This window comes from Cupressus sempervirens, chromosome 10, assembly GCF_028749045.1.
Source record: "Cupressus sempervirens isolate cs-2001-9-10 chromosome 10, ASM2874904v1, whole genome shotgun sequence".
In the NCBI taxonomy this organism is placed as follows: Eukaryota; Viridiplantae; Streptophyta; class Pinopsida; order Cupressales; family Cupressaceae; genus Cupressus; species Cupressus sempervirens.
In genome coordinates, this window is record NC_143127.1 from 240,865,403 (window position 1) to 240,937,491 (window position 72,089).

The window sequence follows — 72,089 nt, forward strand, 5'->3', positions numbered from 1 at the left end:
CTACATGAAGAAAAATCAGAAAATCATGTGACTTAGGGACTAGACAACCCAAATCCAAGCCACCAATCTAAATATGCATCAATAATGAAAGATCAATGGGCAAAGACAACCCATAACCAAGCCATAAATATAACCTATAAGTATAGACCGCTTACAACACTACACAACTTGTAGACCCAACAAGTCATCATACATATCCAAATCAAATACTAATAATCATATCATCATGAGACCAATCTGAAATATGAACTAAGTATACAATGACATTAAATCTTAAATCTCCAAAATATACAATGTCATAAACTCATAATGTTACCATAGCTCTGATACCACTTGTAAGGAAACCTGCAATAAAGAATATAACTATTTTCACATAATCCATAATAGATCTAAAATAAATACAAAATTAAAATCCACATACAAGAGAATAGACAACATACCCACAATAATTGTGACATAAGATATACCTTGGAAAACTCTCACTGAGGGAAAAACCCAACCTCCAAAAGCATCCATCACCATGTATTATTCAACAAATATGATACCACTTGTAAGGAAACTTGCAATAAAGAATATAATTGTTTCCACATAACCTATAATAGATCTGAAATGAATATAGAATTAAAATCCACATGCAAAAGAATAGACAACATACCCACAATAATTGTGACACAAGATATACCTTGGGAAAACCTCACTGAGGGAAAAAACCAGCCTCCAAAAGCATCCATCACCATGTATTATTCAACAAAAAACACCATTGCAATACAACCATGGAAGTCTTCAAAGCCATAGCCACAACCGAGCAAACTATGTGAGCAAGCATGAATCCACACATCCCATGCCATGCTTCCAACCTTCACAAATGCTCCCTTGGCTAACCTGTCAAATCTTGTCCCACTCGACTCTTTTTTTTCTCACACTCTTTCTCTACAACTACCCTTGTGGCTATTTATATAGTAGCAAGTTCCACAAAACCACCAAGTGGTATTACATAAACCATGTGCTAAAACCATATGCTACCTAACCCACTGACCCCACATTTAATATTGGGCATTTAATTATTTTCCTCAATATTAAATAATTACATGAAATATTATCACAATGTTACAATACAACTCATAAAGTATATCTCATGGGAATATTTAGATGTTGCACGTCCATCTAGGTACAACATTACATAATAAAATAAAATAATACAATATAAAAATATTATGCAATGTGTGCAACACCCATTATCTCAACAGGTGGATTTTACTTTCTAACAATTGGTATCAGAGATTTAGGTCCTTAAAGAAAAAGCTTAACAACTTAAGGAGATCAATGGCATGTCACTTCAAAAAATAAAGTCCTAATTTATTGGAGTTAACTATGAGAACTAGAAGGAGAAGATGAAGACTCATTTTCTAAACATGGGTTCAGGGTATTGGATGATGACAAAGAGTAAAAAGAAGACTGTGGAAGAAAGAAAACTTGAGGAATGCAGTGAGGCTGAAAGAGATGTTTATGTGTAATATGATGGCTAGAGAAGAATTATTATCAACTCTTCCCGTGGATGAATATAGTCAAGTAAAATCCTTAGAGACATCTCATTAAATTTGGGTAGCCTTAGAATCTTCTTTTGAGGATGATAAGCATGCTAAAAGAATTAGACTACAGAATTGGATATGTTTGTTTCAAGATGCTAAAATGATGGAAGATGAATATGTGAGAAGCTATATTGGCAGAATATTTGAAATCGTTACAAGAATTAAGTTTTTTCAAGGATATAAAGACGAAGATGATATTATATAGAAGATTTTGAAAACTTTGACATCATCATTCAGAAAAACAACAGAAATGATTGAGTAAGTGATACCTTGTATTGAGAAGTTTACTAGAGAAACTTTACTTGGAAGATTGGAAGCAACAAAAGTGAGCTTAAAGAAATTTGGAGAATTTCCTAGAGGGGAAACAAGTTCTAGGGCATTAATTTCTCACCCCTCTTTATCAATAAGTGCAAGAATGAGTGGACACTTTTCTAGAAGCAATAGATCCAGATCTGAGAAGGATAGAAGAATCGAAGAATGAATTGCCTTGCTTGTAAGAAGAGAATCAAATGGTAAGAGAATATTTAGATGTTGGACTTGCAAAAAATTTGGTCCTTATGTTTCTAAGTGTCCTAAAAGAGAGAAAAAGTATAAAAATTATTTGAAGTATAGAAGACCTAGAGATTGTTTGTATGCAAATGAAGCTAATGAGTTTGAAGAAAGAGTTCAGAGTGAAAGTGATGATGAATTAGGATTTGTAGCTATAAAAGAAGAAAATCTTTAAAAGAAGGTAGAGAAGAGAAAACCCTAGACACACAAGTTGAAAATAAATATTATTGGATTATAGATAGTCGATGTTTGCATCATATGACTGGAGACATGAATAAGTTTGTTAGGTTTAGTAATCATGATGGAGGAATTGTTAGAGTTGGTAACAATGCAACTTGTCATATGAATGGAATAAGATATATTACTCTTGATGGAAAGACTAACACTGATGATGTCTAGTTTTTCAATGGATAAAATCATAACCTATTGAGTGTTGGACAAATAGTTGATAAAGGTTATCAGTTGCAATTCACAAAGAAGACATGCATTATCAAGGATAAAGATGGTAAGTTGATTGGCACTGGTACAATATCTAGATGTAATGTGTTTCAATTGAACCCTATAGAGATGACTTATTTGGTTTCAAAGGTGGATAAAAATTGGTTATGGCATATAATATTTTGTCACATAAACTTTGATAACATGGTGAAGGCTAGTATTACATTTATTGTCAAAGATCTACTTAGAATTATAAAACCTACTAATATTGTTTGCAAAGAATGTGTTATTTTTAGGCAAAAGAAAGTTTCTTTTCCTAGCAGGAAACTCACTACCAAAGTGAAATTAGAGATTATTCATACAAATTTGAGTGGTCCTACCAAAACAAGAGGATTTTATGGTGAAAGGTACTTTATGATTTCACTAGAATGATGTAGGTAGAATTTCTTAAAGAAAAGTATAAGGCATTTGAAAAGTTTAATTTGTTCAAGAATAGAGTTGAGAATGAATCTAGAGTAAAGATAAAATATTTGAGATCAGATAGAGGTGGATTATTTACCTCAAGAGAGTTTAATACCTTTTGTGAAGAAAATGGCATTAAGAGACAACTATCAACACCTAAGATTCCTAAGAAAAATTGGATTGCTAAAAGAAGAAACAAGTCTGTAACAGAAACAAAAAGAGCCATGATGTTTGAGAATGATGTATGTAATAATTTTTGGAGAGAATTAGTCAAAACAAAAATATACCATGAACATAGTACAAATAAAAAAAGGTACAAACAAGACTCCTTATATAAAATATTTCAGAATTTTTTGGAAATGTTACATAAAGAGAGATGATGATATTGGTAAGTTTTATGCAAAAGTGATGAAGGTATGTTCCTTGGTTATTCATCGAAAGGAAAAGCTTATAGATGTTTTAATTAAATAACTAAGACTATTGTTGGGTGCACAAATGTGAAAGTGGATAAAAAGTTTGGAGTTAAAGAGAGAATGTTGGATTATAATTATGATGAATAACATGATAATAGTAAACCTATTAGAGAGAATATTGAAGTTTTCTTTGAGGCTAACAATGATTTCCAAAATGATATTCAAATTTTAGAACAAAAAGAAGAACCAAGATCTGAACCTAGAGAAGAAGTAAGAATTGAAACAACAAAACCTACACTAAACACAAATTTGACAAAGAACCACCCTGACAATAATATTATTGGAAGCAAAGATAAAGGAGCTATGACAAGTAATATAGTACATGGAGAATTGTGTCTAATTTCTTAAGTTGAACCAAAGAGTGCAGATGAGGCTTTCAAGGATGATCATTGAATTCAAGAAATGAAGGAAGAGCAAGATTAGATTGTGAAGAATGAGACATGGGAATTGGTTCCTAGACCTAAAGACAAGAATGATATAGGAACTAAATGGGTTTTCAGAAATAAGATGAATGAACAAGGTGAAGTTATAAGGAATAAATCAAGATTGGTATGCAAAGGATATTCATAGCAATAAGGCATAGATTATGAGGAGACATTTGCCCCTGTTGCCAAACTTGAAGCAGTAAGAATGTTATTGGCCTATGTAACAAGTAAGAAGTTCAAAGTGTATCATATGGATGTAAAGTTAGCATTTATGAATGGAGAACTTGAAGAAGAAGTCTACATTGAGCATCTTAAAGGAATTCCTTTGATAAAAGAAAAGGATGTGGTATGCAGATTATAGAAAGCACTGTATGGTCTAAAGCAAACACCTAGAACCTAGTATGCAAGATTGGACAAATATTTGGAAAAGTTGGGATTTATTAAAGGTATGGTAGATAGTAATTTGTATTTGCAAGAAACTAAGAATGGATTGTTGATTATTGTAATGTTTATAGATGAAATAAGCTTTGGAATTAATGATGAAGCAAGTGACAAATTTGTTAATGAAATGAAAAATGAATTTGAGATGAGTATGATTGGTGAGATGAAATTTTTTCTTGGATCTATAGATTGTACAAAATAGTGATGGTATTTTCTTATCACAAGCTAAGTATTTGAGAGACTTGTTGAAAATATGTGGCTTGGATAGTTGTAAGCCTTTTGGTACACCTATGATAACTAGTCACATAGTTATCTAGCAAAGATGAGACACCTACAGTTGAGAAAAAGAAGTATAGATCTATGATTGGAGGTTTGCAATATCTTACTCACACCAAACCAGATATAGCAAATGTAGTTGGGATAGTAGCAAGATTTCAAGTTGATCCTAAGGAATCACATTATGCAACAATAAAGAGAATATTTAGATATTTGAAGAGTACACTTCATTTTGGATTGTGGTATGAAAAATTGAGTGATTTTAATTTGTGTGCTTATACTGATGAGGATTGGGAAGGTAGTATGAATGACAAAAAGAGCACCATTAGTGGAGAATTTTTTGTTTGAGGAAGATTGGTTTCTTGGCTGAGTAAGAAATAAGATTAATTGTATTTACAAAGCACAAAAAAAAAAAACATATGTAGTAGGAGCAAACAATTGTAATCAAATGATGTAGATGAAGCAGATGCTAAAGGATATTGGGATAGAATTCTTAAAGCCTATTATTATACATTATGATAACACAAGAATAGTGAATATGTCTAAGAATCCTATGTTGTATTCTAAGAATAAGCATATATCTATTAAGTATCATGTTTTGAGAGAAAAAGTTGCAAAGAAAGAGATTAGATTAGAGTATGTGAGTACAAAAGAAAAGATTGCAGATATCTTTACAAAGCCTTTGCCTAAAGATACATTTGAATATTTGTGAGGTATTCTTGGGGTTATTCCCTTGCCTACTTATAAGAAAATGATGTAGAGAATGTATCAATATAGTGGTATATAACACTATTGTTTATCTAGACTGAATGTTGATGCTTCATGTATGAGTGAGTATCTAAGATGAGAAGAGTCGTCAAGGATTCTTGGTAGTTGTATAGAACAATGTCTTTGGACACTTGAGCTGGTTGAAAACTTTGAGTAGATGATTGACACAATGAAGCCTTTTTTATTGATGTCAATGGGGGAGATATTTCATAAAAAACATCTTCTATGTATGGGGGAGAAGTGTTGTAGATGGAGAATATAAGCTCTTTAACATAACGGGGGAGAAATACTGAAAGTAATTGATATCAATAGGAAAAACATTTAGTTATACCAATGGGGGAGAAGTGTGAAAAATGATGACCATACATGTAAGATAGATAAGAATGGAGAGTTGTTCCTATGAGCTAGAGTGTGAACAACTTATGTCGATCCTAAGAATGAGAAAACATAGACAGACCAATGTTCCTATGAGTTTTAGATTTGATTGATGAAGATGATTTGAAAAGAAGAGAACAACAACAAAATCATTAGAGTTTGATTTGGTATTCTTGGAACTTAGATATTTTTCATCTATGTTGCCATCAATTCCAAAGGGGGAGATTGTTAGCATGAATATTGATGGTATTGCTTTGTGGGAGTATCCTAAGAATTGGATACATGGATAGCATGATTGACATGTTGCATTCATGATAGTGTTTGTCATTGATGTCAAAAATAGTATTATTTCTACAAAGACTGATAGAGTAGAAGCCAAAAAATGAGGTTATATAGACTATGTATTGATGATTAGGTCAAGTGTATTTGAGGATGTATTCTACACTATGTCCTAGTTTTTTGGACAAGTGCATGTATTAAGAGTCAAAGACACGCAAAAGATATTCATGAATTATAGAAGATAGTGAATAGACAAAGTATTTGATAAGTGGCTTTCGATGATTAATTTGTATATCTTAACTCAGAAAGAATCATGATGAGCACAATTAGACAGTGAAAAAAAACAACTTGATAATGATGTCAGTAAGTGTGCAAGGTTAGTAGTCATACTTGTGAGAAGTTGTAAAGTCTCTGAGCCGACAATGACTTGTAATTACAAAAAGATGTAATGTTTTGTAATATCTTAATGAGGTCCTATTATAATTAATTGGAAAAGCCTCAAGGATGACTCAAGGAATTATTTTGAGGATAAGGTATAGAGGAAGGTTGTTTTCGTTGTGGTGATCTATGTGATTGATATGTGAAGTGTGAATTGTGTAAGTGATATGAAAAGTTGGTAAATGCGTGTAAGCAATCCAAGGGATTATTTGGATGTGAAGTTGGTGATTTGGTATTGAGACCAAAAGAGGATAATTTTTGTCAAGAGTATAGAGGAGTTTGAGATCATTCATTTCTATTATTTTATAAGGAATAATATAGAGACCAGTTGGATAGTGAGTTTGGTGGTCTTGTCCCTGAAGCTATTTGGACAATGGGTCCTTCTACATTATACAACTCCTAATAGGGTTGGCACAGCTCCTAATAGGGTTGGAATCTCCTAACAAGGACTAAAATGTACTAAATGTATTTCATTGGCTCCTAATAGAGTCCATCCTCTTACAAGTAACTTTTATACTAGTACATCATTTTGTGGGTACCATCCCCACCAAGGTTTTCCCTCTGATCAAGGGTTTCCCTAGTTAACATATTTGGTGTTATTGTGTATGCATATCTTCTTATGGTTGATTATTATATTGTTCACATGGTTAAGGATTAATAAGGTTGATAAATGTTTTAATAGTTGGATAATTGATTCACCCCCCTTCCCATTTATCTTGGTGGAATTTATTGTCTAACAGAGGTACGATAGAAATAGAAGAATGAAACAACATTTCAATTACTTATTACCTTGTGCCGATATAACAACAAGGGTATTCTAAAGAAATATAAACAAACATTAAGTTGGCACAATAGGAAGGAAGTATGTCACAATAGGCAAACACCCAAAAAGCTACCATGTTAGAGAACACACTTCAAGCATGTTGCCCTCCTCCCCTATTTTGGTCAGTAGTAATAAGACAAGGTGGACAAATTGCAAGAGGAGATATATCCAACATAGTAGGAACAATAGAGAAATATAAAGAATGACCCTTGGGAGAGTCACTGTGCTCAGGTGTAGATATAAGAGTTGCATAGAAATAATATTAGGTAAATCCACATCAACATCAATAATCTCATATTCATCATCATCTAAAGTATCTTTTCCATCAAGATTAATAGAAATAGAATCCAAAACAAGAACATCTGATCTATCCACACCGTTAGTATTATTAACTTCCTCTACAGACATGGGTTGTTGAGAAGCATTCATACAAGCTTTAGCACGAGTCTGGCAGTTATTTTGACATTTAAATGCATTTTAATTACATTTAGTTTTACTAGAGATTTTTTGAGAAGAAGAAGGATCAACAACCATAGGTCCCTTACCTTTTGATGATACAAGAGGTGTTAGGATAAACTACGGACAGAAATAAAAACTACATGCAAATATAACCAATAACAGAAAATAATAGAACACACAGAAATGAACACAAGGCACCAAGATTTAACATGGTTCACCCAATCCCTGGGCTACGTCCACCAAACAACAAGTTCGATCTTATTACAATCCAGTGATTACAACCTGATTACAATCTGTAATCCCTTACAGCTCAATACCGCCGCAAGAACCAATTTCGTATCACCACACATAAAATATACCCAACCCTAAGCCCTTTTTATACAAGTATTAAACCGCTTTAGGGTTATAACATGTCAGCCATATGTCAGCCATAATATGTCAGCTACCATGTCGGCTACTTCCCAAAAAAAAAAAATTTGGGGCGATGCCCCGAACCCCACTATTTATGAAGTATGTACAGTACTTTCCTGATCAGTCACCACAATCTAACAAGAGGAGGAACAAAAAGAGGCTGAGAACTAGAAGGAGGAACCACACTAGAAGGATGAATCACACTAGAAGAAGGATCCATAGTAGAAGAGGGAATCACACTAGGGGAAGGACCACACTAATTAGATTAGTAGATGCAAGACGTGGTTGACCATTAGAAATAGAAGAATCAAAAGAAATAGGTGTAGAAGGTATAGTCAAAAGACTATGAGAAGTATCCCTAGGTATACTCAACTCATCAATTTTTTAGCATTTATGATCTTGGTAAGTGCAAAAAATATAATTTGGATTAGTAGGAGGTGTAGTAGGAATAAAAGGCCAAAAGAAATCAAGAGTAGCCAAAAGTCAAGGTTTAGAAAGATGATAACGACTATGATTGATCATCTTAATCTCTCCATTATAATGAAATTTGATGCATTGATGAATAGGGAGAGCAATGGTTTCCATGGCAGTCAACCAAAGTAAACCAAGCTTCACTTGAAATTGATTAGAAGTAGGAATGACAAAAAAGGTATTATTCACCACTTTACCATAGAGCTCAACAAGAAATAAATGGAACCATGAGGAGGATACAAGAAACCATTGTACAAATCTAATCCAAGTATCAATTGAGTCATAGAAATTGATGCAGGAGCATCCTGGGTGTAAGAGCAATCTTGCATCACCCAAAAAAAATATTTTTATTTCAATCTTTTCTATTTTAATAAGGACTAGTAGATAAGGGGTTGCTATTTCTAGGAGCTTGCTATTTTTAGTAAGTTTGTCATACAAGCTTGGAATATTCTCATTTTCTATAGTAAGGTTCATTTTAGAGTTGTAAGCCTACCATTAAAATCTCATTGCTTAAGCAAAAGTATTGGAGAAGTTATTGCAGATTTTTGGTGGAAAAAATTGCAGAAAAATCTTTAGGCTCACTATTGGAGGCCTTAGAGTGCTTGGATGAGGTCCAAAAACTTGACCAAAGGGTACTTCCACAGTCATGAGCTTGTACATCAGGAGCTGTTGTTTCCAAAAAGTGGTTATAATAGCCAATCAGAGAAATGGTTTGTGAGTTATGGCCTTTCAAAGTTTGGCTGCTTGAAATATCTAAAATAATTGTCAAAGATGTATTTGGCCAACTTTATATGTATTGTTAGGGTTGTTGGCCATACGTATTAAGTTTCAATGTCTAGGACCTTCCCAAGCAGCATAAAATTACCTATTTAAGAAAGGCCTAAACATTGTCTAGAATAGCTCAGGGTGATAGTTCGTAGCTTATCTTGCAGCTTATAATAATGAAGGCATCCATGTGGGTTAACATATTGTACTTGTGAATTTTGTAATTTCACACTTGTGACACCAATAAGAAGTTCATATTTTTTTCTCACGTTTGTTGTTATTTCTTTGTTTATGTTATGTTTATGGTATTGACGGGAGCACCCTTCATCAAGTGGTGTCATAGCTAGAGTTCTTGAGTGTGTGGACAGATTGCTGACTATGAGGTAGTTCACACCAAGACTGTGGTTTGGGCCAAGTGTGTAGATAGATCGCCAATTGTGAGATAGTTTACACTAGGGTTTTAGTGAAAGCACAAAACAATGCCTCCACAAAGAGAGTGTGGTAGAAGAGTTGTAGGTGTTACACCTGAGGTTTTTAGAGCCCTCCAAAGATAGATGTAGGCATTGAAAGAAAAAATGTGTAGAGGAATAGATCTTCCCATAAGAGATGAAAGAGAGGATGAGGACAAACTAGAAGAAAATGTCAAAGCAGAAGTAGTTCTAAACCTAGAGGAAGAGAGGCTTTAGGGCCATCTCCAAGATTGGAAAAAGACCTAAGTTTAAGGTTCTCACATTTTTGGGAAACCTTAACCCAAAGGAGTTGATCGATTAGATCAATGAACTAGAGGAGTACTCTAAGTATGAAGATATTGAGGATCCTAATAGGGTCAAATTTGCAAAGTCAAAACTGAAGGGATATGCAAAGATCTAGTGGTAGGAGGTTCAGTTGGAGTGAAATAGAAAGTGAAAGGACAAAATCACCAAATGGGATCAAATGATAGCTAAACTAGAGTGATAATTCATTCCTATGGATTATGAGCTTGATCTATTAAAGAAGATGCAAGGGTTAAAGAAAGCAAGAAAATCTGTTCAAGAGTATACCAAAGAGTTCAACTGAGTTCTCATTAGAACTGGCCATGCAGAAGTTGATAAGTAGAAAGTGGCTGACTATCTTAATGAGTTAAGGACAAGCATTTAGGATGAGTTAAGTCTAGTTTAGATGAATAGTATTAAGGAGGAATACCAGTTTGCCCTAAGAGTTGAGGAGAATTTGAACAAGAAATTTGACAAGAAGAATAGTGGAAGAGGTCACGGTGGAAGATCTAGCAAATGATCTTATGGTGGTCATCATGATGATCAAAAGAACAAGGATGAGGCTAGAATTAGCAGTTAGAACTATAGGGGAAACAATTCCAATCATTTTCATGATCATAACAATAAAGATCAGAGAGGAAGGGGCAGAGGACAAGGATCTGGAAGAGGAGGCTTCTGTGAGAAATTGTTTCACTGCGAAGAAGAAGGGCATAGAGAATTTGAATGTTCCCACCATCAAGGAAGGATAGATCAAAGAAAAAAAGGCCAAGCTAGAGTTGTACATGGTAATGAAGATGTTAGATCCTCACATTCTGAAGATGCTGAAAGAGGAAAAGTCCTAGTTAACAGAAGAGTCCTGTTGAGTGGTGAGAATGAACCTGATTAAAGAAGGAGCTTGTTTCACACAAGTTGTAGATATGAAGATAAGTTTTGTGGTGTGATCATTGATGGTAGAAGTAATAAAAATTTGGTATGAAAAATGATGGCCACCAAGTTGAAGCTAAAGAGATAGAAACACTCGTACCCATATTGTATTGCTTGGGTGCAAGATGACCACAAGGTCATGGTCAACGAGCAGTGCTCTGTGAAGTTCAAGATTGGAAGCTACCCAGATGAGATACTTTATGATATCATACCTATGGACATATGTCATATGTTGCTAGGTAGGCCATGGTAGTTTGACAAGCATGTTGTACACAATGGGTGAGCAAATACCTACACTCTGACTAAGGATGGAGTGAAGCATGAGTTGAAGTTGTTGAAGGAGAAAGAAGAAAAGGTATGTAGTTCTGCTAGAATATGTTTTGTTGATGTAAAAGAGTTTCTCAAAGGTATGAAGCATAAGCATATGCGTTTTTCTATAATTCCAAAAGATGGTAAAGAAGAAGTAGAGGAGGTACCTGCAGAAGTTGTAGATATGTTGGGAGATTTTTTTGATATTGTATCAGATAATGTACCTGATGGATTGCCCTTAATAAGGAAGATCAGTCACCAGATGGATTTGATTCCAAAAGCCAATTTTCCAAACAAGGCAGCATATAGAATAACACCAGCAAAAAGTGAAGAGTTGAATAGACAAGTTCATGAGTTATTGTTGAAGGGGTTGATTCGAGAGAGTTTGAGTCCATGTGTTGTACTAGCCATATTAGCACTTAAGAAGAATGGATAACGGAGGATGTGCATAGATTCTCATGCTATCAACAAGATCAGAATCAAGTGCAGATTTCCATTGCCAAGGATGGATGATATTATGGATTGTTTGAGTGGGGTTGAGTATTTCACAAAGATAGATTTGAAGAGTGTGTACTATCAGATTTGTATTAGAGAAGGTGATGAGTGGAAGACTACTTTCAAGACAAGGGAAGGATTGTACAAGTGGTTAGTCATGCCTTTTGGGTTAACCAATGCACTGAGCACTTTCATACGGTTCATGAATGAGGTACTCAAGGGGTTTCTGGGTAAGTTTGTCATTGTTTACCTATATAATATTTTGATCTTTAGTAAGATATTGGAGGAGCATTTGATCCATATTCAAAATGTATTTGATGAGTTGAGAGAAGAGAAGTTGTTGATAAATCTAAAGAAGTGCAATTTTGGTTAAGAAGGAGTTGGTGTACCTGGGATTTGTAGTCTCAACAGAAGGTCTAAAAATGGATCTAGAGAAAGTGAAGGCTATCCTTGAATGGCCTAGACCAAGGAGTATGATAGAGGTAAGATCTTTTCATGGACTGGCTAGTTTTTATAGAATGTTCATAAGAGGTTTTAGCAGTATTTGTAGACCCTTGACTAAAACAATGAGAGGGGATAGGAAAGAATTAAAGTGGACTATAGGAGCAGATAAGAGTTTTAATCTGTTGAAATGAAAGGTTACTAAGTATCCCATTTTAACACTTCCTAAATTTATCAAGGTGTTTCAAGTAGACTGTGATGCTAGTGGTACTACAATAGGAGTTGTTTTTAGCCAATAAGGTAGACTTGTTTCTTATTTTAGTGAGAAGTTGAATGATGCAAAAAGAAAATATTGTGTTTATGATCAGGAATTTTATGCTATAGTTCAAGCATTGAAGAAGTGGAGACACTATTATCTTCCTAAGGAGTTTATTTTGTATACTAATCATCAAGCTTTGTAATATTCGAATAGTCAAGGAAAACTAAACCAAAGGCATTTGAAGTGGGTTGGGTTTTTTCAGAGTTATGCATTTGTTTTGAAACATAGGAGTGGGAAGTCTAACAAAGTTACAGATGTTCTTAATAGAAGATAACTTTTGCTAACAAAAATTTAGATAGAGGTGGTTGGGTTCAAGGAACTCAGTACTTTGTGTCCAGATGATCCAGATTTTGGTGAAGCGTGGAAGGCTTGTAAAGAACCTGTTACACTTGATAGAACAAAGTAACTAGATTTCATGATTTAAGATTGTATGTTATTCAAAGGAAGCTAGTTGTGCATTCTCAAAAGTTCAATGCAAGAGAATCTCATCAAATAGAAGCATAGTGGAGGATTGGCTGGCCATTTTGGTAGAGATAAAACCATAGCTTTGGTTGCAGAGAATTATTATTGGCTATAGTTGCAACAAGATGTGAAGAATTTTGTATAGAGTTGTAGTATGTCAGATGGCAAAAGGAATGAAGTAGAATACAGGGTTGTATCAGCCATTACCTGTACTAGAGAAGTTGTGGGAGGATGTCAGCATGGATTTTGTTCTTGGATTATCAAGGACACTGTGTGGGCATGATTCTATTTTTGTGGTGGTTGACAAGTTTTCAAAGATGGCACATTTTATTCCTTGTAAGAAGACTAGTGATGTTGTTCATGTGGCAGAATTGTTTTTCAGAGAAGTGTTAAGACTACATGGTCTGCCAAAGAGTATAGTTTCATATCAAGATACCAAATTTGTTGGGTATTTTTGGCATACATTGTGGAAGAAGTTGAAGATAGATTTGAAGTTCAGTTCATCACATCACGCACAGATTGATGGATAGACAGAAGTTGTGAATGATTGGTTGGCCATTTTGGTAGAGATAAAACCATAGCTTTGGTTGCTAAGAATTATTATTGGCCATAGTTGCAACAAGATGTGAAGAAGTTTGTATAGAGTTGTAGAGTATGTCAAATGGAAAAATGAGTCAAGTAGAATATGTTGGTGTTTGAAAACGTTACCAGTTTCCAATTACCCCGATGAGAACAAAACACATCTAGGGGCAGCTAACTCTCATTTTCAACATGCCCATTCAGACATCAGGCCAACTATAAGGCATGACCCTTCTTCTTCTTCAGGCTCTGCAAAACCTAGGTGGGTGGACCTACAGATTCTTTATATGGTACTAGTTATCAAAGCATACACTGAATCTATTATGATAGCAGATGAAACCCCTAATATCTCCTAGTGGCTTATGAAACAACACAGATTCTAAAATAGCTAGGTGCAAACCTATATTATTCATAAACTAAGTGAGGGTTTAAACTTTTATGTCCACTTCAACATGAAGGGAAAATAATTGATTTATATTGAGAAAAGATAGCATGTCCAATATGCAGCAAAAACTTAATGATCCTACAAATGACTAATGCCTTATCCATTAGGGCAATCCTATACTCCAGAATTACGCATCCTTGAACATCAATCAACATATGGCATATGTTGAGACATTCATGTTCAGTCTATTCACCTTATGAATTAGACAACAATATCCAATATAACCCCATACTTTCACACATCCTTCTTAATGAATCTGCAACCTTGTATGAAACCACAAGCAATTATATGACTCCTTGAGTCAAAGGCAAGCAAACTTCAAACATACAACTGGGTAATTGCAAATGGGTTCAAGCTCTTTGTTCTTGAACATATAAAATTACAAATTCAATAAGAAAGGAGACAGAATTATATTGAAATTCAAAACCTTCTGCACATTATATTTATCTCCTTGAAATAAGTACATTAGGAATGCATAAAATAAGATACAAGATCACACTACTGTATCAGAACTATCTATGAAATCCATATGCTATTCATACAAGATATGCTGGGTGTGTGGCTTTCACAGCCTTAGCAGAGCTCCAAGAACTAGAAATAGAAAACCAACCAACAACCTACAATAGAGAAAGAAAAGAAAGATATAGCAAAGAAAGAATTCTCGGATTCATTATACAGCTGACATGTGTCCCTTTAGAATTCCTTCTCTTTGAAGATGAAAAAGCTTCTCTCTACCATCTAATATGATCTTATTTCATCATTGCCTTGTAACTGATTTGCAAAATATCCCCTGCTGAATGATGAAATCCCTTATTTGCTAAATATCTGGTTTGCATCAAAATGCTGATAAAACTTCATTTAACTGACTCAGAAATGCCCCCAATTGAATTCTCCTTGTCTTTTACACATATTCAAGCTATTAACTTGCCAAAAATCACAACTGAACACTGACACCTAAAAATGGTTGCAAGATAAGAACCTGAAACAAAACCTCCTATAGCAAGAACCAAAGGCATTCTGTGCAAAATTTGACTGCAAAATCGAAAAGTTCATCTTCTCCTGATTTCGGCGATATATAATATTGCCTATTTTGCCTTCCGGAAACCCCCTGAAAGTCATTTTGAAAATGACTCCTCTGCTAGAAATTCATGTCTGCATATCTTTGAATTTTAAAAATCCAAAAAAATTTAAAATAATCTAATGTCTTAACATTAGAATTAAAATGCCATTTGATTTTTAAAAAATTGACGTGCACTTTGCTTCAAAAAATAATAAAGATTTATTTTCTATTACTTTCACATTTTCCCTATGCTTCCAAATTGTGGTCAACTTTTAGTTGACCAAGTGCCACGTGGCACCTCCTAATTGGCTCAGACCTGTGCATCGTCTACCATGTCAGCACCACCAGAGCCTGTTGCCATGTGTCAAAAATTTGCATTCTTGCATTTTTTATCCAGTGCACACTTTATTTTTGCGGGGAAGTGCCAACCATCAAATTGTGACACGTGTCATGATCAGGTCGCTTCCCACCTGGGCCTTCTTTGCAATGCCACTTCACCAAGTGTGGGACCCGCTGCCACATGGCAAAAATTTGCAATCTCGCATTTTTTAAACTCTGCGCAACTTAGAAATGCGAGATTGCGCCCACCGTCTGATTTGGACACGTGGCGCAATCTCGCGCATTTTGCCACATCACCATGCCTATGCGTCCGTCCAAAATTTTGCATAGACCCCACGTCTTGATGATGTCATCCACAGGTATAGGGCCCCCACCACGGATTGCTGCCTCAAAAGGTCGTGTCCTCAAGACACCAAGCAAAGTGCAATGAATAATATTTAAACTCTTACGAGTCCCCTCCCACAGGAAATGTGGGATAATGTGTTTTTCCTGTTAACAGGCGGCTAACCCTGTTCAATATATGCTTTCAGACTTTTGGGTGAACATCTCCATGGTCACGACTGACCCCTATGATGAGGCGAGGGTCTTGTCTTTTCAATGCTGCGTGGGTGCTTCATAACTTGCAGATTGCTTGTGCTTAAAATGCATGGAGATCTTCTTTTCAAACGCAGGCTCTTCTTCATGCATTTTATCACCTCCTTTGATTTGCGCTTCCAAGCTCAGTGCAACATGCAAGTCGTGGATGCTTTGGATCTGCGTGTTTGTCATTCTCCACTTTGGCTGCGCTCTTTGCCTCTAGGCTTAGGTTTCCTTCTTTAGCACCTGCAACTTCTTTGAAAATGCGTTGACTCCTGTTGTTTTTTATGGTGCCTTTCAACTTGCGACAGGCTTCCTTGGTACTTCTACCACTGCTTGAACATTTTTTGCACCTTTATGATGTATGAGGTGTCTGTACTCTTTTTATTAGCGTCAAAGCTTCTTACTGGTTTCAGAAAACGTGCCTGCCTCCTTTATATCATGGTGCCTCCTTTTGGCGTTATATTCTTTTGGATTTGTGTGGTTGCTGAGAATGCTTTCCTCATAGCATGGGTTGCTCTTTGATCTGCAGCTTGAGATTGATTTTTTTATGCTTGGTTTACTGTGTAATGCGTCTTAGCTTGAGGACAAGAGAGAAGAGATCATGAATATGCATTCAGAGTATGATAAGCTTCTATTCTTCCTGCTTTCTGATGTTGTCCATTTATGATCACTTGCAATTCGAATAAAGCCTTCTCTTTAATGCATTACCTGTACCCATGGCATCTCTGCCAAAGTTTTTTTTTTATTCTTCTAAAAAGGCATAAAAACAACAATTCGAGTCCTCTTAGGTTGGTTTGGGTCCTTCTTTTTTAACATGGGGACACTTCAACATTAGAAACAATCAAATCTAATATTTCAACATGGAACACTCTTCTTTCACAAGCCACCCCTCCTAGACCAGAAGTAGGGGCTCCACTGGGCATATTAAGAAATGATAAAGATCTAGGAACAATAGAACCAATGCTTGCTCCACCATCCTTATCCTTAAAAATGTTGCCCCTTAACCTAGATACAATTTGAACTAAAGCTTCTCTTACAACATCAAATTCTCCAACAATCTAAACAAGCTCATCATTTTCAGTGGCACATTTAGAAAGATTTCCTTTCGACATTATGCGAATGTTTGCTCTTGTTCTCTTCCCCATTTTTGAGATAATATTGCCACCTTTACCCAAGATGCAGCCTATTTGGTTTGATGGCACAAGAAACCTTACTGTAATAATATTTTCCTTCCATTTTAAACATTTAAAAAAAAAATCCCAATGTTCTTATCAGTTTGATACTAGTCGAGCCCCAAAGCGGGTCTGACTAAATTTTTTTTTCACTTTCAAACAACTAAACTGAAAAACTAATTCATTCAACATTTAATACTAAATTGACGAAGAATCAATCAGTTCGCATCATTTTTTCAACCCTTTTTCTTTACTCATTTCACCTCTTTTCTACAACTGTGAAACTGGTGTCAGGAGGTTCGTTGACTGCCCTTAAAAACTAACCAAATCACCTAATCAAACTCTGGAAACTGGCATACTGATTCTCTGTTCCACACACTTCTACCTCGTCAAATCTCGTCTTATGATAAATTCGGAGTCAAAAGATATTCGCCGTCAAAGTTGCCTTCTCAGAATTACCTGCAAGATAAACACGTCAGAAAGCAATAAACTGGGTTTGGAATTGGCTTGGAAAATTGGGCAAACAGGCACTTGAGGTTCTAAAAATTGGGACACTGGTACTTTGCCATGAGGAAAGTATGATTCTACAGTTTTGGCTCATGACGAATCATAGGGCGAATTTGGCAAGCGTCTGAAATAGGCTACCCATATATACTCGAATAAATATACCTAAAATATCTTGATAGGACCACACATTTACTATCATTAAAATCATGAAAATCATGAACATATATAACTCATGTCGAAGTAAAATTATCAAAACTATGAACACATAATTCTAGACACCAGTTCTAGTAATCAAACCATTAAATGAAATGATCACATAATTCCTAAACCAAGTGACTTGTTTTCCTATCAAAATTTTGGGGTTATACGTGTGCCTATATGGATCATAGTTCCATATCCTTTCAACAACAACTTGTTTGAGGATTTTAAGGCATGTTCAGATATGTGTAGCTAGGTGGAGTTGATGCCTAGTACCTACACACACCTACATCACCAACCAATAAGATACCATATGTATAGATACATACATACATACATATACAAACAATGACAAACAACAAAATATGAGTGCAACATCGTGTAGATCTCCTTAGAAGTGACTATGATTGCATCCTCTCATCTAGAAGACATACTGAACTAGAAAATATGGATACATAAGACATCATGGATTAACGGGGTTAGCTTTAAACCATAACATAAACATGAGTTAAAAGAAGTCATATCTAAACTAATACCATCCCATTAAACAACAAATCCAACCAAGATACTAAAAGCATAGTGTAAGTAACATGATACTAAAATAGAAGTCTCAAACAACATGTAAAACATCATGTTGAATCTCACAAGATTATTGTTAGAGCATCAAATAAGCATTGCATAAAGTATGATGAAAAGAAGGATCCAAACATCATACACAGATTCCAACTATATACTAGTGTCACAAGGGTGGTATTATGGGTATAGATATGCCTAAACTATTAACATGTCATATCATAAGAATACAAGTGTACTATCTGGCCATATATCTTATTGACATTCATTTCCTTAGTCCCACTCAAATCCCAGCACCCTATAGATACTTTCATTAATATAGAAGGTTACAAGGTAGATAAAAGAACTGGCATAGATTATAAGAGGTAATTTTAAACTAAGAATGTTTAAGGGTCCTAATAACATATAGTAAACCTTATAATGCCACATTCCTTTTTCCTTAAAAAAAGAAGAAAAAAACACCTAGTAAGCCAAACCAAGGAACATAGCAATTAGAAATAATATTCAAAGGAAAACCTACCATGTTTCATAGCTCATGAAGGTTTTGAGCAATATGCAATACAAATCCACAAAGCCCTCGAATACCTGCATGTAAAAACCTATCACAGAGAAGAAAAAGACAAGAAGAGGCGAGGGTTTGCTCTAAAAATATGCAAATGTATTCTTAGAAATGAAAAAGATGTAAGATAATTACAAACGATCTATCCTTATAGAAGGAGATCGAAACCCCGAAAAGGGCAACCTAAAAGGTAAATGCTATTTAATAATTACTAATTAATTATTAAACGAGAATGCAAAAGGCGCATAAAGTAAAATCTTAAGAAGAGAGTAAAGATAAGTTAATAAATGAAATTAAAATAACCTTTTTCTCTAACACCCCCCCTTAAGATGAGTAATAATACAACTACAAACAATGAATAAAGAGCAAGGAAACTACAATCCAAAATAGAAAGCAAACTTGGGTCCCAACAACAAGGCCTTATGAGGTACCCAATCACAATCAAATCTCTATGAAGCAGAGAAATAAAGAAAATCTAGTGGGAAAAATTCCACTCCAAAAAGAGATAGAAAATAATGCACAAATGAAACATCTCAAGAGAATCTCTCAAGACCATAAGTACAATGCAAGCCTCCATGATAGAAGCTTGAGACTCCATAGCCCCCCTAGAATGGTAGAACTCCTGTGTTGATGAACATACCAATGTGGATTTAATCTAAAAGAAAGAAAGGAAGTGGACAAGGATGATAAAAACCACATAGGTAAGGTGTAGCTAGAAGTCCTAGTTGAGGCTTAAAGGAAAAAACATGAGATTATTGAAATAGAATCTAGATTCCTGAAATGGAGGTGGAATAACATGCGTGTTGAATCCATCAACTGAGAGGAGATGTGTGTCCTCTAATATATCCTCAACAACTGTAGTAGGTGGCTCGATGATTGGAGCTACAATAGTAGGCAATGCTGAAGAGTAATCTCGTGCAAGAGATATAATATGAACAAGAGGTGGAGGTGTAGAAGTCACAACATTGGTCTTAGGAACAACACATAAGTTAAAGCGACATGACTTCACCTCAGTAGACTCTCGTGAAAAAAGATAGTGAGTCTCTGATAGTGGAGATGGTGGACCAAAATGTGAGAAGGAATATAGGTGGGAAGCATGATCAATAGTCCCTATAGCAATAATATTACCTGTCTCACTATCTCTGATGTGCACTAAATCCTTTGCAAACTCAACTATCTTCCCTATCCCACTATGTGTAATCTGATAAATAGAGAGAAGGTTGGAGAAAAAGGATGGAACACAAAGTACATCATGAAATATACCATCATCGATGTCAATAGAACCTTCCCTGTATACAGTCATAACAATGTTATTCCCCATTAAAATGTGTGGAGTAGGAGAAGCCTCAAAAGAAGAGACCAAATGTGATATCCCCCCCACTTTAATAAGATTAAATAATAAGTAATTATTAAAATAATATAAAAGAATAAAATATAATTATATTATGAGTGAATAATAATAACTATAGTTATCTGATGTAATAATAAAATATCATATAATGATAGTATAATATAATACTAATGTATTAAACATAACTGATAATAATATATTAATTAAATGTAAAAGATTATTAAATTAATTATATATTATAGTTATAACATTATTGCTTATCTTTTGTTTTTCTGTTAAGGGTTTCGGGTCCCTTCAAAACCTGTTTTTACCTTAATCTAAAAAGCATTATTATTAAAATAAGTTTCAAAGGACATGACCATTGGGAATATCAGATATTTAATAAGGTATAAGCAAGGAGAGAGAGGGGTATCCAAAAATTATTTTTAATTCTTCTCCAAAATGTAAGGATCTGACTTGGGGATCATTTCAAGTGGTATCAGAGCATAATCCTATCATCCCATGAATAAAGGGTTATGGAAAATCAAGAAGGAAGGAGAAAAAAAAAGTTGGAGGAAAGCTATGAGTAAACATAGGTTTGACCCAGTAGATAAAGTATTTACAACCTTTACTCATTGTAACTAGGAGATTAAGAACAAAACTTATATATCAATTTGGTTTTGTATTACTGAACATTTTGTTTTGGAAAATGATTCGATGACTGCAGAAAATTTACAGTACAAAATATATAGTCAGTGAAGAATGGAGACTATCATAGTTGACATGAGTATCTAGTCAATCTATAATATGGAGCAGAGGACACTATTGATGAAATTGTAATGTTGATAATAGCAAGGTATATATCTCATGCGACAATCTCCCAACCAAGCAGTAACCATAATTAGACATGGTAAACACTCGAATATCAAGAATAGCAATGACAGTCATCCCTACCTCATTCTATTCAAAGTGAACTTCATAGATTCACTTTTCAAATTGGTAGTAGAGTGGTCGGAATGAGTAACACATATGTTTATCAGGGCAAAACAAATTATCGTGCCTAGGGAGTAGTAGAAACAATCAAAGGATTAGAAAATGAAGAACCAATATCTTGGAGGCATTGTCGATGGATCAAAAGGTCTCAGCCCTTAGAAAACAACATTCAATCCACAGCTTTGAAGGTGTAGAGAAGGATTGGAAATACAACCAGCAAAGAAATAGATTAACACAAGAGTAACCATTGCTCAAGCATCTTGAAGGAGCGATTCTAAGATTGGTGATTGAAAGGTAGTCGACTAATATTAAAAGAGTATGATCGACACAAGATTTTTAGGAGGATGAAATAGAGAATAGTTGGAGACTGATTCACAACAAAATAAATATTATGATTGAGGCTATGTGGATAAACATAAATGCCAAATTTTGACATCCAAGGTCATACAGTGATTCAATACTGATTATTAGAATAACACCTTCATCAATTATAATCTTCATTGACTGGATGGGCATAAGAATTCAAACGCGATTAAGAAGTTGGCCACATATGTGCATCAACATATTTAGGGAAGTATCCAGTCAGTGACTAGGAACAAGCATAGCCAAAAAATAGGAATATATACATGCTAATAGAAAGAAAAAAATTAACGCATCAGTGATCTACGTTGAAATTGGGAAAACACATTACATTTATTTGATCAACAATGCTACAAATAATTTATAAATATTTTATCTGGTTTGCTTCATATTTTTCTAACCCGATAATCTGTATTGGTTACTACCAATATATTTCAAAGCTATTCCAAATAGTACATTTGATTTATGGGTCTTGGTCTTTACATGTGAATGCAATAACATATGCATTGAAGATTAATTCCTCAATGTTAAAATTTGTGGTGGGAACCATAAATCTTCATTTGGGGCTGAATTATTTGTTATGGCCTATGTTAGGCCTATAAATTCTACAGGAAATTATTTGGGAATAGCTTGGAAGGTGTCACAGTTGTTCTATAATTAGTACAAGGCACTAGTTGTCTTGGACATTTGCAATGAATTAGAGGAAAAGTGCATACGCTGCCAATGCAGTAACACCATATGAATAAATATATTTTGTGATTGGTGACATCGTCGAAGTTTAGAAAGGTATGTCAAAGAGCATCAAATAAGGTATGTCTCATCATCATTTTATTTCATTTAAATATAGCAATAGATATTATGAATTTATAATAGGTGTAATGATAATTTCAAACATTAGATATATGTTCTAAAGAAAGGGTTATTACATGAATGACACTATATTCAAGGAGACCAATGTGGTCACTCGAGAGTGAAATAACTAATTTTAAATATTATAATAATTTATAATATTGTTACAAAATATATTGAGAGTATAAATACATATTTATAGCATGATTATTTTCTATTCTTTCGCAAGGAGACATTATTCAAAATATTTGTGCTTAAATTCATGATGGATAGGGAGTGTGCATAGGGTGAGGAGTAAATCGATCACGTTGGGGCATAGGAATCCCAATATGGATTTTAAGATCTGAGGGAGCCCCAAGCTAAGCGTGTCCAAACTTGAGCAGTAGTAAACCTTCCATCCATAATGAAACTAAACATGTACATAGTGGGTAGGGAGTGTGCACAGGGGGGGGAGTAAATCGGTCGCATTGAGGCAAAAGAAAATCCCAATATGGATAAAGATTTGAGGGAGCCCCAAGTTGAGTGTGTCCAACCTTAAGAAGCAGTAAATCTACCATCCACATCAAAATTAAACATGTTCCTAGTGGGTAGGGAGTGTGCATAGGGGGAGGAGTAAATCGGTTACGTTGGGGCAAAAGAATCCCAATATGGATTAAAGTATGAGGGAGCCCCAAGTTGAGTGCGTCCAAACTCAAGCAACAATAAATATACCATCCACTATGGAATTATACACCCTATTATAGTACTAGCTATAGAAAAGTTGTTAAAAATATGCATCTTCAAGAACTTTTGATTTTGAGACAGGGGAAAGGAGCATGACATTCACGATCAAAGTGGTAAAACATTTCCTTACCCTTTTCTTATTTCAATTTGTAAGCAAGATTCTAATATGTATACTATGTGCCTACATCGTGTCTTCATGCATCAATGTGTTTGCTTCATGTCTTCTTCGTGTCTTCATGCATTCGTGTGTCTACCTTATGCTTGCATCGCATCTTTATGCATTAATGTTTCTACTTTGTGTCTTCATTCATATGTTTTTGTACATGTTATTATATACTAACATGCTTACTTTGCAAGTGTCTAACACATATGCACGAAAGAGAATGAATCCAAACTATGAATTAATGAGGATCAAATCAATTGCTTGAGTACAAGCAAATTTGAGAGAGTAGGATTGTGATATCCCCCCACTTTAATATGATAATTATTTAAATAATATAAAAGAAAAAATAAAATTATATTATGAGTGAATAATAATAACTATAGTTATCTTGATGTAATAATAAAATATCATATAATGATAATATACTACAATAGTAATGTATTAAACATAACTAATAACATTATATTAATGAAATGTAATAGATTATTAAATTAATTATATATTATAGTTATATCATTATTATTAAAATAAGTTTCAAAGGACATGACCATTAGGAATATCAGATATTTAATAAGGGAGAAGCAAGGAGAGAGAGGGGTATCCAAAAATTATTTTAAATTCTTCTCCAAAACGTAAGGATCTAATTTGGGGATCATTACACCAAATCCTGAGAAGATGCCATAGGGTGTGAAGTGCTTGAATCCAGTAACCAACAAGAAGAATGAGGGATAGTAGTTGCACATGGTGCATGACCCTTTCCCATATCTTTACCATATGACTGAAGTGATGATGATGAAGAAGGCTTGTCAGAAGTAGAAGGAATATCAATGTTGCTCTTCTAAAGGAGAGTGGTCAAATCTGAAACTTGTTTGGCATAGCCATCTAACTTCTTCTCATAGCAATGTGACTCATCATGATTAGGTTTATTACAATAAGCACACTTCAGTCTTTCTGGGTTTGATTTACCCCCTTTAGGAGGAGGTGGCCCTGATGAACTATGAGTGTTGGAACCAATCCAAGACTCTATTGAATAAAATTTTTGAGTCTTCTCCTTTGTCCCTGAAGATGGTTGAGCTACCAATGCATGATTTTGTGAACTTGTGAGAGAATCCAACTAAGAAAGCTTACCTTGCCCTCAAGTCAACTAATCAAAAAAAACCTCAAAGGATGGCATGGTAAATCTATTACCCAAAGCATCTTTGGTGGAATAGAAGGTAGAAGTAAAATTTTGAAAGTTTTCATGAAGCTTAGAAAGAATCAAGTAGATACACTCAATGTTAGTCTTCGTTTTACCACAACCCTGCAATAAAGATCTCAATTGCTTGAATTTCATCAAAAAGTCCTTAATGGAGGGAAAAGAATTTGGTACAAGTGAGGTAAGCTCTACCTCAATCTGAAGTGCCCTGAACTCATTCACTGTACCAAACAAGCCTTCAACCTTGGTCCACATAGCTAGAGGGGTATTGCACCCATCAAGATGAAACTTTAGACTATTGGAGACCTGTAAAGCAATCAATCATATTGCCTCATCCATCTTGTTCATGTCTTGCATGACCTCAAAAGGCCTTTGTAAAACTGGTTGCACTATGTCTAAACAAGACCACAACCCTTTTGACCAGAGAAGTTGTGTCATCAAGGTCTTCCATGTGTGATAATTATGAGGGGTCAGATATTTTAAACAAGAAGAGGTCTTGGCCATTGTTTTAGAAGGTGTTGAATTATTTTTGAATGTAGTTCTAGTTTACATAAGTAAATAACATAAACAATATGACAAAACACCCCGCTAATGCAAAACACCAAACCTCAGCTGCTAGAAAGAATGTGTAAATGAGAGAAGAACAAAAAGCTTCAGAAATGAATCACAAATACCTTGTAAAAAATACTGGTGAAATGATTAAGAATCTGGAAAGTTCTCGAGAAGAGCTTTTTGACTCTTTTTTCAGAATAGAAAATGGAGCTATAACAAAGAAGTTATTCCCCCTAGAAGATAGAAGTCATCAACAGACTTCAAGTGCCAAAATAGGTACCAGACTAGAAAAAAAAATCTCAAAAATACCTGCTCCATCGTATCTATCTTGGAACCAACTTTTTGATGCTTCTTTCAGACGAAAAAAGGCCCTCATATGCTCGAGTTATCACAAAAAAACCATCAAGGCCCCCAGAAGTAATAAAAATGATATATGTATATATATTTAAAAAAAACAAATATTAAAAAAAAAGCATACACCATTGTTGGTGGTGTGTTACTAGTGGTAGAGCAAAAGCACCATTAGAGGAGCGGCCATGTGGAGGAGCTGCTTGTGGGAGGAGTGACTGGAAAAGCAAAAGCGGTGCCCAAGAAACAAAGGGCGATGACTAGGAAGTGTAGGCGACACTGGGATCACGATCGGAGGCCAGAAAAATTGTGTGCATCGAGAAAAGAGCCACTGGTGCTGGATTTTCAAAAATAGCATCCAAGTCAAAAAATGACTCTACGAGCCGATTTTCGTTTTAATTTTTTCTTGAAAAATTGCCTTGAGACACGCGCAAGAGGCCATACGACCATGTTTGCAATTTTTTTTGCCTCCTAGATCAACATTGTCCAAAGTTGACAAACTTTATATGAAAATAAGGGTTTTGACACCTTCTAAATCTAAATGTGAGGTCTGTTTGGCCTCAAAGTGCTCTGAAAATTAGACCCCTCTTTTTCACAAAAAAAACTTGAAAAATATCAGATCTGATCTGTCAAACCCTCGTTCTCCTTTTTCTCCAAAGAATGAACAGGCCACAACAGATTTGGCTTTGATACCATGAAGGACTTGAGCAATATGCAATACAAATCCACAAAGCCCTTGAATTCTTGCATTTAAAAACTTGTCATAGAGAAGAAAAAGACAAGAAAAGGTGAGGATTAGTTCTGAAAATAAGTAAATGTATTCTCAGAAATGAAAAAGATGTAAGATAATTACAAACAATCTATCCTTATAGAAGGAGATCGAAAATCAAAAAGAGTAACCTAAAAGGTAAATACTATTTAATAATTACTAACTAATTATTAAATGAGAATGCAAAATGTGTATAAAGTGAAATCTTAAGAAGGGAGAAAAGGTAATTTAATAAATCAAATGAAATGAACCTTTTTCTCTAACAACTCAAATCATCTATAATAAACTATCAAGGTTAGAGGGGCATTACACTATCTCATTTTAAATAGTCATCAAAATAATCAACTTGCTAATTGACAAGAATATCAATGATGTTGTGTAGATCCACATGTTTTACAGACAAATATATAAGTATTTATATGTACATGCGTGTGTGCATTATTGTGTATGCTTATCCACACAAATGAGAATTAAATAAGACATGCAAGTACAATTTAATTTAATTTAATGTCTTCAAGCAATAACCATTCAGGTTGTGATGCACATCTCCTAATTATGTATGAAATAACTAAATGTTTCTCACCAATGTTCAAATTTGATATTCAACATTTACAAATGAATGCATTAAGATTGCACATTTGAATGAATTTATAATTGTGATATTGTGATATTGCTATCAGGATTTAATAGTGTGATTTTTGAGTCAAACTCATTGACCCATGTTTCATGAGTAGTGATTCAACATGAATCCATCTCTCATGAGAATAAATGGAACACTTAGCACTTATGGATCTAGGTGATGCTCACAAGGGTGAAACATTGGGACTTCCCGGGAGGTCACCCATCCCAGTACTACTCCAGCTTGAGCGCGCTTAACTACGGAGTTTCCTCCATGGTTAAACCCAAAACTTGTAAACCCATTTGCAAAACCTTCACCAAGTGTTGTGCCTTGAACCATTCATTAGAAAGCCCCTTAAGCTCATCAATTGATATTGAATTTGTATTTGTATTTTCATATTTTATAACACAGAAAACCTTAGAGACCTTTTGGTATTGAATTACGTTGTGCCAAGGCTATTCACATTAAGTTACCTTAATTCATCACAATTCAATACCAAGAAGGTTTTTTAGTTTGTATATTGTGATTGACAAAGTTAAATATTAATGTATTTATGCAAACTCCACATTGACATTAATCTTGCCATTATTGCCCCTATAATTATTAACAAATCACCTTCCAAATATAACTTTTTAATCCTCATTTTCCAACCAATCCTTACATTAACTTGTAAAGCAATTAATGCTTCCACCACATTGTTTGTTCCATCCTTGATTCTTTTAGCTTCCAATCTCAATATGTTTCCTCACCTATCCTTGACAACACAACCAATTCCACTCGGTCCTGTATTTTCTTTCAAAGCATCATAGTTAATCTCGGTCCATCCTTTATCTGGACACGTCTAACATATTTTCTCATTCTTCTTTAGTGTTGGAACAACCCAACTCTGCCCCTTTACAAGCTTGTTTTTGCTTTGCAAAGTTTGCTCCCATGGCGAATGGAGATATATCTAAATCAAAGGGGGTCCAAGAGAACCTGTGGGATCTAATCTACTAGTTGCTCGATGTTCTGTTGGATGATTGTCAACCATTCCCAACTTGTTTCTAGCATAGACACCCATTCAAATTGTGAAAATTAAAATTTTTATTATTTAAATATAAAAATAATTGTAAAAATCATATTATAGAATTTCCAATCGACAAATCTTTAAGAAATCTCAAATTATTACAATTGATTACTATTAAAACTAAACTCTCTATGTTTTTCTTAAAATTCAAATAATTTGAAAACCTTAATTTCCTTATAACAAATACCTATTAAACACTTCGCTCAACTTTAGGAATATCATAAAATTGAATACAAATTTGATATAACATAAGCACAAAAAAAATCTAGGGTTTTAATTCGTCGCCCGAGAATAAAACATGACAATATAAGCGAGATTTTTTTTTCAAATCTATGGAGACACTCGGGAGGCCAAACCCTAATCCTATTAGAAGCTGCAAAGCGCTAGGGAGGGTACTATTGCTGTGACCGAGACGAGGTAGAAGTTGTCAGCTGAATTGATTCCATTCATTTAACCATGCAGAACGAAGAGGGACAGAATGTGGATCTCTACATACCCAGAAAATGGTATGTTGTTTAGTTTCTAGCACAACTTTTTGTTTATCGTAAGTTTATATGAAACCATGAAGGTCTTTTGGGGTTGTTGAAGATGTAATGACGGGCATTGGTGTGCGTACAAGTTATGATCTCCTATGCTCATGCATCAATATAAGATAGAGATGGCAGTATGCCTTTTGCTTCATCTTTTTTTTTCCTTAACGTTTGTCACTCTAAATTGAAACGAGATAACTGTAGTAGAAGATTTATATTTTTATGTAGATAACGTATTCATTTATAAATTTGCTTTTCTGTTTTATTTCGTTCTCTCAATCTGTGTTGAGAAGAGATGAACGAACTAAGTGATAATTTGGCGGTCAATTTAGATTTATGAGATTTTGCAATACCCTAATTAGATCCATTTCTGAGAGTTGCTTAAACGGTCTCTTACGTTTATACCCATTTTAGTAATAGCAAGCCCCTAAGATCAAGAGGAGGCGAATGGATTGGTTATTTGTTTAACAAGGCCTCACTATGTTTATCAGTTGCTTTATCACATATAACCGCGCTGGATGATTATCGTGACTGTTGGGTCAATTTGCAAATCATCTGGTTGAATTGGGTGGTAATCAGGTTATCCAATTTTCAGTCGAGATGAACGAACCAAGTGATATTTTGGCGGTCAATTTAGATTATGAGATTCTGCAATACCCTAATTATATCCATTTCTGAGAGTTGTTTAAAGGGTCTCTTACGTTTTATACCCATTTTAGTAATAGCAAGCCCCTAAGATTAAGAGGACGCTAATGGATTGGTTATTTGTTTAACAAGGCCTCACTATGTTTATTAGTTGCTTTATCACATAGAACCACACTCGATGATTATCGTGACTGTTGGGTCAATTTGCAAATCATCTAAATGAATTGGGTGGTAATCAAGTTATCCAATTTTCAGGCTTGAGTGTGCAAGAAATAAGAATGTGAAGCCAGTAGATTTTAGCAATTCATGGATTTTTTTTTGTGATGGTTAGAAACAATAATCTCAGAGATGTGTCTTAGAGACCTTGTTTGTACCTAGAGAGTTCAAATTTGGGTGGAGTTTTTGTTTTGAAGTCTCCCCATGACTCTGTTAAGTTTGTAGTTACAGTCAGACTGATATGAGCATGAGTTTCATTATTGATGGTAAATCATCATTAGATAAATATTCTTTTGTATACATATATTATTATACATATAATATATATTACATATATTATATATTATACATATGGTTATTTATATTATTAATATACTAACTAATGATGTTTAATTAAGAGACATGTCTCTTCCTCTCATACTTATATGAGATCCAAATCTGCATTTGGAATATTATCTATAACAATGGCAATATAATTACATTTGCAGAACTGATCCATGTTACTTAACATGGTATCAAAGCATAAGTGTAGATGTAAATCAAATGAAGAGTATATAAGAAAGAGATTGTGAGCATGAGGGTATGCAAGTTTTGTATTTCACAATCGAGAATAAATTGATTGCGAGCATGAGTGTATGCGAGTTTTGTATTTGACAATCAGGAATAAACTATAACACCAGATATAATAGAAGCTGTGAGTATTGGAAAGAAAACATTAACATCTGGTAAATGCATTTATTTGAAATCAAATATCTCTCAAGTACAGACCCATAGCTAACAATAGTGGACCCTTCCTCTTGAACAGGTATTACAAAATCCATATCAAGTGTACACCATGGAAGTCAAGTAGAGCATAACCATATCAAGTCTCAATCAAGACGCCCTCTACATTAGACTCGACAAGTTGATAGATGATCACTTCACTATCGTATTTATTGCAGAGCACTTGTAGTTCTAAATTGGGAGATCAAATGAGCTTGCATCACTACAAATTTTGGCTGGTAGTACAATGGTTCTTTTGATGTGAACTTGCCATTACACAATCACAAAAGAATTTGTATCTTGTGTTTGATTCGAGGATAAGGTTATGCCTTGATGAAGTTTGTATTTGAATATATTTCTAAATTCTAATGATGGTAGAGTCCATGAGTCTAAACGAGGACATGGTTGAACAAACAATTCCCTATAAATCATTCTCATGAGAATCTAAATGTTGGAGATGTTTGTACGGATGTTGTAGGCACTTCAAAGTCCATAACTAGAAAAGAAGACCGAGAGGGCTGATTATGCTTTGGCTCATAAAATAGAATAAAATCGACTTTTCTAGTTAACTCACCCTTAGAAGGATGTCGCAGGCCCCAAATTAAAAAAATAACTATGTAGAAGGTGGTTTAACAATTTCTAGATTAGACTTTACTCTAACTGATACTGGTAACATCAAAGTTCCACTTTCCTAATAACTCAAGGGTATTGTCAAGAGCTTGGACCTGGACCAATCACATGGAAAAGACATTAACTAATGCTATCCAAAAGAAGATTAAAAGTGATCAATTGAGATATGCTACAAACAAAATAATAAATGCAACAAGCTTGTCCTTGATAGCAGGAGAATGGTAGGTATTACCATTGATGAAAAGACACATACCGTAGGAACCTCAACAACAGTTGGCAACCTAAATCAATTGAGAGGCTCCCAAAACAAAAAGCAAATGAATTGTATAAAATGGCAATGGATACTTCTCATTGCGCACACCACATGGTGGATGGCCAACCCCACAATGAAGGACAACTAGACAAGGTAGACCCCACGTAAGGTATGTGTCAACTCCTGCCAATGAAAATAATATAGAGCCCCAAACATTAGAATGAGAAAAGGAATGTGAAGCCATGGATAATTAAAGATCGAAACCTCTTATATACATAGTGACGATGTGGATTCCATCATGTCAAGTGTGGACACAATCTGAAAACATGCATACATAGTGTTGTCACCCTCTAACATATAAAGGAAACTATATTATGGTACATACATCGAGTGAGGTGCTATATTCCCTCGTTGAGTATTGTTTACCCAAAGCAATATAGTACAGCTCGACGACAGACACAGCCAGGTAAAGGAGGATAATTGTAATCGAAGGATGTGCCATTTGATTCTACTCTTAAATTCAAGGTTTACAAAAAGTAATTGCCCATTACACATATTTTCTAATGGAAACACCGCCAAGAAGAAGTTAAGGTAATGTTGGAGTTAGTATTAATTGTTTATTCCTTATGAATACAAGTATGTGGCATTATTAAGGAAATAGTATGTTAGTATGACTACCAAAAAATCAGAAAATTGATATTAGATTCAGAAAGTGTTCAACATGCATCCTTGGGTGAAGAGAGTTTTTGAGAAAGTAACTAGAGGACCCAACTTCCCAGGATCGATGTGCATGACCAAAAAAGGGCTAATATCTAACATACTATGAGCAAATCACAAACTCCATAAACATACATTGATACCCTCTAGTCTACCATGAAAGCCAAATAAACAAAGAAAGCAACACAAAGTTAAAACCCCCTATTTCATTTGTAGCTCCCATATCCTTCTTTTTTCTCCATATGATGTAGCTCCAATTGCTTATAATGCACACAATTGGGAAGCAAAAGTCTATGATAATGATGATGATATGAGAGTACTAGAAGAAGTGATTTGAAGCCTAAAGAGTAAAGACCAAGGGACTTGAAGGTTAAGAATCAAAGGACTTGAAGGACCGAAAATGAGAGGAAGAATGCTCAATTTATAATCAACACGCAAGATGAGAGCATTGGACTTGTCACTTTGGATATGCGACTTGGCAAGAGATTCCATTGAGAATCCATGACGCATATGACACAAGATTCCAAATGTAGGATTGTCTGACGCTTGGAAGTCAAACATGGCTATAAATGGAAGAGAATCTATGATGCGTCATGTGACACCTCAAACCCACTTAAAGCCAAGAATCTATGACAATGTAATCCAAATATAGACATGCGTAAGGGAATAAGAATATATGGATTATGACATATCTTAACCAAGTGTAATGGAGAATCCGTGATATATCATGCCCATGTGTCATAATGATGTCAAGGTTGTGTCAATATTATGTGGAATATCTGATTTAAAAATCCATTATTTCACACAAATAGAAATTAGTAAAAATGGAATTAATGGTGGAAAATATGACTTAGGAAATTGAGAATTTCCATAGTTTGTGAATAATAAAATTAATTAATTGAGGATGCTAATTAGGAAGAATGATTAGTGGAATGACATGGGACTAAATTATGGGTTATTTAATCCTATAGATAGAATTAGTCGATGATTGACCAATTTGATTAAATAAGTGCAACAATATCCTTTGATGAAAATGCGATGATTATGCATATTGACTAGGATGATGACAGGTAGACCAAAGCCATGGTCAAATTGATTGATTGATTAGAATTGAGAACATGCCAAGGACACATGACATGAATTAGGGACATGTACCATTTAACCGATATTGTAAATTCTACAAGATCAAGATTGATTGATATGGTTGATCATAATAACATCGACAGACGCTGTCAATGTTATTAAAATGGTTTGATGATGTCATGATCTCACACTGAGGGACTTGACAATATCCATGATCGAACTACAAGAATGACGGTTTGACCTAGCATTGAGAGCCATGACAGTACTAAGGTCAGATTGATAAGTTTGATAGATTGATAGGTTTTCGAAGCACTGAAAGCCACAACAATGCCTAGGATTGGACAAATGATGATTGATTTAGGGTATTTGACATGTTTCGGGTTGATTATGGTTGATTTCGGATGATTCTGGGTTGATTTGGGGTGAATTCGAGTTGATTTGATATGATTTTGAGTTGATTTGATATGATTTTTGATGATGTTGAAATGGTTCCAAAATGATTTGCAATTGATGTGAAAGAGGATGCGAATGATGACAGACACTGTTGAGATGTAATCAAGTTGGCCAAGAGATCAGAATTAGTGGAATGAGAAAATGGGATGAGTTAGTATGAAAATGTGATGAAACCATAGATGCAAACCATTTTTGAGCATCTACACAATGTTCAGAGGGAGAAATTTTGAGATGCAATCCTTTGTAGATGATATATTCTCTATGAGGAGAAGTTCTAAGAGAAATTCTTTGTAATGCGCTCTCCTCTATGAGAGAGAAGTTTGAGGTGAAAACCCTCGTTCCACCTTCTAGTAGCAGCTGTTGTGGGTCCACCCTCTGACTTGGTTCATAGTGGATATCATGTGAGTTACTACATGATGCTGTTGTGATTATGTCATGAAAGGTGACGATTTTTCATTGATGTATATATTTAGAGGGGAGCAATTGAAAAGTGACGATTTTATCAATAGCTGGACCTATTATCATAATAGACTACGTTAAGTTGTTGCCCTGGAGTGTCGAAAGTTATGATAATGAATAGAAGGTAACTATTGAAACATGACGATCTTATCAATAGTAGACCTATCTCCTAACACCAAAATGTGTTGGAGCGAGTGTTATCATGGTTCTTCGGGCTAGATTTTACTGGATACCGTGAAAATAAATTGTTATGGTTCATCAGGTTGGATTTTTCCGGACACTATAACATAAAATTATTATAGACCACACTTAAGGTGGCGTTTAAACTTATATTAAAGTTATAGAACTTGCTTCAATTCCCTCATTGCTAAAGAAGAAGTGTTGAGAAATTTAGCCTCATTGTGAATCGAAGCCAATTCCATTATGTAATATATGTTATTATGTATATGTGTGTGTTGACAGATTTATGTTGATATCCTTAAATATGCCATTTTAGGAATATCATACTGAGATGACATCTCTTTATATACTCAAGGACATAATATGTTCTATATCAGTCCTTCCTAACTAAGAGGGAGTGTTAAGTTTGTAGTTACAGTGAGATTGATATGATCATGAGTTTCATTATTGATGGTAAATCATCATTAGATAAATATTCTTTTATATATATATATAAGAATGTATATATTATACATATTGTTATTTATATTAATAATATACTAACTAGTGGTGTTTAAACCTTGGAGACAAGAGACATGTCTCCTCTCATACTTATATGAGATCTAAATCTGTAAGAATGTATATATTATACATATTGTTATTTATATTAATAATATACTAACTAGTGATGTTTTACCTTGGAGACAAGAGACATGTCTCCTCCTCTCATACTTATATGAGATCTAAATCTGCATTTGGATCATATCTATAACAATGGCAATATAATTACATTTGCAGAACCGATCCAAGACTCCAGGTCTGATTTTTTGATACTTAAAATTGTCCATTGTTCTTATTTTCAAAGCTCTATGTTATGATATTTCTTGTAAATTATTAAATTATGTTAAAAATTGCTGTTTCCAAGCACCTTCCTCCCATTTTTGAGAAATAGTAGTACCGATATTGGTACTAGTTTGTGAGACCTGTAGTACTCCGTCTCTAGGTGACTATGAAAAAACACATATATGAGATCCATTTGAGATTTTTCATTTCCTTTCCAGAAAATAAACTAAGAACCCTAGTCTCAATTTCGATTATTCATATAATAGATTTAAGTTTTGAACCCAACCTTTTAGTTCCAAGCCTTGGCCTAGCAGGTTTCTTGGTTTCTGTTGTCTCATTGCAGTTTTTGGTCTTGGCAACCTTGACAATAGCCACCTCAAGTTCCCTAACTTGGTTGTGGCCTTTAAATTGTAGTCCTATTTCTCTACTGGTACAGATTGGGTAGACCTCTGGTCACTAGCTCAAAGGGTTAGAACTTGTCTCTATGAATTATGATGATTGACAACTACTGGTCACTGTGGGCTATAAGGTGATTACCAAATATCCTTTTTTTTGTTAGAATAACTTTTGACTGCTTCAAACAGTAAGTAAATTGCTAGTACTTGCAGCTCAACTGGATGTTTCGCAAAGAAAGTTATGGGTCCATGCTTTGTGTTGTATTTTCAGGTTATTCATTTATACTGAAATGAGATCAAACATCGTAAACAATGTAATTTTTTTGTGTGATCTCTAAGAAGTAAAACAATAAAAATTTGCTCAATGATGAACCTGTAGTGAGTCCACCTCTCGAGAAGTGTTGGTTTTCTGTCCAATCTACACATAACTTAGGGTTTTTGTCCTCAAATATGGCTGCTACTTTCAAACTAGCAACTATGGAAAAACTATCAAATAACAAATTAACATTTCATAATAGAATGAGACTTTAAACCCCAATCCAATCAAACCTTTTATAAAAATCCCTAGCCAAAAACCTATTGATTCCTTCTAATTCTTTTATTTAGCAACTTAATGGAAGAATAATGTTTGCCTCAGACTTAGTATTTCACTCCATGGCCTAGGAAAGACTTAAGTCATAACTTAAGTTGATCCCCTTTTAATAATTGTTAGTGAATAATTAAATTCATTTAGCAATAATTATATAGCTATTTCCTCCTATTTAATCAAACACTTTAACTACCTTTATTACCTTAATGCTTTAGCCTATGGGGAGAATGGATAACAGGCTAGCACTAGTCATTATCATCTTGTGTGCTTTTACACAAATTGCAAGGGTTGATTGCCAATGTTTGATGTAAAGTGTGCTAGAGAATCAAAAGTGATGCTAATTTATCTAATGTGGTTCAAGTGCTTTAAGAATAGAGTGGTAAGTTAGAAATGAATGTTAGTCCTATCGGCAAGTTATAGAAGGTGTTTGGGCAACATGAATTTAATTTGGATAATATCTAGGGCCATATATCATATACCACTTAATAACCCTAAACACCTCTAGTAGTCATAAATAAGCTATGATAGTGAAAATATCATAAAGGAGCAAGTAAATTCAAGAGAATAATATAGCTAAGCATGACCATGAAAAAATATGATGAAAGACATCAAGAGACTAATTAAATAAGGGAAAAGTGAGATAAAAGAAGGGATCATATGAATTAAATATATGTGAGAAGAAAGAAGATGACTGGTGAAAGTCAATAGCAAGGAATTAATTATATTTATATGGTATGTATAAGCCATGGGAGTATGTTTTAGATGTTGAAAAAATGAACCATTACAAAGGATAATAAAACCCTTAAAGTCTGGATCTCAAATCTTTGTTGTAGACATACCCTTAAGCAATTGTTTGCCCTTTATTTAGCTAAATGTGTGTTTTAGCAAAACATATAGAATAAGTGGGTTGAAAATAAAAACATAACTCGCTTAGTGTCTTGTATGGACATAGAACCAAAGCTACCACAACAAAATGAAATGTCTAGTGTAATGTTTGGGTACTAAAGGAATGGAAACATAAATTCACAACAAGCATAAAACAACTAAAGTACAAATGCCGACAAAGAAGAGATTAAGAATATCACCTAGAGATTGTAATTTCCCTTGTTAGGATTAGGCTCGTTTAACCCTAATTTAATATTTATGTCCTAAGCTAATTGGATAAAGATATAATGATTCAGCCTAAGACATTCAATGTAAGGATAATTTTATTCATCTTATTAGATTAAAATATTTGTATATATTATTAATATCCATAGCGACCTTATTACAACTTCAACTCAATGAAGGATTAAGCATGTAACCAAGGTGCATAGAGACCAAGTACAATAGGCTCCTTCAAAGTTTATTGGTGCAAGTCCGTATCATATCTTGGGACCTGCCCTTAAGGCTTTTGAGATGCTGATTCCTACCTTGGCCTAGGACTAATATGATTGATTAGCGGAAACATTATAGCTCGGAGTAATAATAGGGTCTGAATAATCCACATGCACACACGCATATATATTCTACTTAAACCTTATATATATATTCTCTAAATTGTTATTTGACTTCTAGATTCGTTACAACTTCATTTCTAGTTGCGCAATGCTTACCAACATTGTAAATGATCCATTTTCTTTCTTATGTCTTCCTTGAAGAGTATTGATTATAAATAATTATTCCTAGTTCTTTCTTATTACCCCCAAAGTCGATTATTCCTAAATGAGAGTATTTGACTCCCACCTTATACTACATATGGTGAAATGATGCTTTCTAGTGATAGGTTTGTCTCTTCATAGCAGCTATTCCCTTATTCGAACCCCTTCCTGAAGGCCAATTAATTGCTAAGTAATTGGCTCTATAATTCTTAATTGATGCTGTCAACTAACAATTGTAATGTTAAGTTAGAAAATTACTTATATTGTTATATGATCGTTAGCTATCTTGAGACTATTCTTTACTCCCTTGTCTTTTATAGTGTTATCTGTATTAAGTAACAATTACGTGCTTGTAATTATACTTCTTGTTAGTGCGTAATTTATTGATGCCACATAGATATCTTCTGCACCATTTAGTCAATATTGACTCAGCCTATGGGATGTTCGATAGAATACTAAAGCCTGATAAATATTTGAAATCTACAGATGTTGTAAAAGATGTGTGACGCCATACGACATTAATTGAAGTATCGTAATTCGTACTTTCTCATATCTAAAATTGATTCAACGTGAACTCTTGCATATTGATCCTTGTGAATTCTTTCCTCCTGGCTTTAGCAAATGGCAATCTCCTGACGTAGACACACTATGATGCTAGGCACTAGTGACACGCCTCAATGCTCTCAAAAGTCACAGCTTTTATTGTTGCTTGAATCGGTTCTCTTTATTGCTGCTTGGTATGTTATTAGCATATTAATCTCTGTTTGATACTGATTGCTGATTGACACCTCTTATCGAAACCTTGAGTTAGAATCACATTGATTCTCTTTATAGGTTCCAACTTCCTGTAGACATGTCCATCTTAAGGTAATTGTGGGATATACAAATTGTTGCATTTTTCAGTACTCTTACTTCTTTTTATTAGCTGGTATTTAGTTTCACACCACTTATTGCTGTTGCTTGACACTTTGGATATTCTCGATTGCTTTTTAGTTTTATGAAGTGATTTCGCTCACTTTATTATTGTAATTATATTATTCTTTATTACTATTTTATATTTTGATCTTTATCTTTGAATTATTTTTTATTTATTTATATTCTATTATAGTTTAATATTATATTCTATTATTAGGAGGGATATTACAGAGACACTTCAATAAATGCACGAACAGCATTAAACAACTGAAATACAAGTGCTAAACAAGGTTTAAATGATTGAATTACAAAGATGAGACTAAAAATGTCACCCAGAAATGCTTCCGTAGCTCTAGCAAAGTTCTTTTGAATAGATTTACCTCTTGTACCTTCACACATAAGACCAAAATGAAAGTTTGGGTGGTGGTGTGGGAGTCTGCCTTAGTCAAACCCCATTTTTGGTGATTCCACCTCCACATGCAACCTTAGACAAATGATGGAAATAGATATAAACAAATGGAAAACAATAATATTCTGATAATATTAAGACTATGTAAAAGGTAAAATCTCAAGGAGTCAACCACCATAAACTAGAAGCAAGACAGCTTGCTGGTGTAGTGAAGCAAATAAAATCTCAAGATGTTAGAGCTTTACAAGATGTTATAATGTCAACAAAACTGGCAGAATAAGTTTATGGTGAATGGTGTTTTGAGAGGAGGAATGCAAGAATGGAGTTTTGGAATGTAGCAGAAACAATTTAAAAGATATAGCAAGTTAGAATGAACCTCAAAATATTGCATTGTAGGCACATGTAGAGGTTTTAGTAGCAATCAGCAACCTGTGACATTGGTGCAGGTTGAAATGTGCATTACACTACCAAAATGCAGCCAAGTGTAATGTCCCAACAATTAACATAGTTGTGGATGTTTGTAGGACACGAGCATCGTGCACAAACATTTGTTGGGTGTGCATACTTTTGAGTGCAATTCTGACCTAATGGTCAAGGAATCAGGCATGCATGGTGATAAAGGGGTATTTTATTCAAGATTAGGGTTTAAAATGCATGATTTTCTTAGTTGCAACTAAAGGGAAGAATTGGGTAATGTGAAATTGCATATTGTGCAATTTGCGACATTTCACTTTGCCCCCACTTTAGTGAGCATACATGTTTGAAAGGAGATGCAAGTTAAAGTAGATAGAATAGAGTTCAAATGGTTATCTCCAAGGATAGGAAGGGGAAATGTATTGTTTCGATCCATAAAGTTATCCTTAGGAACAAACTTAAGTTGATCCTGTATCAAGTTTGTTATTTTGTATCACTATAAACATTTTAGCTACAGAAAAGCATGCCATGTGAAAAGTGAAAACTAGACAAAAAAATAATAATAGATATAAGACATTGCTGATATGTATGGATAGCAAGTTGTGTTATGCTAGGCACCATACACCAATCCAATCAGCTGTGCACCTAACTACATAGTAGGACAGCTAAAACAAGAGATATAGACATACCCAAAGACAGTCTAGTAGGTTGACCCCATGTCAGACAACAAATAAGACAGCTCGTTGTAGATCTGATAAAAAAAAATCATAAGATAAGAATGATATAATGTGTATACAATAGCCCCCTCCTTTAGAATGATATGTTCTACCTAGAGAGGAGTACAAGAAATTCTAAGGAGAAGAGATTTTGTGTCATAAAATACATAATGGGGCGTATCCGTGGAATGTTACCTTGCATTAGGTAGCACATAGAACCCATAACATTGACAAAAACATCAAAGAGATAAGGGGCTCTTAGTATTCAGGGTCAGTAGGATTGATATCCATAGCATCTGTATTCATACTCGCGAGTTGTTCGGATCATGAAGGAGCACATGAAGACAGCAAAAATTAATATTTGGGTCAACATGGAAGAATGCCCAAATACCTCCAACACTTCGTATCATCCCCAAATGTCAAAAAACTTTGGTACAACACAGAGTAATGATTAAATCATGCCTAAATACCTCCAACACTTTGTATCATCCCCAAATGTCAAAAAACTTTGGTATAACACAGAGTAATGATTAAATCTCTAGGAATTGACAAAATTCCATTGCTCATCTCTGATGATAATCATAACACCTGCTTTTCCTATTTGTCATTTTTGGGACCACTATGTTTATCTCTTACCTTGTGAATAGGGTAATTTGTTAAATCTTAAATATGTATACAATTTTAAATTAATAAATTTATATTATTCTATGAAAAAAATCATTTATAATTTAAAAATCAAAATTTAAAATCTTATCACTCAAAAAGGTTTGTATCTTTGTTGTGATGGATTTGGAACTCATGTATTTAGTGGAAATATTATTATATTTCAGCCATTAGACAACGACTCTTGGACCAGTCTTTAATGTTTTGGTTGTAGATGATGGTTTATCAGCTTTTTGTTTGGAACTCTCGTGGAAGTTAAATGTATAATTTTGTGATTGAATGAAACAACAATTTTTTTTCTCTCAATCAAAGTTGCATGACCTGTAATTTCCTAACTCTGGCTTTTCTGCTCCAGCTCGGCTACTAACAGGCTGATTACATCAAAAGATCATGCTTCTGTCCAAATCAATATAGGACACCTTGATGAGAATGGTGTATACACGGGCCAGTTTACCACATATGCTCTTTGTGGGTTTGTTAGACGTCAGGTGTGTATCAGATTCTTGGACATGCTTGTGCTTATAGGTTGGCTCATTTAATATGTATGCTATTAATTCCTTTCACGGTATCTTTATGATCCTTAATACTCAATTGCCTATTAACTGCTTATATCTGTTGATAATACCTAATGCCAGTTTCTTGCTCCTTTTTTCTTGGTTTCACTAGTTTAATTTTATCGAGTAACCAATGCACATGATACAGTTATTTTGTGTAATAACTAGTTTTTATCTTATCTTTCAATCAATACACACCCTAGCTTACATACCAAGGTTCAGTGCGTGTGTTTTAACTTGGAACCTCAATGGATTTTTGTTTATGTGAATTTGGAAAAAGGTACATTATATTAGAATATTATAATGTGCTTCTGTCCAAATTAATATAGGACACCTTGATGAGAATGGTGTATACACGGGCCAGTTTACCACATATGCTCTTTGTGGGTTTGTTAGACGTCAGGTGTGTATCAGATTCTTGGACATGCTTGTGGTTATAGGTTGGCTCATTTAATATGTATGCTATTAATTCCTTTCATGGTATCTTTATGATCCTTAATGCTCAATTGCCTATTAACTGCTTATATCTGTTGATAATACCTAATGCCAGTTTCTTGCTCCTTTTTTCTTTGTTTCACTAGTTTAATTTTATTGAGTAACCAATGCACATGATACAGTTATTTTGTGTAATAACTAGTTTTTATCTTATCTTTCAATCAATACACACCCTAGCTTACATACCAAGGTTCAGTGCGTGTGTTTTAACTTGGAACCTCAATGGATTTTTGTTTATGTGAATTTGGAAAAAGGTACATTATATTAGAATATTATAATGTTTCTTTAATGTTCATCTTAGTTAGTCTTTAGTTTATTAGGTAGTTTCTATTTTTGTCTTTAGTTAACGGTTGTTTCTTTTAGAAGCATCATCTTTGTAAGTCTATATACAAAACTTTCATCTCCTTTGTTTAATATAGCTACAACATCAATTTACCATAACATGGTATTCGAGCAAGACGATGGGATTTCATAAAATTTGACAATTTTTTAAAGGAAAATCCAAGCCTCTTTTGTTCTGGAATTTTTTTTCAGATTTTGAGAAATAAAAATTGTTTGAGGTATTTTATGAAACTTTTGTGGTTCTTTTTCTAAGATTTTTGCTGGAAATCGCAAGCCTGGTTTAGTGTTTTGATCCTGTGATTTCTTGGTTGCAGCAAACGTTACTGGTTTTTGAGGGTTGCATGTAGTTGCATGTTGATTGCATGTGCTAGTTTACCATATGAAGTATTGTGTTTTGCCACCCTTTAAAATTTCTGGTGGGTTTTCATAAAGTTTCTCTTGAATTTTTTTTCTGATTCTGAAATTCGCAAAGTTGTGTGGTATTCCTTTGTGGGTTTATAATTTTTTCATCAAAAATTATTTGGTGGTTTATGATTGTCTTCTAACAAATTATTTGGTAGGTTTATAATTTTTTCCTCGAAACTTATCTGTTGGGGTTTACTACCATTTTTGAAGTTTTGTATTCTATTATCCTTGTCTCGGATTTTGTTTGGTTTTGATTGATTTTTCTCCTAAAAAGTTACTTTGGGGTTTGATCAATTTTTTATCTCAATAATTGTGTTGGGTTTGTGTCAAATTTTCTCCTAAAAAATATGGCTTTTTTTTGCAAAGTTTGGAGGGTTTGCCGACCTTTCCTCAAAATCGTGCTAGTTGTTCTTAGTGTTTGTCTCCGTCTCTAGGGAATAGCAGCTTCGATGTCCAACATCAGGTTGAATATTTTGTGATGAATTCTGGTTAAATGTTTTCTGATTCTGAGAGGGTTAGTGGCAGACTTATCTCGGTGGCAGAGTCTTGTCTCTTGTTGCAAAGCATTCTAAAGAAGGGGACAGCCTTCTCTGATCTTTTATGGACGAATTTTGACTTCTTGGTCATTAACATTTTGCAGATCTAGGGAGGGTCTCAGCATCAGCAAAATGTTTTTTATAATTTGTGACCAAAAGACAGTAGTTACACAATGACCATTAAGGAAGGGTATTAGAATATTATAATGTTTCTTTAATGGTCATCTTAGTTAGTGTTTAGTTTATTAGGTAGTTTCTATTTTCGTCCAGTTCACAATTGTTTCTTTTAGAAACATCGTCTTTGTATGTCTATGTAAGGAACTTTCATCTCCTCTGTTTAATACAATTACAACATTGATTTACCATAACACATTATGGCCATGGCATTGCAATTCGTGTTGTCATTAGTATTTTAAGTTCTATGAGATTGATAAATAGAGCTCAAATTCGCTTTCAACTTTTAAGGTTTGTTGATTACTCTGGAGTTTTGGATTTGCTCTGCCTCAAAGAGTATTTTCAGAATCCTTTTTAGCCTTCAGCAATGTTGATTTCAAGTAAACTTAATATTAATAGGCATAGTAAACCTTCCTGATGTATACATATTAAGAATACTTCAATTCTAAGTTGCCAATTCAGATTTCGGTATGGATGCGGGTTTGAAATTTGTTCAATTTTTTTATTGGCTTGGGTTTGGGTTCATTTTGAGTTCGTCCATACAAGTTTCTTAAAAACAATATGTATGTATATGCAGCAACAAATAAGTTCATACACTAATGGAGGCAAGAAGTTTTTCTTTTCATTCACGAAGGCACAAATGACATTATAAAACTACAATTTTGGTCTTTTTAGTGGTCACTTTTAGAGTTGGAGAGTTCAATAAACGTGAAGCTGGCAGAAAAACTTTATGAAAAAGTCAATGAAATCACATTTTCAGTCAAATTTGCCCCAAATTTGTTTTGGATTCCTCTGTCCAAATCAAAAGTATTCCAAATTCATTCAAAATTCGTACAGGGTCCTTCTGGGAGAATTTTGTGTGAATTTACATGATAGGCAGAATTTTGAGTGAACTCAAACTGAATATGACTTTGCTGCAAACTGAATTTCAAATTCCATCTTCCAGGAATGAATCTGGTAATTTAGGTTAAATTTTTCAGATGGTATCGAAGTCAGGGCATCTGAGATTGCAAGATTTTAGGGTTCATTTTATATGAATATGGAAAGAAAAATATATACATCACAATAAATTTCAGAATGACATGTTTGATATATTGAATCTGTGAAGATTATCTCTTACTAACAGGTACAACTGCACCTCCAATGGTTTTCCATATTACCGTCGTGAAATGTGCATCTAATGTGACTCTTAAAGACCCACTTGAACATTGGCTTGCTTTTGATTTCTACTTGACATTGTACATACATTTTCAAATTTAGAGCTAATATCTCTAAAGATAGTCATTTATCATCATCTCAATATGCATCCACAATGAACCTTCCAGAAGCGTGTGATGTCAGAGTAATACCTTGGTTCTTTCCCTCTGTTGTTTTGGTTTACTGAACAGCCCTTATTTAACCCATATGTTGTCTTACCTTCTTTCATCTAAAACTATTTAAATGTTTATTGAAGCTCATTGCTCTATTAATAAGCATTGACATGACATCCTTCTTACTTTTTACATGCCTGCATTAACCATAGCTATGGGCCTATTTTGAAAGCATCTTAATTAAACAATTTAAATTGTAAGTACACACTAAATCTTTAAACTTCTCTTCCTATGACCAGAAAAAATGCCCATCTGTGTGTGCAGCATTGCTACAAAGTTATTTTGCCTGTAGTACCTTGTAATGTCCCATTTTTTTTGGAGGAATTAATTATAAAGTTATCAATTAAAAAAAATATTACAAGGTAACTTTATAAATTAAATAAAAAAAAAGCTTCTAGTGGTTGCTGGAAGAAGCGGAGAAAAAATTAAAAAGGGAGGCCGACCTATCAAGGAAAAAAGAATAAATAGGCATTGAGGGCTCATTGTCTATCATCGAGATTTATTATTGATTTTTGCTTATGTGCGTTGTGGAGCCTAGGGTTTCTGCAAATAGTCACAATTGGCCATTGAGAACGAAAACTCTCAATTGGTACGCAATTTTGAGGGTGTGAGAGATCACCTGAATTATTGCAGCTATGAGAAGGATATTTCAGTCCTTTCATTTGTGCTTAATTGCTGATTTGGAGTTTCAGTTGGAGTTGTACTTTCATCATATCATCTTCAGCATTTAGTCTCCACCATTTGATCAATCCAGGTTCTTCATTTCAATTTGTAGTTGCAACAAGTTCTCAATTGTATACAACCAGTTAGGGTTTCTCTGTAAGGTGCTATTTCATAATGTTTTGGTGCTGAAATTTTCCAAATCATTTGTAAAAACATTTGGTTTTCATTGAATGAATACATTGGCACTATTATTTCTTTTATTTCAGCAATATACTTTAGCCGTGCATTAAATTTAGGGTTTTGTTTAGTGGCCTATTGGTACGGGTCATTACAGTGGTATCAGAGCGGTTTCTTGCCAGCCTGATAGGGTTACCCAGCCACCATTTAATTTAGTTTACAAAGGAACCAGCATAACTAAGAATATGGCTGAGAGACATTCTCCAAGCCCATCCAGAAGTGTGCGAGATGATGAGACTTTACAACAACAGGGGAGGCTTCTACAGTCAATAGAGGCAAGTACACAGGCAATGATAGTTATGATGCAACATTTGATTAGGGAAAATAGGAGAAATAATCATGATCAGGATGACAGAAGCATAGCAGGATCACAACATAGGACACGGTCTAGAATAGCTGATAGACCCACACGTCCTACATTTAGAGAAGAAACTCCAACACACACTTGATGCTATGGTAACAGATATTGTAGGTGAACTTCGACAAGCGAGGAATGAGTGGGATTCATTACCAGAATATGTACATGATGGATGGACATTTGACAGGTACCTGAACTATAGAGTTGCCAGGCAGAAGCAAGTAGATAAACATAGTGAGTTGCAACAGGTCACCAACAAGTTGGTATTACCCACATTTGATGGCAGTGGAAAAATGATTGCTCGTGCTTGGATTCATAAGGTGGATATTTTCCTATCTTTGAAGACTATGACAGAAATTGAAGCACTCAAGTATGCCACTTTACACTTAGATGGGGCAGCACATGATTGGTGGACACATAGCATGATCACATTGCAACACAATCAGGTAACCACTTATCAGGAGTTTGTGGATAGATTGATAGAAAGGTTTGATAAAAAAAATCCTGAAGTTTATTTCCGGGAGTTAGCCCAGTTGTGACAGTCAGGAGGCTTAGAACAATTTATCAATGACTTCCAGAAGCTTGCAGTGATGGTGTCTGACATTTCAGAAAGGAGGCTAGTCATTTTATTCACAGAGGGATTAACTGAACCACTCAAGGGGTGGGTAAAGGCCTTTGATCCTCCTACATTACAGGAAGCATGAAGAAAGCTCGCAGCATGGAACTTGCAGCTCCAGCAAACCGGTTTAGTTCAAAGGGTTCTTCATCATTTAGAGATAACAAAGGGGAATTCAGCAAGGGTAAAGAGAAGGTTAGTGACTCAAAAGACAAGCTAGCTGCACCTTGGGATAAGGAAACACTTAATGACTTGCGTAGGAAGCAGCTATGCTTCTTTTGCAAAGGTCCCTATGAGTTTGGTCATGATTGTCCTATGAAGCCTAAGGGGAAGGCTAACCGGGTGATGTGGGCTTATTATGAAGGTTCAGATTCAGACATCTCAGAGCACCATGATGAGGATCCTGATGAGGTAGAAGGTGAACAAGAGGTAGATAGTGCTGAGAAAAAAGAGGCTCTAGAGATACATTTAAAGGAGACACATCTGTCTAGTATTCAAAGAGAGGGATCTTTCAGATTTCGAGGAGTCTTGGCAGGACAAAAGATTATTACTCTATTGGATACAGGTGCCACGCATAATTTCATTGATGCACGATTTGTGGAGAGACGTGGACTTATTACTGAGGAGTTTGAGGGACTAAGAGTTAAGGTCGCTGATGGATATACTCTTCGTTGTGATAGGATGGTGCGAGATCTACCTTTGCGCCTAAACAACTATGAGTTTAAGGTGGACTATCATGTGGTCAACATGGGTGACATGGACATAGTACTTGGGATGCAATGGTTACATTCTTTGAAGGAGGTTACCCTGAGATTAGAGGATATGGAGATACGATTCATGGTGGATGGCAGGACTCATGTGCTGAAGGCTATTCGTAATGGTGATGTTAGGACTATCTCATTTAGGCGGTTGGAGAGATTAGCCAGGCATAATAATATAGAATGAGCAACAATATGTGCCTTGATGCCTACCCAGGGGGAGCAACATAAGATTGAATATCATCCAGATATTCAAAAATTGAGAATCAAGTATGGGAAGGTATTCAGTGAGATTCCACCAGGCAGACCACCAGATAGAGGTATTGAGCACATTATCGAGTTGGAGGAAGGTGCTAAGCTTGTCATGATCACACCATACCGGCACCCAAAACGACTCAAAGATGAGATCGAGAGGACCATCAACGAGTTGCTAGCAATGGGACACATCAGGCCAAGTAAGTCACCTTTTGCATCTTCTGTTGTTTTGGTAAAAAAGAAGGATGGAACTCTACGAATGTGTATTGATTATAGGGTGTTGAATAAGAGAACTATAAAGAACAAGTATCCCATCCCACGCATCGATGAGCTGATAGACGAATTGCACGGGGCTTGTTATTTCACAAAAGGGCTTGTTATTTCACAAAAATTGATTTGAGATCAGGCTATCACCAGATCAAAGTTCGAGAGCAGGATATTGAAAAAATTGCTTTTAGATGTCATTACGGTCATTTTGAGTTTGTAGTCATGCCTTTTGGTTTGACTAATGCATCTGCCACTTTTCAGTCCACTATGAACAAGGTTTTCCACCATCAGTTGAGGAAATTTGTGCTAGTGTTCTTTGATGATATTTTGATCTATAGCAGGACATGGCAGTGGCAGGAACATTTAGAGCACTTGGAGACAGTATTAAGCATTTTACAGAATGAGTCCTTGTATGCCAAGGAGTCCAAATGTGATTTGGGGATGACAGAATTGTTGTCTCTCAGACACATCATTAGTGCGGAAGGAGTGCGAATGGATCCTGAAAAGATCCGTGCTATTGTTGATTGGCCACCACCAGAGAACCTTACACAGTTAAGAGGGTTCCTTGGTCTATGTGGATTCTATCGCAGGTTTGTTAGTGGCTACTTACGACATGCAGCGCCCATGACAGATTTTTTGAAGAAAGGGGCATTTGTGTGGACTCGGGAGGCACAGGAGTGTTTTATGCACTTCAAGGAAATAATGACTACATGCCCAGTATTAGCATTGCCTGATTTCACAAAGCCATTTAAGCTTCAATGTGATGCTTCTAGAGAGGGAGTTGGTGTTGTACTCATGCAGGACACGCATCCTATAGCTTATGAGAGTAGGAAACTCAGAGGGGCTGAGAGATCATTCAGCATATATGATAAGGAGATGCTGGCCATCATGCATGCCTTGGCCAAATTCAGACAGTATCTTGTGGGTAGCAAATTTTGTATTAAAATTGATCATAATAGTTTGAAGCACTTTTTGGGACAATGGGACCTGAATGATCGTCAGCAGAAGTGGGTGGGTAAGTTACAGGCATATGATTTTGATATCACATATGTTAAGGGGACACAAAATATTGTTGCAGATGCTTTATCCTGTAGGCCACACCTCACTTCTATGATTCAGATATTAGAGGATTGGCGACACTTGATTGTAGCAGAATATGCCAAAGACACGTGGGCCTCTTCTATAGTGGAGGGGACAACAATCAACACCAGATACACTCTCATAGATGATTTGATCATTTACAAGAACATGATTTACTTAGTCCCAGGATCGAAAGTGAAGCAGTTGATTTTGAGAGCATTCCATAATTCACCTACAGCAGGCCATCTTGGGTATTTCAAGACTTACAGGTTAGTACGGGAACGATTCACTTGGAAGGGACTTAAGGCTGATGTTTTGCAGTATGTGCGTGAGTGTCATGTTTGCCAGCAGAACAAAAAGAGCACACTTATCCAGCAGGGCTCCTACAGCCACTTCTTATTCTTGACAGGAAGTGGGAGTGCATCTCTATGGATTTTATTATGGGCTTGCCTAGGGCCCAGGGGCGTGATTGTATCTATGTGGTGGTGGATAGGCTGACCAAATATGCTCACTTCTTCCCTATCGCTACTACATACTCAACAACTCAAGTGGCAGAGGTCTTCTTCAGGGAGATTTTTAGATTACACAGGTTACCTCGGAGCATTGTGAGTGACAGAGATAGCCGCTTCATGAGTCACTTGTGGCAGGAGATATTTCGGTTGTTTGGCACTGAGCTTACACCTAGTACTAGTTATCACCCACAGACTGATGGTCAAACAGAGATTGTAAACAAATGGGTGGAAGGGTATTTGAGGAATTATGTGGCAGATCAACAGCGAGCTTGGATCAGATGGATATATCTCTGTGAGTATTGTTACAATACTACATATCATATGACTATACAAATGACACCCTTCATGGCACTTTACGGTTATGACGCACCTAGTTTCTTAGATTTGTTGTTGGGAGACAGTCGAGTACCCCGTGCAGGTGAACTATTACAGGAAAGTAAGGATATAGTTGCTACTCTCAAAAACAACATTGCTAGAGCTCAGAACCAGCAAAAACAGTATGCAGACAAGAAGAGGACTGAGCGTAGTTTTGAGGTAAATGATATGGTTTACCTCATGTTGCAGCCATATAAGCAGTCCACTCTCAAGAAGAGTGGTACAGAGAAACTCAAGCCACGCTATTATGGACCATTCAAGATCATCAAATGAGTTGGTGAGGTGGCTTATGAGTTGGAGCTTCCCACAGATAGTCGAGTGCACAATGTGTTTCATGTATCACGCCTCAAAAAGGAGTTGGGTCAGAATGTGATGCCTTCTGCAGTATTACCTCCCTTGGATGATGAAGGGAAATTGATCTTAGTGCCAGAATTCATTCTGGATAGTAGAGAGAAGCAGCTTCGTAGGAGAGTAATCAAAGAGTATCTAGTTAAGTGGAAAGATTTACCTATTGAAGATGCTACTTGGGAGGGAGAAGTGATTTTGCAGCATCCAGTATTAAGATTGCTTGAGGCCAAGCAATTTTAGGAGGGGCAGACTTGTAATGTCCCATTTTTTTTGGAGGAATTAATTATAAAGTTATCAATTAAAAAAAATATTACAAGGTAACTTTATAAATTAAATAAAAAAAAAGCTTCTAGAGGTTGCTGGAAGAAGCGGAGAAAAAATTAAAAAGGGAGGCCGACCTATCAAGGAAAAAAGAATAAATAGGTATTGAGGGCTCATTGTCTATCATCGAGATTTATTATTGATTTTTGCTTATGTGCGTTGTGGAGCTTAGGGTTTCTGCAAATAGTCACAATTGGCCATTGAGAACGAAAACTCTCAATTGGTACGCAATTTTGAGGGTGTGAGAGATCACCTGAATTATTGCAGCTGTGGGAAGGATATTTCAGTCCTTTCATTTGTGCTTAATTGCTGATTTGGAGTTTCAGTTGGAATTGTACTTTCACCATATCATCTTCAGCATTCAGTCTCCACCATTTGATCAATCCAGGTTCTTCATTTCAATCTGTAGTTGCAACAAGTTCTCAATTGTATACAACCAGTTAGGGTTTCTCTGTAAGGTGCTATGTCATAATGTTTTGGTGCTGAAATTTTTCATATCATTTGTAAAAACATTTGGTTTTCATTGAATGAATACATTGGCACTATTATTTCTTTTATTTCAGCAATATACTTCAGCTGTGCATTAAATTTAGGGTTTTGTTTAATGGCCTATTGGTACGGGTCATTACATACCTTATTCTTCAATTTTGTAGTGATTTATATTATAAACAAGATATTCTCTCTTGAACAGATAAATGATCATCATTCTTTGATATTGAGCTAGAAATGCATGCGCCTTGTTGCTTATAGTTATATTTATCCATGCTACAATCATGGCCATTGGGGAAACTTCCCAAACTGTCACCCTAGTTCAAGCAACAGTTGCACTAGCACATAATCCTATCAACCTGGGGAAAATTTTACATTGCAGAGAGAATTGTCTGTGTCCTAAAACTTATCTGGTGAGAGGATCTCTTCTGTGAACAGTTAAGGTCTAATATTCTGAACTCTGTGCACCCAGGAAACTGGTATCTGAAGCTCTGTGACATGTATAAATCACCTGACCTTGCAATTATATGTTAAGATATGAGGAATCTCCTTGTGTATCCTATAAAAGATGCTAGGAATTTCCTTAAACTTATCTGGTGAGAGGATCTCTTTTGTGAACAGGTAAGGTCTAATGCTCTTAACTCCGTGTACCCAGGAAATTGGTATGTGATTTGAAGCTCTGTGACATGTATACATCGCCTGACCTTGCAATTATATGTTAAGGTATGAGGGATCTCCTTGTGTATCCTATAAAAGATGCTAGGAATTTCCTCAATACTTGCAAAACATGTAATGCAATCAATCTACCTGAAATTAGTGGCTCCTAGTACATAATGTTTTGCAACCTAAATCATTGTAGCAGCAGTGGGGCAACCAAACCTGTAAAGCAAAATGTTTCAAAGAATTAAAAGTAAAATTAGCACCATTCTTCCTACTGGAGAAGGGGAATTTTCCAACTTTCAAGTCCTATTAAATATTGAATGACAAACCGACCTTTGCAGCACCTCAGTTTAGCTCTCTGTTGAGGTAGGGTGATCAAGACAAACGACAGATATATTTTAGGACTTCAATAAAATTATTGCGGAAATAAAAGAACTGAAATACTTAAAACATACTATCAAATAAAAATATTTTAACTATCAGAAACTGAAAGACCAACTGTCAGGAATAACATTTTGATACTGTGAGCTCACTGCTTGCAACACTTGTGCAAGCTGAGGATGACAGCTCGGCTGTTGGACATTTGTTCCATGTGTGTTTATCCTTGAGCATGCTGAGGACCAGATAGAGAACTGAAACATCAATTAAAACAACAGAAATATATACTAACACCTATAACAGAAAACAGGAAATGTGACTATTCTATGAAGACAATAAAGACAAAAGGTAATGGAAAAAATGTTCTCACAACAAAGGAGGTTGACGAAGATGCTGAATTGCTCTATTTCCTCCTATGAAACTGCACACATAGAAATAATGAAAATGCTGGGGGTGGTTTTGAGACTTGCTTTGGTGTTCCCACCTCCACAGCAGCCAGACAGATGAGTGAAATGGTGATAGATAAGCGTAAAGAGAATGGATAAACGATAAAGATAACAATGCTACAAGATTACGATTAAGAAATTATGATATGCTTGACAAAATATAAAATGGAATGGTGTGATTAACTTGCTTCAAAACCATGAAGCCAGAGCCCAATGGAGTGAAGGCAAGATGACAAAGATGACAGACCTGTGGTGCTGTGAGTGTCAATATGTGGTAAAAAGCTGTCCAAGATGCAATAATAAGTTGTGAAATTGGTGAAGCTTCGAAGTGAATGGAGGAAGACCAAAAGAGCATGAAAAAATCAAATGAAGTGAAAGAATGAAGTTTTAAGCTTGTTGGATGATTCTTGATGTCAGTGGGCAGTGGTAGGAGGTGTTACACTGCAGGAGTGGCAGTTGTAATGTCTGAACGACTCATTTCATGTCTGCAAAATCATGGGATGAGTGCACGCTGCATTTACACTGTAGGGGTGGCAGTTGTAATGTCTGAACGACTCCTTTCATGTCTGCAAAATCATGGGATGAGTGCACGCTGCGTGGGTATCTCTGTGGCGTGCATGCAGCCTGTGCCAACCAGATGTGTGATCAAGGATTTGAGTAGAAAATGACAAGGGAGATGGAGGAACGTGGAGGCTTACGTGGAATTTTTTCTTTTGGGTAAGGTAGGAGTATCACACAATGGTAGATTACACTAGGTGCAATTTGACACCTAGCAACTATTGTTCAACTTTAATTTTGCCTTGCATATTTATATGCTTGATGAATATTCCTCTGCTTTTTCAGAGTACTGCCACTCTTTTTGGTGCATGTGGAATATGTTAAGGATTTTGCCTCTCATCCTGTGTTTTAGCCTACTTGGGGGCCAATTTAACGAGTTACCTTGATGACTGAGTTGTGGGATATGCTAGAAATATGCCTTGTCACTTAAAATGTAAACATGGTGTGTGGTGGCTTTTGTCCTTGTCCATGGAATTGATATAAATAAACCTGTCATATAAATTCTTTCCGTGATTAACACAACCCATTTTTGATCTGCAGCTCCCTTTAGAGCAGTTGCAATTCTTCCAACTCTTTAAAATATTATTTTTATTTGAATAGCTGTTTTTGAATAAGATAAATAGTTTGCAAATAACACCTTTTTGATTTGCAATTGCTTCCAGTCTGTCTGGTTTTGGATAGAGAGATACTTTTCACAAACAAAATTGTTAGCAGCTAGTTATGGATAGAGATGCTATGATGACATGTATTCTTGTTGCCTCTTTAGGCTCTCTCTAGGCTCTTTATTGACTCCCACTCTTTGGCCTCAACTGTTGAATATCAAAGTTGCAACACAAGACAGAATTAGAAAAATCATCTGGAGTATTACCGGTGATTTGATGCCATGCAGATGTTTAATTCATACCAAGCAGTAGTCATAAGGTCAAGACGGAAATAAAGTCATTGTTCACATATGGTCTATTAGGGATTGCCTTTATTGATTGATACCTCAGTCCTATTGGCTGTTTGATGCCTTTTATGGTGCCAATGTTGAAATATGAAGAAATGACATTTTTTTATAGTTTAAGGTTTATAGCCAGTCCAAATTATTTATTTTTCGTTGTCTTTTCGCAGGGAGAGGCTGATAGTTCAGTGGATAGACTCTGGCATAAGAAGAAAGCAGAATTAGCACAATGACTGGTGTATAAGAGATTTTAAGAAAATGTTTACTAGAATCTCAATTGCCATGTCTTAAAATTAATCTTCCGGAACACCTTTATTTTTTGCCAGTCTTCAAGGATGCTGGAAAACGGATTTCAAGAAAATGTCAACCAGGATTTCAATTCTTTTGCCCTTAAAAGTTTCTTTGGGTTTAGCTTTTTTGTTACCCAGAATATTATTGCTGGCAAATGGATTTCTGTTTGATAATGATTTCATGGCTTCTGGTAATTAGAAGCTTGAATTTCTAGTTCTCAGTTGTTCAAACTACTCATATTTGATCCAATATGTGTCTTGCTTTTGACAAAACCCTTTAATTTCATGGATGAAATATAGCGAACATTTTTTTTTGAGTGGACATTTTTTTTCCAAAGTACAGTTATTTTTCAACTAAAAGTATAGTTTTACATTTTATCCTCGAGCAAATTATTAGAATGAAATTGGAAGAAGACAAGTAGAATCATAGCCTTTCCTGACAGGTATTATTATAATATAACTGGAATAACAGGTTTTAATAATGTAATAAGTTAGAACCATTCTTTCTATGTAATAAATAATGATTTTATAGCTTTTGGTAATGAGAAGCTTTAATTTCTAATTCTCACCTGTTCAAACTATCCATTACCCTTCATTATGCGCCTTACTTTTATTGAGATTGTACAGCTTAAACTAAGTGACAGCTTTACTTCTTGTCCATAGACAAATGGTCGGAATGGATTTGGAAGAAAACAGCAGGCAGACAACCTTAGTCCTTGCTGACAGACATATATTATAATGCAACTCTAAACGATAATATCAAAGAATCATCTCTGTCCAAGAGTGCTATTGAAACATACCTTTCCAGCAACAAATCATAATATAGAATATTCAGCTTTAGTGCATATCTCTCAAGTGTCTCAATGCATTTTTCAGATTTGCCTTGACAATATTTGTTGCAACGGCTAGTAGGATTTTCATCTCAATTCATCTATCTATTATAGCATTTTGATTTACAACATCAATATATATTTCCACACTTGATTCTAATTTTATTTTTAAAGTCACATTCTCTTTTTAAGTACTGCATTTAGAAAGGTATTTGTCTCAGAACTTTCTCAAGTGCTTGAGATTATGAAGAAGCCTTGTTGCTTTATGTTTTTTTGATGTTGCGAATGATACAATATCAGGATTCTTATTTAAACTCGGAACTTGAGTTAGTTTACAGTAATGGTGAGACTGAAATATTTTTTGTTTGTTGTGCACTTTTATATGGTGATGCTAAATGCCAGCTTGGGCAAGTGTGGGAAAGAATGGGTAAGGTCATAGAGACTTCTCCATTTTCACAACTTTTGGAAAATGAGTTGTTTGGAGGGTCACTAAAGTTGCTTGGTCCTTCTAGTAGTGAAATATAGATCCCAAATTCATATCCCTACCCTTATGGGCAAATAATTTTCACCAAATTAAGCTCCCATGACTACTTTTTAGCCCCTAAAAGTGCAACTAAAATTTGGATTGCAATTTCTATTTGGTGATGCTTCACATAATGCCTCTAAACAAATGTGATTTACTTAGACACAAGTTTATTTTGGGTTAAGTGTCTCTTTCCAAACTCTAATTGACATGTCATCTACACACATACATTACAAGTGCCAAGTGAACCATTAAATCACGTTACCATTAATTTAATACATACATTTAATTTATGTTTATAAATTGAAATACATAACAATGAAGTTCAAATCTCTTTTAGTGATGCACATATGTTTAGCTCTTGGTTCTCCGATTTAGTACTATGGTTAAATCCTTGCACACTTTACATATATATCAAAAAAATTACATATAAATCAATTTAATTTGGATAATGAAATTCGACTTTAAACAATTCTAATTTTATTTTAATAAGCTTTTCCCATTTTTAAACAATTATCAAATATAATAAATTTGCATAATTGAAAAACCATGACATGTTCATCAATTCAATTCTTAAACCTTTAATCATAATTCTATGCCGAACACTTCTTGGATATTTGAGACATGATCATTTGGTGGTCGAACTACTTACATAGATAGTGGACCTATGCCTTATGTATCTCTCTTGGCTCCTTCAGGGTGGGCTCTCACTGATTCCAGATTCAGATCGACCACCATACAAATAGAGAGGATCGGATTCAGATCGACCACCATACAAATAGAGAGGATCGGGTTTGTAAACTTTGTACCATGGCAGAGGCAAAATTTGAGACCCATTTCTTTTCAGATGGCCAATATACTACGAGATCAGAGGGAGATTTTATTGTTTGTTTAGAGAGTGCAGATCCCTCTTGCACTTCTTTAGGTACACAGATTAGCATTGCCTTGTGCTCTATCTTCGTGAATCCTTACAGCGTTGCGACCACACTTTGTTGCTATCTTTTCCCACGGTTCGGGCCTAGGTACAACTTATCATGTCCTCCTTGCCCTTATAGTTTCCTTTTGCTTAGGCTACGAAGCGAGTGTATAGTTTGCTTGACATCGACCACTCCAGATCAGTGAAACCTTGTAGTGTTCCTCTTCGCCAGTGACACTCGTCCTGTAGCACTTAGCGACAGAACAGAGCCCTTGGTTGCCCCCTTCTTCATTCATTCTTGTCCTTCTTCCCGTTGAGGAAGGATCCCTAAACCTTAAACGTGTTCGGGGTGACTTGCTCTCTTCTTCATCTTCTATTTTCGATTTTGTGCTTGGTCTTTTATCGGCATCGTTTGGTGTTTTGTTTGGTGCTATCTTCTTGCTTGTAAGCTCCTAGTCCCATAGACCTGTGTTGTGGTCTCTTGTTGGACATTAATATTATCTTATCTCTTCTTATTAGATCCAATCTTGATGTCATTTATGTTACTAAAATGAACTATCTAAGTGCGTGCATATATAATTCATCGAAGCATCATAATAATAATGTAATCTTTATAAGAATATGATTGACACCCATTTCCATTTAAACCCTTGAATCATAGAACCCCTAATTCATCTTCATCTTTATAACATCGAAGTCCATTAACTTCATAACATCTAAGGTGTACAAATGTACTCTAGGTCAACGTGCAACATTATAATTAAATCACATTCTTGCACAATTGATAAACTCATCTCAACCTAGAACTATACTCTTTGTAACAAAACACTCTTATATTATCAAGGCACAATAACTCACTATATCATTTACCAATTAAAACACATAGTTCATCCATATTTAAAGCCTATAATTATTTCATTAATTTTCTTTCTAAAGCTTCATATAACACCTTAGTAATATCCATCTCATCTCAAAATATAATTGACATACTAATCTCTATCTACTATTAGTTCAATCAACATCACAAAATCACCTAGATAGATATCATCAACACATATAAAACAGCTCTGAGTGGATAATTATTAACACATGCCTAGGTGTCCTATCTCCATCCTAACCCTCTAGTCCGAGAGAGAGAGAGAGAGAGAGAGAGAGAGAGAGAGAGAGAGAGAGAGAGAGAGAGAGAGAACACAAAGGTGCCTAAACTCTATAGCCACCAACTTATGTTTTCACATGGTTAAACCCATCACAATGCAATATTTTATCATCTATAGCACAATATTCTTCTCATGAACACTTCTCAATGTGATGATAGTTATATCTTCACATTTATAACTGTTCATTCTATCATCTCATCCCGCTCTTCTATCCATTATATTCTCTTATAAAGGGAGTTACTAGAGAAATTCATATGTAATAAGTGCATGAGAGGAGGGGTCATACAACTATTAATTCTTGCAACAATCTCGAATATTCTAGCAAAATATCTCTTGATTGATTCATCTTCCCAAGCATATCTTTCCAACTTTGAAGTTTATATTTCTTTGCAAATTGATCACCTTCAAATAGACTTTTTAATTTAATCCAAAAATCATGTGCAAGTTGTAAGCTTTATACCTCTACATATTCTAATTTTGGAAGAGCTAATAGAAATGCTTCTTTGGCATACATGTTGTACATGAATAAATCTTTCTCCTCTTGTGTATTACCACTATCTTGTTTTCTCTTGTAACCATCCGGTAATCAACTCCCATACATAACAAATGAGTCTTCATTTTCTCCTTCCAACTGTTGTAGTTCTCTGCATCAAATTTTAGACTTTTCTTCATGAATGTAGCCATTGATCTCCTTAAGATGTTAAAATTTTTCTTCAAAGACATCTTCCTTCTTCATGCTCCTTTTTCAAAGACATCTTTCATGCTTCGGCCACCGCGATGCCCTAGCCGCAGGCTCCTGCTCGTGCTTGAGTTTGGCTCTGGTGCTGTTCCAATGCCGTGGCCTGTTTCTTTTTCGTCCTAGCCTCTGTTGTAATATGCAAAGCTGATACTTTGAAGAGGCTTCGAGCCGTTAGCCGTGGTTTACAAGAGGGTCATGGCGTGGTGCAAGAAGTGAGATGTGCCGTGAGGGTCCGCCTGCCATGACCTAACCATCTGCCGTCTACAATCCATAGAGGAGTTGTAGCCACTCTGCTAGAGGGTGCTCTTAGTGGCATTTGCATGGTCTCATCTACACACCTTTTAGGCACTGTGAGTGGGTGTTTTGGGAGGTTCTCTCTGCCCTAGCCATTTTGTTCGTTTGGTTTGATAGAGGCAGAAGGTTAAGCTTCGAGTTCAAACTATTTGATAGAATGTCAGAGCTTGGTTTGTCCACTTTGAACCCCCAACCTAACCCAATCACAGTCCAACAACTACTTGACCGCATGACAAAAATAGAGATTGGCAATGTAGCCCTAAAGGACATTGCTATTGCGGCATCCTCGCTCTCTCTTAAGCTCTGTAACCAGTTGAAAGGGGCCGAAGTTGAGATTTACATTCTTCGTGATACTGTGTTATCCCTATGCAAGACAGTTCATGATTTGAAGCAGCACACAGACAACTCTCTCACTAGTATATGAACGGATTTGAAGGAACAACTTGACTGCTGCCTACAACAAAACTTGACCATTGACCTCGATAGAATTCAAGAAACAATCTAGCACACCACAACGCAAATGATAGATATCTAGAATTTAAAGTTGAAGCAAGAGGAACTTGATAAAAAAAAAAGCTCCTTATAGACCGATACAAAACAACAACTAAAATCATGGACATCTATTTGCAACAACCTCATTTCTTCCTCCCCTCCTGCTACTCTTTCCAGTGTAGAGAAGCTAGTCCAGACTAAGTTAGCAGATGAAAGGGTCAGGCCTGCTCATTAGCTAAACTTGAGGGTTCACAGTCCCCACTCTTCCTTGCCTCGAGCCTCTTGCAACAGACTACTCCTTCCTTAAAGACCAACTGGATATCACTGACATCTCACTGGATTGTGCCTGGGTTGGCGAGACAATATCCTCTTTATCAAGTTTCGTTCACTTGTTGATTGCCTTCAGACTCTTAGGGCAAAGAGGAAACTCTTCTCTCTCCCCATCAAGATTTATCTTGATGAGGATCTCACCAGATCGTAGGTGGCAGAACTTAAGGAGGCTCGGGCTCTTGTTGTGGTTGCTAGACAAGAGGGTAAATGGGTAGTGATTAGAAACCTCAAGATTGTGATTTGAGACACTTTCCTTGCTGGTTGGGAATTGAGATCGAAGTAGGTCCTTAATATTACAGGCATTTCTTTGGTGACAGCATTGGGTTGAGCATGACAATACCCTCTTTATCAGGTTATGTTCACTTGCTGATCACCTTTAGATCTTAGGGCAAAGAGTAAACTTTTCTCTCTCTCCATCAAGATTTTACTTGATGAGGATCTCACTAGATCACAGGTGGCAGAACTCAAGGAGGCTCAGGCTCTTGTTGTGGTTGCCAGACAAGAGGGTAAATGGGCAGTGATCGAAAACCTCAAGGCTATGATTCGAGACAGTTTCCCTGCTGGTTGGGAGTCAAGATCGAAGTAGGTCCTTAACGCTATAGGCATTTCTTTGTTGGCAACACTTTTTGCCATTCCCCCCCCTCTCTCTCTCTCTCTCTCTCTCTGAGCTTGGATCCCTACTGCTTGTCAGAGTGGTTCTCACTCGCTTCTTCTTTTGGTTTTTGTTCTTGTTCTTTCTCAGACACCGTTTGGCACTCCTATTTGTTGCTTTCATGGTTATAAGTTCTCAGTCCCATAGGCCTCTGTTGGTCTTTCGTTGGACATTAATACATTTATCTTATCTTATCTTATCAAGGACTTGATGCTCTGATACCAATTGTTAGAAAGTGAAGTCCACCAATATAACTAAGAGGGGGAGTGGGTGAATTAGTTACACTCTACCCTGAAACATGTAACCAATAGATATAAAAACCACCAGATGATAGCAATACACATTGACACAAGATATGTTATCTAGGGAAACCCTTGATCAGAGGGAAAACCGCGGTGGGAATGATGCCCACAAGATGATGTACTAATATATAGAGTTCCTTGTGAGAGCATAAGACTATGTTAGGAGCCAAATGAATACAATTATTACATTTAGTCTCTACTAGGAGACTTTGAATCCCTGCTAGAAGGTTCCAACCTTGTTAGGAGGTACTTCATCCCTATTAGGACTGATAAGAAGTCAACTGAACCCAATGCCTCAATTTATTTAGAACTATCTTCACTAAATAATTACTTAGGATAACATATCCAAGGGTGAACTAGTTAATACAATAACTTATCTTTCTAATATAGTTCTCAATACACCATCAACATCATCCTCTACTCTGATCTCATCAAGTTCGCATCCAAAGCTCACATATAATAATGTTCATACATTACAACACATGTGATGACTTACAATCAAGGAAAACATCTTTCCTTTATACCAAGTCCTAAAAAAACTAATTGAATCAACCTTGAGGCTTCCCCAATATACAATGAGTAATATAGGAAATCATAAGATATTACAATTATGTTCCACATGCTACAATACATATTACATTGATTCATAACAACAATCAACCTGATAGTGAACATAGGACACGTTACACTTTAGTGACCATCAAAAAATAATCTTATGATTTTTCTACCTTGAACATATCATCTTGAATATGTCTTCAACTAAAATCTAATCCCGTTGAACAAGCTTCAACCTCACCAAAAGATACAACTCAAATATCAACATATTGTTACCTACACACTATCTTGCATCTAGTCTTTCATAAAACTACCGTAACTAACTCAAATCTTCATATTTCTTTCTGTGTACTTAGACACATCATAAAGACATATCCAACAACACTCTACTAACCCCACTAGACATAACTCTATATCCTATGATAGTGTTGAACAAAACTATCTCTACAACTTTGACTATTCAATCTAGAAAGCCAATATGTTGACATCAATGACAAATTTAAGTCATGAATGCAAAACATAAGCGCTCAAGCATCTCTCCAAACATGTCAATAGATTCCCAAAAGGTAATACTCTTAGCACTCATGCTAACACAAATGATCCAACAAACATAAAAAATATGCTTCAAGATAATAATAAAATTTCCTTAAGAACTCTTGAAGACATCTATATCCATTATAAATTGTCACAACCCACTCTTGTATATCCCGAATCTATTGGAGTTTCCAATGCCACATAGATTCATTTATAATATATATAGGGAAGAAAGTATCAGAAGAACGGGGGAAAACTTATTCTCAACTAGAAATAGTTGTGAAGGGGGAGAAGTTGCCGTTTAAATAGGAGACTTCAACTCCTTTCTAGGATGCCATTTTTGGGGAAAAAAAAAACTACAAAAGAAATGTTCAGTTATTCGAGAATTTTTATTTGGATAGACAATATTTGAGGAAGCCAATAGAAAATTGGAGAGTTGGAAAGACCAAGAGGACTGAAAGGAGTGTTGGGGAAAGAAAGCCCAGGTTGGGTGTTGCCAACAATATGAGTTGGCAACAATCAAGAATAATTAGGTTCCTTTATTTATTGACTTCCATTGTCTCTCTTGGATGAGTAAGTTGTTTAAATAACTTAGAATTGTTGTGAATTAGTATTGTGAAGATTCATTCTGTTCTGGAAATTATTAGTGTTCTACAATATGAACAAGTTTTATTCTTTCATTCTTTTATCTAAGTGACATCAATACACCTATGTGAATTAATTGCTACATGCATTACTGTAAATCAATTAAAATTTACTCCTACTTTGTTTATAGAGCAATTGTATAAGAATATTTGATATTATAGATGTTAGATGATTAAGAAATTGAAAATAGGGTATGAGTGCTTTTGAAATCAATTTTTAAGCCATGCTTTTGGAGCTCTATCCACATCTTCTGCTATTCTTTATATTAGTTTGCACCCAACGATACAACCTATAGATTTCATTGTATATTTTGTGACCAACACGCTTCTTTGGACACAGTGGAGAAAAATTGGGGCACGAATGATTAGCTTTGAATGAATTTTTGTCTTCATAATCTTCCTTGCATGCGTATTGTAATACCTTATAACCTTGAAATCACTTAAATAATAAAAATTTCTTTTTTTATCTATATTTGATTAAAATATCTTTGGTACCTTGAAATTTATGTCTTTGTTGTTAGAATTCTTTTAGAATAATTGAGAGGGGGGGTGAATCAGTTATTCAAGGTCCAATGATGCCCAATTCAACTTTTTCTTCTAATTTGGCTTTATTTTGTGATCAGAGACAGTTGGTCGTTAATTTGGGTAAGACTCGGGTCATGGTCTTTAATTGTTTAAAGACTTCTCATCTTCGCTTCATATTTCAGGGCCAGGAGATTGAGATTACTTCATCCTATTTATATTTGGGTGTTTTGTTTGCTGGACCGCGGTTCAGTATGAGACCTGCTATTCAGCCCAGAGTTAATAAGGGTATGGGTTCTCTTGCTTTGCTTGAGAAACAGTGCTTCAAACATCACTTCCAGGATACCCCGTCTAAGCTATCTCTCCTTGATGCCCTTGTTCGACCGACTGTTCTTTATGGATCTGTGGTTTGGGGCCCTTCTCTCCTTAGCTCAGATTGGGCATCGATTGAGCGGGTTCAGACTTTATTTTTACGGCGCATCATCAGATGTCATAGATCTACTCCCCACAGTATCATTCTTGTTGAGTTTGGAGCTCATCCTTTCAGACTTGCAGCCATTTTTGACTTAGTATGGTTTCTTCATCACCTTCGTGGGTTCGTTGATATGGCGAGTGATTGTGATCGTTACTCCTATTTAGCTTATTGCTCCTTGGTTTCCACAGCGGTTGCTGAGTCTGGTGCTCGGGCGCGGTGTTGGTATGCGCAGGTTTCTTTTTTGTTGAGTTCTATTGGGATTGATATTGATTGTCTTCCTCCTTTTCAGTTCTCTTTGGATGCCCCTGCTCATCTTCTCCCTTCTCGGCAAGAGTTGAATGAGCATGTTCGTTTTGATATTTATCGATGTTATATTACTACTACCTGGGTTAACCCTCCTGGGGGGTTACGCCCATGGATGTCGTTTTATGCGACACACTTTTTGGAGATCTTAGATGGGATTATTACCCGACCCAGCTATCTCTCACGGTGTTGGTCTCATGCCCTGCGGATTTCTTTAGGTTTTTTCAGAGTTGGTTCTCACCATCTTTGAGCTCAATCAGATCATTAGATTGCCAGAGAGGAGCAGACTTGTGTGTTCTGTACTTCAGGGGAGGTGGAAAATGAAACTCACTTTCTTTTCCGATGCCCTATTTACTATGAGATCAGAGGGAGATTCTTTTGTTTGTTCAGAGAGTGTTTCTCTCTCTATGATTCCTTTAGCTACTATGATCAGAGATGCCTTGCACTGTATCTTCGTGAGGCTACTATGCTTTGAGATAGTATGATTCAGACTCCGCTTCTACACCCACCCTCATCTACTCAGCTCATTACTGCTTTTTTTACACCTTTATCCCCCTTGCGTGGTATGAAAAGGCCCTTTAGCTCTATTCGGCTTGATGAGCCTTCTACACATGTCAGATCCCGTTCTGCTTATATGCACCAGCGACATTTTTCTGCGAATGGTCCGAGACAGTATAATATTTCTATGCATCGGCACATGTTTCATGCTGTGACTGATTTCTTTTTACCCATGAAAGCATCATAGTGCTTTTTGTTGCGTTTTGTTGCTTCTCTTCGGACACCTTTGCGTACTCCTGCTGGTTTTTGTCCTACTTTGTTGTAATCTTTCAGTCCCATAGACCTCTTTCTGGTCTTTTGTTGGACATTAATATTTTTATCTTATCTTATCTTATCTAATCCTTAATGGCACATAACTGAAATTATCATGCATGCAATTAAACATTAAATAATCATGAAAAGTAAACATGCATCACACCATAACACTAAGGATTTTGATGACCCAAAAACCCTCTAGGAATAAGAAGGTAAAACTGGGGTGGGGATGATACCCACAAAATAATTGCGCAATTGATTTCAACCACTTTTGATGGTTTGCCCTGTTAAAGGCCTACCCTATTAAAGGCTACACCACACTGTTAAATGTGACTCTGTTAAAGGATTTCTACACCCTGTTAGGAGTGTGCCCTGTTAGAGGACTTAAGAACATTCAACTTGGAATGTCACCCTGTTAAAGGATTTACATAGAGCTATTAGGCTCACCCAAGTCCATGGGATTTACAGTCACCTTCTCAAAAGAATCTTTCATCCCTCTCTAAGGATCTCCTATCCTCCTCCTAAGGATCTCTTATCCTTCTCATAAGGATCTCTTTATGCTTCTCCTGGGGATCTCTTTATCCTTTTCCTGAGGCTTATCCACCTAGCTATTAAGCTAACCTAGCAATGTAGGGTTTCAATGTCTAATAAAATGGTAAGAAAGTATTAGAAGGGTTTTGACCTGATACAGATTGCAACTTCAACCTTGTAGATTTCAGATCGCTCTTCAGTCCTTTTCTTTGCTCTGCTTTCCTCCCTTGCAGTGCTAATAGCTTGTTCACCCTTCAAGATCTGTCTCTTTGAGTTCTTCCACTCATTATACCAATGCACTCCATGATCATTTGATCAACTCAGAGTCTTGATGCTCTGTTCTTACTCTCTTGGCTTCTTCACATGACCATACTTTATGACCAACTCCCTCTCATACATGCGCATTTTATCTTTGATCTGTAACTCCTTATAAAGAAGTTCTGTTCTTCATTTCCCGCTCAAATCTTAATTTGATCTTGAGAAAACGGTATTGTTTTCCCTCCAAATTGTTTCTTCTAGAAACTTCATGATAAATCCATTAGCATTCGCCTTGAATTGGTTTGCATGGTTTACATAAAATTCTGTGACATCTACTCATCATCCTTAACATCCAACTAATTCACAAAATTCGATGTAACAAACTTATCGCTGTTGATCTGGCGAATATTTGACTTAACAAATAATGCAGCAACTTGACATCATTGATTTACTGATGCTCGACACCTGAAGAAATTCTGTGTTACTCGACACCTGAAGGTTGCTCAGCACCTGAAGATCACTCGGCACACACTAAGTTGAACTTGCTCGGCTTCAATTGAGAATCTGTTCGACACTAACTAGCTAGCTCAGCTCTCTCCAATGAACTTAGTTAATCCTTACATCTTTGATGTGTCTCGGTGTGTCCATCCTTTGTGTCTTAGAGTATGTCATCAATACACTATTTCATCAATGGTTTATCTGATCCTTATACTTCATTACAACATCATAACTTCAACCTTTCTCTAAGTACTTTAGTTACATCTTGTTGATTGCCACCTCCTTGTCAATCAACCAATTGATAGTATTTGAATCACTTAAGCAATTGTCATTCTTGCAAGTAGCAAGTTTGACATCAATGACAAAACAATGATTGAAAACATTCTTTACCAGTTCCATTATTCTTCATTCATGATCTTTTCAATCATTTCCAACATCTGTGAAATGTATTGAGGTATTCCTTGACACTGAAATTACCTTAATTTCTAGGACCATAACAGTGTGGTCATTGCACAACACTCAATCTACTCCCTTTATATGCATTCTTTTCATAATTGTGGGAGGAGTAGAAATAGCCATGAATCTATCTTAAGAAGAAACATATAACTTCTTTAAGTTTCAACTTAGTCTCCAAGAGAAGCATATGATCTTGAATTCTTTAATTGATAGCAATAGAAGGATTAAAAGATTCATTTCTTTTGTTGGAGCTCACTGTGAAATGCATCATGCCAATTTTTTCTAAATTTTCATGTTGCATTAGCCTTTAAAACTCACAAAAACCTCTTTATAGATGCCATTCGTTAAACTCCCAATTTTGTATAACAATATGGAATAACCTGCTGCACATTTGATTGGTTGTGCTATAGAATCATTTAAGAGATTTGTTTAATATAGAGCAAGCCTCAGTCACTCATTTTATAATTATACATTTACAATAATCTGGGCTGTAAAATGAATCCATATGAAAGTGCAAATTACTACTTTAGTAAATTTTTGGAGATTGAATGATTGTATGTCTGTAGAATCATGATCCCTCAATACAATCATGTTGATATTCTTTCCTAGAATAATGAGTTATTGTTCAGTAGACTTAAGTGAACGATTCATTGGCGATATTCACACAGAGAGTCTCGGTGAGAATGACCAACTCCATTTCTCTTTTCTTATCTATGATATACTCCTAGTTAGTCCCTGCCTATATATAGGCAGGGAACTAATGTTCCCTGATGCTTCTTTCAATCAATTTTTAAGACAAACTAGTTAAAGTCTAAAGTTCAAAAAATATTTTATTTTTTAATTAATTTTCAATTAGTAATTTTTGTTTTTCCATTGGCTAGTAGTAATTTCTCTGGGGTAATATTGAATTTTTTTGACACAAAGTATTAGAAGAATAAAGTGCTAGAATTTTTGAGGGGTATTCTCCTATGTTGGTGCCTTCAAAAAAATCTGGTTTTCATTCTAGAAACTTACCATACACACTCCAGAACATTTGCTAAACAAATCCACCACCATAACTGCTAGCATTACAGAAATTGGAGATAGGAAGACCCCTTCTCATTGTGATGCTGAAGTCCTGTTGTAGAAGATGATGGTTATCCTTCCCATCCCTCATCACCAGCAATCTCATTGGTCAATGCTTCCCAACCTCTTCAACCCACAAAAATATCTTCTCGTCCCCATCCATTATCACTGGCACTCCTACTGGTGCATGATACCCCAACCTGTATCAATCTCTTCAACATCACTCCCATTTTCCCTTATTTTCTCAAAGACATCTAGTACCCTCCCTAGCCATTGGCAGTGAAAATTGGCAGTGATTTTAGAGTCCCCTGCATGTATATTCTCTACTTTCCAATTGGGACACATCTGTCGTAAATTTTGGTAGCCCAAGCTCAACTTAAATCTTTAGTTTCATTGATTTCCCCTCAGAACTTACAAAATGCCTCATATAATCCTTCTGAAATCTCTCTCCCAAATCTTCCCCTACCCCTATTTCTTCATTATGCAGATAAATCTTTCAAATTTTGAAAACCCTAGCAAATACAGAATTAATCGGATTTAAAAGTATCCAATTTTGTAGAATTGGTTGTGTTGCCATAGCTTAAATGTCCGATTAATGCATTGTGCAGCAGATGTGATGCCTTTTTTGTTTCCCCCTTTTAAATGCACAACTAAGGATGAAACCCATGGTGGGCACCGCTAACCTATTGCATGCATGCCTTGCTAAGCCACCACGCTAAAGAACAGTTAGCTTGGAACCGATGTCATTTCATTGAAGCATATACTTCATCATACAACTATTTTTTCCTGGTTGCCATATAATTTTATTTCAATATCTATGAGTGACCTTATAAATATTTAAAAAAAGGTAAATTCAATTGTTTCAAACCATTTCATAGATCATTTTCGCCAAATATTGACTTTATCTTCATTGTATTTTTCAGATGCGAAGAAAATAGCTTCGACTAAAATGACATCCTATCCATTAAATTTATTGCAGAGTTAATAGTTAATAATATTTTTGAAGAGTTATTATTCTTACCTCTTTGCAACAACCCTCTTGTCAAAAAACACAAAAAGGTTCTCCAACTCACACAATACAAACCAAATCACCAGAATATTTGCACGATTCTCTGATACATTACTAAATCTTCCTCCACTAAATGAAACAGAAGATTGAAGAAGACAGTAGCATGGAGGAAATTTTAAAATCATAATGTGCAACAAAAGAAATCTTTCAAGATTTGAAGATATCTAATTTGTTAACCATCTAATCAATATGCCATGTCTATTCAATTGAAATCAGGAATACAAACTAAATTTTCCCCAATCCATTCTCTTGCATTACACTTGTTAGTCCCTGCCTTGCATAAGACAGGGTACTAATGTTTTCTGTGCTGGCTATAATTAATTTTCACAACTAAATTCAATTCAATGAATTCCTAAATTTAAAAAGATAGTTTCTTTTTCAATTAATTTTATGTCAAAATTTTCTATTTTTCGATTAGCTAAGGACAATTATGCTAGAGGTTAAAATGATTTTTTGACATTAGAAACTAGAAAAAAATGTTTCTTCTCCAGAGAACTCTAGAATTTCCATTCTTGCAAAGATAACATGATCTGAGATTAGCCACCCCATGCTCATCCAAATTTGAAACAAAATCTGTGTAGAAGTGCCCTGTCGACCTGCCTACTTGCCATGCCAATCTCCAACAGTACTGCTCATAAACCCCCAATAGCAATCAACAATCAAAATATGCTAATATTAAAATCAACAGTGCACTTTCTTAGAAGAGGATTTTCATCTTAGTTTGTTGTTTTTTATCTTCATTAATCTTCCCTTCTATCACGTAATCAACCCATGCCCAGGTCTGAAAGAAAATTTGTGCAGAAATAGTATGCATACCCCTTGAAACCACAAAAATGCTAGGTAAAACACCATCAATTGCGCCTTAAAAACATTGTAATCCTCATCGCATTTGAGTGGCGCAATTTGTGGTACCAACCAAAAAAAAGTGTGGAGATCCGCCGCCCAGTGGCCAACCTACTCCCTCCCAGGTTCTTTGCCCTCGTCCAGACATCTAGCCCAACTCTATTGGCACACCCCCTCCTATGCTAAAGACTTCTTGACAGTACTAAGTTGCAACACAAACGCAATCCCTGGCAATCTGGCTTCACTAGATGACCTCATCATCAAAATTTTTTTGGTAGCGAGGAGGGCATTCAAGGAGGGTTTCGACCCCATGACTGTTGAAGATGTGATGAAGAAAATGGAGGTAGAAGTAGAGGCCTCATTTGCCGCCATGAGAGCCATCGAGGACGTTAAACTTTTAAAAGATGTAATGGACATTGGCATGGCCAAATTGGACAAGATCACCAAAGGCAAATACGGAAGTGCAGAGATGAAAACCCAATTTTCCCTGGAGACGACAACACTGAAACTTTCCAAGAGACTTACTACTCCCATTGCGGCTGCCACTAATCGATATTTTAATTTTGTCAATTTCTTTGCCAATTCACGTCGTCATTGTTATAAGAGCTCAAGAAAACATACGAAACTTTAAATACATAGCAACATCGCTTTAAACCTTAACTCTGACGATTTGAAACCCGAGGAATGGCTCTGATTGAGGGTGACAGAGGTTTCTCCTCCTACTTGCTTTTACGACACAAACTGAGAGAGGCTAAGCAACTGAGCTCATTGGCTAATGGTATTTGTATGTCTTCTAGTAGTGCTACCTACTACTTTGTTATTGGTGTTCGAATTGCTACCCTAGCCAATGGCTCTGCTTATGCCTCTTTTGCTTGGTTTTCTAGTTCTCACTTGTGAATCAAGCGAACCGTTCGTTCAATCCTACTCATTCCAGATTCGTAGTGCCTTCTAGGACATCAAAATTCCCTTATCAAAATCTATCTACTGTTAAAATATATTATATATATTAAGTTCACATTTAAATTTTTTGTCATTAATTCATATGTCAGAAAAAATTATCTATAATTTTCAAATTAATTTACTATTTAACTATATTAAAATAAAATATTAATATGAAGAGCGTAAATATAAATTATTATTATTATTTTTTCATTATACATTTTACAACTTCAAATATTGTTATAATATTAATTAATACATCAATTTTAAAACTATAAAATAAAATCTATAATACTAAATATAAAATATGAATAAAAAACTATATATAATAAATAAGTTACATAATTCTAGTAATTAAATTATAATATTTAAAAGTTGAATCTATTTTTCTTTTAAATATTGACATTCATAGTAATGAATCCTGTATCATTAAAGTGATGATAATAACAATTGCTATCACAATAAGGGCATCTAACAATCCTCAAAGTATTTGAATAGTTGTTGTTCAAGAAACCAATATTGATTTTTTAACCATGTAGTTACCTATAATCCTATTGTGACTAAACATGGCACAAAATGTTTGTAGTTATGTTCTAAGCACAACCCGATCTTTTGTTTCAAACAAAAGGTAGGGACTCTAGCTCCGTAGAGCTCTTGTTTTAATTATGAAATCCTTGTATAAACTTTAGTATAATATGATATTGAAAGATTGACCATGAATGTGGGTAGCAGTCTTTACATATGGTATTAGAGCTCTTGGTTCTACACTCGGGACTTGAGTTTACTATGCTAGACACAACTGTAAGTCAGCTAGTTTACTTTATTTTGCATGAGTTGATGACATGGGTTTCATGTTGTGTCTTCTATTTATGATTACATATGAAAGAGAAGGATACTGTACTCCTTATGTATGTCATGATTTTGAGTTGACATTGCATTCTTCTAAAGATTGTCAACTCGAGCTCCTTAGAGCTCTTGTTTTAATTATGAAATCCTTGTATAAACTTTAGTATAATATGATATTGAAAGATTGACCATGAATGTGGATAGCAGTCTTTACATATGGTATTAGAGCTCTTGGTTCCACACTCGGGACTTGAGTTTACTATGCTAGACACAATTGTAAGTCAGCTAGTTTACTTTATTTTGCATGAGTTGATAACATGGGTTGCATGTTGTGTCTTCTATTTATGATTACATATGAAAGAGAAGGATACTATACTCCTTATGTATGTCATGATTTTGAGTTGACATTGCATTCTTCTAAAGATTGTCAAAATGGAAAATTTCTAGAATGATTGGTAAATTGTGTACTTCAAATGGTTATGATTGTATTTTGATGAAACTTATGTGATTGTATACTATGAAAATTGTTGAATTATACTTGAAGCACTTATTCTTGCGTGTGTGATGCAAGAAGGATGTGAATTTCTATTATCTATTGAAATAGTCAAATGATGGTTGACTTTTGCAGTAGGCTATGAGTGCTTACCAAATGAAGACTTGGCTTGTGATAGAAAAGAAAAATGCCTTTAATTTTGTAAATAGCATGTGATGCACATGTGGTGCAAGAATTATGTTTATGCCCGATTTATGTGGTTCGTTGAGTAACCTAGTATGATAAATAAGAACATGGATTTCATTTGAAAAGGTATTGCATGTTCCATTGTGCATTTAGAAATATTTGATTATCAATAAAAATTGCATGTGATACATGCAAAGTTTGGTTATGTTCTTAGTGGTCCTTAGATGCAACAATTTGTTAAACATCTACTCCCTCTTGGTGATTAGTGAGAGTCACTGTTCCTTATGTGAATGTATTTTCATTGATTATGTTCAGTTTAATGAATTTTAATGTGATGAAGGACTAGCTTGAAATTTTATGTTTTTGTTACCACCTAGCCACTAATTTCTTATGTGACCTATCTTCTGCGACTCTTGTTCACTTTTATTCTATTAGGTTTTGTACCTTCTTTTTTTGACTTTGACTTCAAGAATTATGAATCTTGTTTTCAAGATTTCTTTGATCTTGAGGCGGCTAGGGTCTGTGTGTATTTTTGGATGATGCTAGTCTTGTCATTTGAAAGTGATGTCATCTATCATGTTTTGTGTGGAACATTGATAGGATGTTGAAATGAGTCGATTGTGAAGAACATGCCATTATTTATTTTTGCATTAATTAATTCAATTTTTTAAATTTTATTTTTCTAGAAGCTTACCTTCTGGTGTGGGTGCCAAATGTGGATAGATTGGGAGTGGTAGAAGTGATGCTTCCATTTTCCACTCTACCTGCCAGTGTAATACTG

General features: G+C 35.4%; 1 protein-coding gene across 1 annotated transcript; it reads left to right on the forward strand.

The window, feature by feature from the left end:
* The first annotated feature begins 28,456 nt into the window (after positions 1 to 28,456).
* On the forward strand, positions 28,457 to 54,360 carry LOC149533526 (small ribosomal subunit protein eS21y-like). Its single transcript, XM_089805122.1, has 3 exons — positions 28,457 to 28,628; positions 40,969 to 41,101; positions 53,924 to 54,360. Exons 1-3 carry the CDS (start codon positions 28,579 to 28,581, stop codon positions 53,984 to 53,986), a joined length of 246 nt encoding a protein of 81 aa, XP_089661248.1. The 5' UTR covers positions 28,457 to 28,578; the 3' UTR covers positions 53,987 to 54,360.
* The last annotated feature ends 17,729 nt before the right edge of the window (positions 54,361 to 72,089 follow it).

Excerpts from the sequence above, each read along its gene's own strand:
- LOC149533526 (XM_089805122.1), top strand. The coding sequence starts at position 28,579 with ATGCAGAACGAAGAGGGACAGAATGTGGATCTCTACATACCCAGAAAA. Across the intron at positions 28,629-40,968 it reads CTCTACATACCCAGAAAATG|CTCGGCTACTAACAGGCTGA; the intron begins GTATGTTGTTTA and ends TTTCTGCTCCAG. Across the intron at positions 41,102-53,923 it reads GTGGGTTTGTTAGACGTCAG|GGAGAGGCTGATAGTTCAGT; the intron begins GTGTGTATCAGA and ends GTCTTTTCGCAG.